Source organism: Nicotiana sylvestris, chromosome 3 (assembly GCF_000393655.2).
Source record: "Nicotiana sylvestris chromosome 3, ASM39365v2, whole genome shotgun sequence".
In the NCBI taxonomy this organism is placed as follows: domain Eukaryota; kingdom Viridiplantae; phylum Streptophyta; class Magnoliopsida; order Solanales; family Solanaceae; genus Nicotiana; species Nicotiana sylvestris.
Window position 1 is genome coordinate 11339969 of NC_091059.1, and position 62338 is coordinate 11402306.

The 62338-nt window shown below is 41.8% G+C and overlaps 1 protein-coding gene across 1 annotated transcript; it reads left to right on the forward strand.

The window, feature by feature from the left end:
* The first annotated feature begins 39730 nt into the window (after positions 1-39730).
* Positions 39731-40444, forward strand: LOC138887041 (uncharacterized mitochondrial protein AtMg00810-like). The gene is made up of 2 exons (XM_070168753.1): positions 39731-39987; positions 40075-40444. The coding sequence occupies exons 1-2, from the start codon at positions 39731-39733 to the stop codon at positions 40442-40444; spliced, it is 627 nt and encodes a 208-aa protein (XP_070024854.1).
* The last annotated feature ends 21894 nt before the right edge of the window (positions 40445-62338 follow it).

Sequence of the window (62338 nt, forward strand, 5' to 3'; positions counted from 1 at the left end):
GTTTTACAACTGGAGAAAACACTTCATTGTAATCAATTCCCTCCTTTTGAGCATATCCTTTGGCCACCAATCTTGCTTTGTAGCGAACATCTACTTGGTTAGGAAATCCTTCCTTCTTTGCAAATACCCATTTGCACCCAATTGCTTTCTTTCCCTTCGGGAGATTGGCCAATCTCCATGTATGATTCTGATGAAGGGACTGTATTTCATCATTCATGGCAATCCTCCACTTATCTTCTTCTGAACTTTGGACAGCGTCTTTATAAGTAGTAGGAACATCATCAGCTACAATTGAGGTTGCACAAGCAACCGTCTCTATGAGACGAACATGTTTCGTTATTGTTCTTTTTGGCCTGCTGGTTGCTATTGATTCAAGTTGTTGTTGAGATTCCTGAGTTGGAATCTCCTCTACTGGCTCTCCTTCCAGAGGGTAATCTTCATTTGTTTCCTCCTCTGCTTCTTGTGTAGGAAAAATAAATTTTCCCTCAAACTCCACCTGCTTAGAAGCACCTTCATTTTGTTTGGTATCTTCTGTTACCTTATTTACCATAGCAAATTCATCAAAGGTAACATCTCTGCTGAATATTACTTTCTTTGTCATAGGACACCATAAGCGATATCCTTTGACTCCAGAAGTAATTCCCATAAAAATAGCCTTCTTTGCCCTTGGATCCAATTTTGACTCTGTCACATGATAATATGCAGTTGAGCCAAACACGTGCAAAGAGTTATAATCTACAGCAGGTTTTCCGTACCATTTTTCAAATGGTGTTTTGCCATCAATAGCAGCAGATGGTAGACGATTAATGAGGTGGCATGCATATGTAATTGCCTCAGCCCAAAATTCTTTGCCCAAGCCAGCATTGGACAACATACACCGTACCTTCTCCAGCAAGGTCCGGTTCATACGTTCTGCCACTCCATTCTGTTGTGGTGTATGTCTAACAGTGAAGTGTCGGATGATGCCATCATTTTCACAGACCTTATTGAAATGATCATTTTTGTATTCACCTCCATTGTCTGTGCGAATACACTTGATTCTCCTGCCTGTCTGATTCTCCACCATCGTCTTCCATTTGAGAAAAATTCCCAACACTTCATCTTTGCTCTTCATTGTATACACCCATACTCTTCGGGAAAAATCATCAACAAAGGTTACAAAATAGTGCTTCCCACCCAATGAAGGTGTTTTGGAAGGACCCCAAACATCAGAGTGTACATAATCCAAAATGCCTTTAGTATTATGGATCGTTGTACCAAATTTAACCCTTGTCTGTTTCCCTTTAACACAATGCTCACAAAACTCCAAGTTGCAAGCCTTTACTCCTTTTAACAATCCTTGATCTGATAGAGTTTTCAAGGATTTTCCTCCAGCATGTCCCAAGCGCATGTGCCATAGCTTGGTTGCTTCTGCCTCTTTGTCGTCACTGGATGTTACTGTCGCTGTCCCAATAACTGTACTGCCACGATAGCGGTACATATTATTATTCTTCCGATTAGCCTTCATTACCACTAGTGCACCGGAGCATACTCTCATCACTCCATTTTCTGCAATGATTTTGAACCCTTTTGATTCTAGGGCTCCCACAGAGATGAGATTCTTCTTCAAATCCGGTACATATCGAACATCTATCAATGTTCTGATCATTCCATCATGGTTCCTTAATCGTATTGAACCAATGCCATATGAGGTAAGAGGGCTGTTATCCGCTGTGTGGATGACTCCATATTCTCCTTCTTGAAATTCCATGAACCAGTCCCTGTTGGGACACATATGATAGCTACAAGCCGAGTCCATCAACCATATGTCTGATGATGTTGATGACTCTGTTGTAACTAATGAGAAGTCTGAATCATCACAATCAGCTACATTTGAATCCATAATAGCCTTTCCATTGTTATGTTTGGCCTTATTCTTCAACTTCGGACAGTCTTTCTTCCAGTGCCCTTTTTCTCGACAAAAGGCACATTCATCTTTACTGGGTCTGGATCTTGACTTGGATCTTCCCTTCTTTGTCCTCGTTTGATTTTGAGGACGACCCCTCACAAACAGTGCTTCTCCTTCTCCGCCCTTCTGTTTTTCTCGCTTTCTTTGTTCATAGCTGTACAAAGCTGAACAAACTTCTCTGAGAGAAATTTCGTCATTTCCATGGAGTAGAGTAGTTTCAAGGTGCTCGTACTCATCAGGAAGTGACGCCAACAACATTAAGGCCAAGTCACCATCATCATAAGTTGTATCCATATTTTGCAAATCTGTGACCAACTTATTGAAACTGGTGATATGTTCATTCATCGTGGTACCAGGAACATAGGTGAAGTGAAACAGTCTCTTCTTCATGTACAATTTATTTTGACTGTTTTTCTTCAAAAATTTATCCTCCAGTGCTTTCCATAATTTACTTGCAGAAGTTTCCTTTGTGTATGGATATTTCTGCTCTCTAGCAAGGTAGGATCGAATGGTACCGCAAGCAACACGGTTGATAATTCTCCAATCTTCTTCTCCAATAACATCTGGTTTCTTTTCTTCAATGGCCAGATCTAGCCCTTGTTGAAAAAGGACATCTAGAACCTCGCCTTGCCACATCCCAAAATGTCCGGACCCGTCAAAAATTTCTACCGCAAATTTCGCATTTGACACAATTCTTGTCATAAGCGAAGATGCCAATGATGACGTATTGTTGACACTTGATGTAGATTCTTCTTGTTTATTGTCCCCCATATTTGACACAAATATTATTTAATAGCTGACGACACAAATCAAGATTATTTCCTTTCTGATGTAGAAGATCAGACTAAGCTGCAACTACAGAGCATACTCAGACAGAACCTTGACTCAGTTACCAAGATAAATCTTTTCTGATGTGGAAGATCAGACTATGCTGCAACCACAGAGCATACTTAGACAGTACCTTGGCTCTGATACCAATTGTTGCGGAAGCCAAATGTATATAGTGTGAATAAGTCACAACTACTATACCAAAAATTATGACAGCCACCAAATAATAAATAAGACAATAAAACAATAATAAAGGGAACACCAGAATTTACGAGGTTCGGCTAATTTTGCCTACTCCTCGGACACAACCAATATTTTATTTCACTCCAAAAATACAAGTGAAATAATACTAAAGAGAGAAGATACAAATGCCTTAAACAGATGAGAAGGCAAATGAGAGGTGTGTCTCAATCCTAAACATTAGGCCTTCTTTTATAGGGGAAAAATCCCCCCCAAACTTAACTCCCAACCAATGTGGGACTTTGACATTTTGCCAAACTTCAACAAAACGTTATTCCAATTCTTCTTCTTTTTAATTTAAGGGTAAAACTAGTCATTTTAGTTCCATCTAATAACTACATTAAACAAAATATACTAAAATAAAAGCATTGCTTAAGCTTTTAAATGAGATGGTCACCTGATTCAACATAGTATTAGAACACGCAAGATGTACCACCACAAGAAAAACGTTTTCATGTATTTGACCCACGAAATAAGACGATTACACAATTCTAACAAAATAAGGCCAGTCAAGCATCATAGAGTTCCATTTGGCAATTATAAACAAGAAAAGTATAAAAATACAGACATTTATAAGCAAAGAAAAAGAAGTAACATGTCACAGGCCAGAGCCTTGTTTGACAGATAGACGCAAACCCTACACACACACACAAAAGCACGCACACGCGCGCGCACACACATATATCCAGCATTATATGCGAATTGTGTATGAATTGTTTAAAGTAGCAACAACAATAATGTACGTCGGTACTACTCATTTCAACCAAAAGAGACGGCTAAAGCACATTGGAACACTAAGAAACAGAATATGTAGAGACTACAGGCAAACCTTCATCTTCACGAGCAATCGATCCCATGCTAACGCTGAGGAGAAAGAGCGTTACACAAATCCCTAATAAATTCCACACTTCGTCAAGTTCTTGGGGACTTCACTTATATATCCTTTTCACTTTGGAGTTCTAAAGGGATTTGGCATCCGTGGATTTTGGGCTTGATTTAGGGGGGAAAGATCTTTTTCTTAAAATTCTTCTTTCCTTCGCTTAATATTATACTTCGTGTCACTAAATATTCACTTTATATATTGCATCTCGTTATTAATTTATTAGCAAAACAATTTAAATATAAGGATTTTTATCAATAATTCTTATTGTATAAATTTACGATGTATAATTAAATAAGTATAGATTTATGGCGTATAATTAAATAAAATTAAGAGAAAAATTAGAAGAGCGCAAAAACTTGCTTCTTTATCGTTTTTGCTTTCTTCAAACTCCGGCGAAAGCTGAAATTAGAATTGTAGGATTGTATTTTGTTTGAGTTACAATTGTTTTTCTTGGAGTTTTAACATAATATGCCAAAATTTAACTTCTAAAAGTTCCAACTCCACCATAATATGTGATCGGGAATAGACGAACTATATTCACCAAACTGCTTTGTTTCTGTCGTCGTCTGGGTTAGAGGGCTCTCTTTGGACATGAAGATCCCTTTTGAAAGACCATTGAAAAAGGATGATTATGTTTGTTATGAGAGGTCCAGCGTCACAATTCCTGGACTTGTTTTTCTTGGATGGTCCACCGCCGATACAAGTGCTGGCACGGTGGATGAAGATAGAGATGAAGTCAAAATAAGGTCGTATTGTTTAGTGCAAGAAGTTGAGTTACCGTGGAAAGAAATGGCAGAAGACATGATAATGAAGGAGGTGGAATTTGGTATTCAAATTTGAAGGTTTTGCTGAAAAAAGGAAATTGCGAAGTAGTTCTAAGAAAACTCGATACAGAGGTGTGAAAAGGTGAAAGATGAAATTGGAGAAAAGGAGAAAATTTATAGGTGGTTCAGTACAAAGTCATCATTACTTAGGTAACTCATGAAACTGTTCGTTGAACCACGGGGAAACATGTGTTCAATTCATTAAATGCAAAGAGACGTACGTCCTTTAGAGTCAGAAACCGATTTCCCCTTCAAGAAAAGATAAGGTCTTATCTTATTCCCGGTTACATCAAGTTGAGTCACCAGAAAATAGAGAGACTATCTATATTAGGTAAAATTTACAGTTTACAAGTGTACACTTCACAAGTGGATACGTGGCAGTGGTGACAGGCTGGAAACGGTATTGTGTAAGTTTCTATGGCATCAAGATCGGGGAGGAAAATTTGAAAACAAGGTACCAGTTGAAGAAGTCAGCACTAAAGGACCAGTTGTTAGAGAAAATCATGACATTCGCAAATGTTATGCAACCATCAAGAGGGGGTTTTATTCGTCTTTAAAAGAGCATGATTCGAGGATCTTGTCTCTTCAAATTTAAATATAAACAACAACATTTATACTCATTGAAGGGACACGAAATATTTGTAACACAAAGGCTAACATTCTTCTCTCATTAAATTTGATGTTGTCTATATCTTTAAACCTATTTGAGATAATTTACTCCATTGCTATGGATTAGTTTACCTTATGGTTTGACACAATTAGTGACTTGATTGTTGTTCATGGATCTAACTGTCGTTTAATTTCTTGAATTAGTTGGAGGAGCTTTAATCTTAGACGTGCCTTTATTATTTTTCTTGTATTTAATAGAAAAAGGAATACTTTATTGAATATTGTTGGAATGTATACCTTAATTCATTTTGGTTATTCTTTAAAGTAATTAAAGAGCTTTGTGATTTACGTTTGAATTAAGTTTAAGAAATATTCGAAAGAAGTTTCTCTTAGATTGTTCCTACCTACAAGATTCTTGCATATTTTTACTACACTCCGCATTAGTTTATTTGTAAGGTTTAGGTTTATTAAGAATCTTAACCATAAGAATAAGCTAATCATCTATTCAAATCGCGAGAATCAATAGAACTTTAAAAGTGGAGTTGAATAGAGTTAGATCGTGAATATCAATCTTGCGCATATCATGTTGCAACCTTTCCTTCTCATATTGATAGCAAACTATCGTTGCTCAATTCTCATTTTCTTGTGATCAATTAGACTTAATCATAATTTTAGTTTGTTAGTTGTAGTATTAATAATCATATCAATTCAAAGATTTATTCCTCCTAAATAATGTTAAGCCTTAAATTACTGGAACATTATTTAATTCAATCCATATGAATATAATACATAAATTATACTACTATCTTTAACTTACGAGCTTTAGTATTTATTTATTGTGTTTTGCACTCGTCACTTTTTTGGTTAAAAGTTTGTTTAACAAGTGAAGTAGAAATGAAAGAAACAAGTGAATCAAACCAATGTGACTCAGCAGTAGTGACCTCGAGCTCAGTGACCTCGAGATGAATTAAGTACAATAAAGTAAGAACAATAAATGTAAAGGACAATTCTGATGAACAATAGGCAAAAAATAGAGAGTATATTTTTTTCTCAATGATTAGATGATGTTACAAATTATTGGGGTTCCCTTTATATAGGAGAGGGGCCCTAAATAAGGTATATTTCTATTTATAGTAAGGAATATTTTTAGTACAACTGTCTAACCGCTTAGTACGGAATCGTACAATCCTATTCCGGGATTTATGCCATGATCTTGGGGGCGTGGCAGGAATCTAGCTCCTTCTGTTACAAATCCACAATGGTACTATTTCGAGGTCGAGCATACTTGGCCTTGATATTCCTCGTACTCCTATCTTCGGGCATTGCACTCTATCTTCGAGCTCGAGTTTGGTCCACTGGTCTCGAACTCGACCTCGCCCGAACTTGGGTCTGGGACGGACCTTCGAACCTATGAATCGGAGGCGTATGATTTTGATCGTATATAGATAGTCCCTGCGTTTCTTAGAATAAGATGATAAGAAATAATTTAAACCTCGATCTTCCAGAGTCTATAATGATGATATCATTCCTGTGACGTAGACGCTTGAAGTGACTGAAACTTCCCGTCAGTTCGCTTCCCCAAAACATTAAATGCACGCCAGTACTGGTCGAAGGCTCTAGAGTCGGCACCACTTCCTCGATTACAAACATCTCCTTTGCCGCATGTTGCTCTATATAGATTGTTTTCACTCCTTCCTCTGTTAGGAACTTCATCATCTGGTGAAGAGTTGAAGGCACTGCCCTCATGTTACGTATCCATGGTCTCCCGATGAGTGTGTTATACCTCATGTCACCTTTGATGACATAGAACTCCCGACTACGTTTATCGGCAGGACAATTTTCCCTTTGTTGTTTTGCTTGCCATGTTGAAGCCATTCAAGACCCGGGATGCAGGTACAATCTGATCTTGTAGGCCGAGTTGTTCCACAATCCTCAATCTTATTATGTTTGCTAAGCTACCTGGATCCACTAAAACACGTTTAACTTGAATTTTATTTAAAAGGATAGAGATTACCAGGGCGTCGTTGTGAGACTGAGATATGCCTTCTGTTTCCTCGTCACAGAATGATAAGACATCCTCGGGCACATAGCTCCGAGTTTGTTTTTCTTTGGTGATTGATATTTTGGTGTGTTTGAATACTGGTCGTTAAGGGACATCGACTCCGCCAATGATCATGTGGAGTATATGTTGTGGTTCTTCTTGACATTTTTTCCTGCATCTCTCTCCCTGAAGTGATTCTTAGCCCGATCACTCGGGAATTCTCGAAGGTGGCCTTCATTGAACAAATGAGCCACTTCTTCCCTTAGCTGCCTGCAATCTTCTGTTCTATGACCATGTGTGCCATGGTACTTACACATTAAGTTTGGGTTTCTTTGAGAAGGATCAGTCTGTATAGGCCTGGTCCACTTGGTGTCTTTGATTCTTCCCATGGCAGAGACAATCCCCGATGCATCTATGCTAAAATTGTACTCTGATAATTGAGGGGCCTCGGGTGGGTGGGTATGTTATCGAACCCCTCTTACTCATGAGTCCCCGAGAATTTTGGCCTCGATCGTTCCGAGGAGTGTTATGACCTGGACCGTTGTTTCTCCGATCAACGTTCATATGGCTGATACCGTTCTTTGTTGAATCTCGATTCCCGGTCTGTGTCCCTCGGGGGCTTGGCTGCGAATCTGTTAGGGTGGACTGAATCCGAGGGGGCTCCCAACTAGTCATCCTCGACCCTAATTTTTGACTGGTAACGATTATGCACATATGACCATGTCACAGATGGATATTCGATCAAGTTCTGCTTTAACTATCGACATACAATCGAACTCCGCTCGTTCAAGCCCTGCATAAAGGCATGTACTGCCCAGTCATCGAATACCGGCAGTAATTCCATTCTTTCCATTTGAAACCTGGACACGAAGTCCCTTAACATTTCGTCATTCCTTTGTTTTATTTTGAAGACGTCCAATTTTCTCGTGGCCACCTTTATGGCCCCGGCGTGTGCTTTTACGAAGGCATCTGCTAACGTAGAAAACGAGTCAATAGAATTAGGAGCTAAATTTTGATACCAAATCATAACTTATTTCGATAGTATTTGTCACACCTCCTTTTTCCATACCCGAGAGGGTACAAGGGAGTTTTTTCCAATTAAAGGACAATCGAAACAGGATTGGTTTATTTATTTCAGAGTCGCCACTTGGGAGATTTAGGGTGTCCCAAGTCACCAATTTTAATCCCAAATCGAGGAAAAGAATGACTCCATATTACAGTCTCTGTACCAGAAATCCGGATAAGGAATTCTGTTAACCCGGGAGAAGGTGTTAGGCATTCCCGAGTTCCGTGGTTCTAGCACGGTCGCTCAACTGTTATATTCGACTTGATTATCTGATTTTATACAAATATGAACTTATGTGCAAATTTTAACTTTTTACCGCTTTCATAATTATTATTATTAAGAAATGTGAACATCGCTTAAAACATGTCTTCGGACCGCGTCACATGAAATGCACCCACGATCCGGAACATATTTTTATTCAATGTTTTAGGATTTGGATTTGGGTCGCATGAAATGCACACCCGAGTTTAGGAAAGTAGATTATTAAACACGCACCTAAAGAGACTATCGTGTTATTATTTTGGGAAGGCCGTGAAATTCGCTAAACGGCCCTCCTGAATTCTAAGTAATTTAAAACAAGTATTTACTGAGGGCCCCGCAATTTGTATTTTTATTCGGCGAGGCTCATCTCATTCTTATTTTTTAAAAGGAATTTGCAACGTCGTGGAAATGCATCTCAGACCACGTCACAATCAATGTACCCGTGATTAGAGACACATTTCGATTTCGCTGAGACTTGGATTTGGGTCACATAAATGTGCACCCGAGCTTAAGGAGATAATATTATTAAAGGCGCGCCTAAAGCAACTAGCGCATTATTATTTTGGGTAGGGCCGTGAAATTTGCTAAACGGCCTATCCCGGAATCTAAGTATTTAATACATACATTTTTGTGAGGGCTCCGCAGTCTGTACACTTTTTATTTTTTGGTGAAGCTTGTCTCGTTTTTTTTATTTATTATTTATTTATTTTTTCAAAAGAAAAAAAAGGGATAAGGCTAAAATAACTACATTCTTTGCTACTTTGCGAGGTCATAGGTTATAGATTGAACCTATTTGATGAAGCGAGTATTTTTCCGCGGAATTAAAATTGCTACTATAATTTCAACATTACTACCACATGTATAAACAACTATTAAGACAAACTAAATAATTAACACCTTTCAGAATATGTGCAAACCTCTATTACGACAAATATTTGGATAACAACAATTTAAACATGAAGAAACAAAATGTCAAATAGCTACTTAAAATAACGAAACAACGGAAAAGACATTCACGGCCAAATTTCAATACCATACGGAGTTAATTATCAAATATAGCAATTCGCAATCATCATGTATATATGTCTCGCGTAATTTCGCGTACTATCCGCATGAACTAGGATTGTATTTCAACAAACACCTATACATATTACTAAATAGCAACCATGAAGGACACGGGCAGAGATAACCTACTTGAGATTAACGTCCGATGCGTTGGACCTGCGACGAAACCTCGGACAACAACCTCGACGTACCGGACCTCGACGAACCAAAGACGACCTCAATGGAGACTGAAAGCTCGACCCAATATTGTCAACGCACGAGATGTTGGCTGCCTTTTGGGTTTTCTCGACGCAGCAGGTTTGTTGTGGTGTTTGGACAGAACGGATGAAACAGTGGTGGTGGGTCGACGAGTGGTTGTTTGCTGGCGGTTCAGGCGTGCGAGGGGGCTGCTGACGGCTGGTTGCTGGAAATGGAGTGGTCTGTTTGGTAATGGTGTTTGGGTGGTGGAGTTTGGACGTGAAGGAGTGGAGTTAGGGTTGCTGGGGGCGTGAGGATGGTGAACGACGATGGTGGGAGCTGGTTGCGACGGGGGGTGCGACTGGTTTGGGTTTGCTTGGTGGTTGTGTTGTGACGGAGAGGAAGTGGGTGTTCGGACGAGATGGTGATGCGAGGAGGACGACGAATGAAGCAGCGACGGGGACTGTCGGTGGTTGTAGGCGATGGGGAAGGCGTCCGAGCTGGTGGTTTTGGGGAGTTGCTGGGGTGCGAGGGTGGTTGATGGTAGCGGTTCCGACGAGGAAGCAGCAGTAGTTGCTGCGTGATAGTAGCGAAGGTGTGGGGGAAGGTGAGGGAGTTCTGCTGGGTAGTGACGACGATGGCAGTGACGGGTTGACGACGGTAGTTTTGAGACGGAGAGGGTGGTTGGGTAACGCAGCAGCAGTTGCCGCTGCTTGACCTGGAATGAGGGGTGGTCGGTCCGGTGGGGGTTTAGCGTCGGGAAGGTGACGGGATGGGGGTGGTTCTTGGGTGGTTTTGCTGGTTTGGGTGAGGGTCTGTTAGGGTTTTTTTTGTTTTCTTCAGTAGGGTTTTCGTTGGTTTTTGGTGAGGAAGAAGGAATGTGCACAGTGCCTTTTCTTCTCAAAAACTCCTGTCTCCAAAATTTCAAAAAATCCCCCCCCCCCTTTCAAAATGTTTCATCCGTGTTTTGTAATGGGTTTGCCCAAAAAATGAGCCCACGCGTGGTGGGGTTCGAGATTTGTGTCCCCCACGCGTGGTGGGGTTCCCCATGTGTCCTGGACTCGGTTTATTATGGGCTAGGTCCGAAATTAGGCCTAAAACCGGGTAGTTTGAACCCGAATATTATTCTTTTGCCCGGACCCGAGAAATAGGAAAACGTTGCTTAACTAGTCCTATGTAAGCAAAATAACTACCAAAAATAAGACTAGTATTTAAACAAAACTATATCTTTTTTTTTTTTGAATATTTTTCAAGATTTAAAATAGCTACAAAATATTAATAAAACTATTTTTTGTAATTTTCGTAAATATTAAGATAAAATATGAAGTAATATTTTTTGTATTTTTCAAAGTTAAAATGACTATAAAATATTAATAAAACTATTTTTTGTAATTTTCGTTTTTTAATAAAGACAAAATATAAAGTAATATTTTTTTGTATTTTTCCAAAATTAAAACGACTACAAAACATTAATAGAATTATATTTTTTGTAATTTTCGAATTTATATAAAGTACCAAAATAAAGTACAATTTTTTGTATTTTTCAAGTTTATGAGAAATACATAAACTAAAATTTATATATATATTTTTGTGATTTTTCTTTTTGCAACGAAATAAAGTAAAATAGTTAAAATGACTATATTAGACCCAATTACATATTTATGCTAAAAAATGTGAAAATTCTCGGGGAGGGTCAAAAATCACGTGCTTACAGCTGCCCCTCTTTGACTGGAAACACGAAGAGTTTTCCGACAAAGAACGACTAGACGTATTTTTGACCCAACCATTATTTGGAGGGGACTACACTACGGAAAGGAAAGGAATGTGACCGAGCCCTGGTATCTGAGCTGCCTGCATATCCTTGGTTATACAGGAATCAGGCCCCGTGTAGTTCGGAAATGAGAGAGATGGTAGAGTGTACCGAGGTGAGGAGTCGATCGAGGTGCCGTTCCGTTGAGGTTCCGGTCCGCGGTCCTGTCGTTACAACAAAAAATGAAGACTGAAAAAGACTAACTAAGCCTATCAGCTACTAGTTACAGGGATTCCTATCTGTAAGTCTTCTGAAACTTGGTCTTGAGTCTTGAATGGTGCTTCATACAGACTTCAGATTTGAACCTTGATACTGCTAGTTGTAGGTGCTAGTTCTTGAGCGGACCACATCTGTTCTCCACTTCCGTACCTTGGGTTCTTTTCCCCTCTTGTTTTCTTGTTGTCTTTTTTTGACCAGCCTTTTGTGAATGCTGGGGATTTTTATTGCTTCCTGCTGGGGATTCCTGTTGTATTCCTCTGCTTCATTGATTCTAAGTGTGCTCCTTTCTCATATGAGCGGGCTTTTGACTTCAATACTTCAATTGTATTCCCTTATTCTCCAGGTGGGTGCCTGATTTCTATTTCTTTTATCCTTGTTCTCCATGTGGACGCCTGATTTCTTCCTTCCTTTGTCCTTATTCTCCCGGTGGACGCCTGATTACTTCTTTTCTTTGTCCTTGTTCTCCAGGTGGACGCCTGATTTCTATTTTTCTTTGTCCTTGTTCTCCAGGTGGACGCCTGATTTCTTCTTTTCTTTGTCCTTGTTCTCCAGGTGGACGCCTGATTTCTTCCTTCCTTTGTCCTTATTCTCCAGGTGGACGCCTGATTACTTCTTTTCTTTGTCCTTGTTCTCCAGGTGGACGCCTGATTTCTATTTTTCTTTGTCCTTGTTCTCCAGGTGGACGCCTGATTTCTTCTTTTCTTTGTCCTTGTTCTCCAGGTGGATGCCTGATTTCTTCCTTCCTTTGTCCTTATTCTCCAGGTGGACGTCTGATTACTTCTTTTTTTTGTCCTTGTTCTCCAGGTGGACGCCTGATTTCTATTTTTCTTTGTCCTTGTTCTCCAGGTGGACGCCTGATTTCTTCTTTTCTTTGTCCTTATTCTCCCGGTGGATGCCTGATTACTTCTTTTCTTTGTCCTACAACAAACTCCGTTCTACAGGCGGGTCTCCTATTGGTAAGATTAAACTTAGGAAGTGCGTCTCCTATGGTGAAACTAAACTGAGGAAGTGCGTCTCCTATTGGTAATGACATGCCTGCATTTATACTTGTGGGCGACCTAGAATATGGAATGAACAGACAAAATGTATTCCCGCATTATACTTGTGGGCGACCTAGAATATGGAATGAACAGACAAAATGTATTCCCGCATTATACTGGTGGGCGACCTAGAACTTAAAAGTATTCCCGCATTTTACTGGTGGGCGACCTAGAACTTAAATGTATTCCCGCATTATACTGGTGGGCGACCTAGAACTTAAATGTATTCCCGCATTATACTGGTGGGCGACCTAGAACTTAAAAGTATTCCCGCATTTTACTGGTGGGCGACCTAGAACTTAAATGTATTCCCGCATTATACTGGTGGGCGACCTAGAACTTAAATGTATTCCCGCATTATACTGGTGGGCGACCTAGAACTTAAATGTATTCCCGCATTATACTGGTGGGCGACCTAGAACTTAAAAGTATTCCCGCATTATACTGGTGGGCGACCTAGAACTTAAAAGTATTCCCGCATTTTACTGGTGGGCGACCTAGAACTTAAATGTATTCCCGCATTATACTGGTGGGCGACCTAGAACTTAAAAGTATTCCCGCATTATACTGGTGGGCGACCTAGAACTTAAATGTATTCCCGCATTATACTGGTGGGCGACCTAGAACTTAAATGTATTCCCGCATTATACTGGTGGGCGACCTAGAATTTAAAAGTATTCCCGCATTTTACTGGTGGGCGACCTAGAACTTAAATGTATTCCCGCATTATACTGGTGGGCGACCTAGAACTTAAAAGTATTCCCGCATTTTACTGGTGGGCGACCTAGAACTTAAATGTATTCCCGCATTATACTGGTGGGCGACCTAGAACTTAAATGTATTCCCGCATTATACTGGTGGGCGACCTAGAACTTAAATGTATTCCCGCATTATACTGGTGGGCGACCTAGAACTTAAAAGTATTCCCGCATTTTACTGGTGGGCGACCTAGAACTTAAATGTATTTGAAATTGTTTCCCCGTTCTTCCGAGAAAATTTTGACAATCGGTAGAAAATTTTCTGCCCCGGTTTTTTGTGATTTCCCTGGCGTTGCATCTCGCTGCCATCATCAATCCTTTGTTTTCCTGCAGCAGACAAAAGGATTTAATTAGTTTTAATCGTGGTGGTAGAGGGTGCCTTTCCGGCGGATGATTTTTCCTCTCTTCCCCTTTTCTTGCTCTATGTCCCCATAATTGGTTAGTGGACAAAATTGCCTGCTGGGGGTCTCTAGCCTGCTGGGGCTGGTTTTCAATTTGTTCCCTTTTCTGCTTTCTCTTTAAGCACATGCTGTGGGAATCTGCTTTTACTCCCGAAACCATTCCCTTTGGAGCTTACTTCCTGCAAAACTGCGAGGCACGATTATTGCATTGCCTAGGGCCGGCTTTTAAGACTGTTTGTGTTATCCTGCATTGGATGAACTCCCCTTCGGTCTCTGGTAGTAAGCTTTGAAAAATCTTTTTCAAGACAAATTTTTAGGAAGAGAAAATAAAAGATAGAAAAGGAGAAAATCTTTCTGAACCAATATTTGGTGGGAGAAGAAACTCAGAAGAACTTATCTGGAGGACATGACTGGTCCTCGTGATCATGTCGTGCACCATAGATTCCCGACCCAGTCTATTTGTATCAATCGATTTGCCTGATGGTCTGACTTGCTGGGGATGATAAATGAGTGTCCATTTCGTTGCGAATGTGGTAGCTTTTGTTGATTTGTCGTGTCGCCTCATAGTGCCCTTCGAGGGGTTTTCACTAATGAGACTCTCTCTTTTCTCTCATCTCCCGGCGCCTTATGGTTCCTGTGAAGGTTTTCACCAATAAGACTCTCTCATTTCATATTCCTCATCTTACATCGCCTCTCGGTGCCTGTGAAGGTTTTCACCGATAAGACTCTCTCCTTTTATTTCTTTCGAGGAATCGGGGTGTTGTAGATACGACCCTCTCTTCTGGAGATTCCTTTGATCATCGATTCATTCCCAATCTTACGATCCTCTTCTTTGCTGGGGATCAGTGTATTATTCTCGGTCTTATTTTCCTGACTTGGCATCTCTTGGACATTGATCGGGAGGTCTTTTGGACGTTGATGTTGGCACTGGTGTGGGGTTAAAGAAAGGCTATAAAAATGAAAATAATTTGATGGGTGATGTGCTACAACTTTTGGAATCAAACCTTTGTTGGAACTTAAAACATAACCTCTGCCCCAGTTTTCTTGCTTGGGGAATTTATTTTTTACACTTATGTTGCGCTATGTGCGTTACGCACACTGTGCCTATTATGCACACTATGTACATTATGCATCCTATATTCGCTATGATGCATACTATGACCGAGCCGTGAGGCGCCTACGTATCCTCTTTGAGGAATCAGGTCAAACGTAGTTCCCACGGTTTTGCATTTCTTATGATTTTATCTTCTTTTTCTTTTTCCTTCTTTTCATCATTTTTTTTTCATTAGTGATTCCAAAAGAGGGGTATGAAAGAATAACTTAAGGCTCAAAGGGGGAAGCAAGGGTTAAAAAGTGTTTGGATAGAAGAAAGAATTGTCTCCGTCATCCCATTATCCAATAAATGCCAAATACAAACAAACGAACCAATAATTGCTATAATTAAAGAAATTACGCATAATATCTCTTGACTGCATCAGAATTGATAGCCATGTCGACACATCTCCCCTCGACATCTGTCAAACACAAAGCACCGTTGGACAATACTCTGGTCACGATATAAGGCCCTTGCCAATTTGGGGCGAATTTGCCTTTTGCCTCGACCTGATGTGGGAGGATCTTCTTCAATACCTGCTGCCCTACTTCAAACTTCCTGGGGCGCACCTTCTTATTATATGTTCTTGCCATTCTCTTCTGGTACAGCTGACCATGGCACACTGCTGCCAATCTTTTCTCATCTATCAGGCTCAACTGTTCCAATCGAGCTTTGACCCATTCATCATCATTAATCCCGGCTTCAGCGACAATTCGGAGGGACGGAATTTCGACTTCCGCTGGTATTACGGCCTCAGTTCCGTACACCAACAAATAAGGAGTTGTGCCTATGGAAGTTCGGACGGTAGTGCGGTAACCCAACAAAGCAAAGGGTAATCTCTCGTGCCATTGTCTGGACCCTTCCACCATTTTTCGCAGTATCTTCTTGATATTCTTATTGGCTGCTTCGACTGCTCCATTCGCCTTGGGACGATATGGGGTGGAATTGCGGTGTGTAATCTTGAATTGTTGGCATACCTCTCTCATCAAGCTGCTATTAAGATTCGCACCGTTATCCGTGATGATCACTTTTGGGATCCCAAATCTGCAGATGATATGGGAATGAACAAAGTCCACCACTGCCTTTTTGGTTACCGATTTGAAGGTTTTAGCCTCAACCCATTTGGTGAAGTAATCAATGGTCACTAGAATGAACCTATGACCGTTGGATGCTGACGGCTCGATGGGCCCAATGACATCCATGCCCCATGCCACAAACGGCCAGGGTGCTGACATCGTATGTAACTCTGTTGGCGGAGAATGAATCAAATCTCCATGTATCTGGCACTGATGGCATTTCCTCACAAAAGTGATACAGTCGTGTTCCATGGTGAGCCAATAACACCCTGTTCGAAGGATCTTTCTTGCCAATACATATCCGCTCATGTGTGGCCCACAAACTCCAGCATGTACCTCTGCCATAACCGTCGTTGCTTGACTGGCATCTATGCATCTCAACAATCCCAAATCCGGGGTTCTTTTGTACAATACTCCTCCGCTGAGGAAGAAACCATTCGACAAACGCCGAAGGGCTCTTTTTTGGTCTCCAGAGGCATGTTCTGGATATATCCCCATTCTGAGGTATTCCTTGATATCATGAAACCAGGGTTCGCCATCTGCTTCTTCTTCTATGGCATTGCAGTAGGCGTGCTGATCACGGACCTGGATGTGTAGAGGATCAACATACATTTTGTCAGGGTGGTGCAGCATTGATGCTAAGGTGGCCAAGGCATCCGCAACCTCATTGTGAACTCTCGGGATGTGTTTGAACTTCACCGATCGAAATTGCTTGCTCAGATCATGCAAGCATTGTCGGTATGGTATGAGTTTTAGATCTCGTGTTTCCCATTCACCCTGAATTTGATGTACCAAGAGGTCCGAGTCTCCCAAGACCAAGACGTCTTGGACATCCATGTCAGCAGCCAAGCGCAGACCCAGAATGCAAGCCTCATACTCGGCCATATTGTTGGTGCAATAGAAGCGTAGTTGAGCCGTAACAGGATAATGCCGTCCTGTTTCAGAAATGAGTACTGCTCCTATTCCAACCCCTTTCGCGTTTGCAGCTCCATCGAAGAAAAGCTTCCAACCCGGTTCCTCAGGCAATTCCAACTCATTTGTATGCATTACCTCTTCGTCAGGAAAATACGTTCTTAAGGGCTCGTATTTTTCATCAACGGGATTCTCTGCCAAATGGTCTGCCAGCGCCTGGGCTTTCATGGCCGTCCTCGTTACATAGACGATATCAAACTCTGTGAGCAGAATTTGCCATTTTGCCAACCTTCCCGTGGGCATAGGTTTCTGAAAGATATACTTCAATGGGTCCAAACGGGATATGAGATAAGTAGTATACGAAGACAGGTAGTGTTTCAACTTCTGAGCTACCCAAGTTAGGGCGCAACATGTTTTCTCGAGTTGAGTGTACTTGACCTCATGTACTGTGAATTTCTTGCTAAGATAGTAGATGGCTTGCTCCTTCCTTCCTGTGTCATCATGTTGCCCCAACACACAACCAAATGAATTTTCCAAGACCGTCAGGTAAAGAATTAGGGGCTTCCCAGGCTTAGGCGGGACCAATACGGGTGGATTAGACAGATACCCTTTGATTTGGTCGAAAGCCTCCTGACACTCTGCCGTCCAACCTACCGCAGCATCCTTTCTCAGCAGCCGAAATATGGGCTCACAAGTTGCTGTGAGTTGAGCGATGAACCTGCTGATGTAATTGAGTCTACCCAGCAAACTCATTACCTCTGTTTTGTTCCTTGGCGGTGGCAAATCTCGGATGGATTCAATTTTGGATGGGTCTAACTCAATCCCCCGTCGACTGACGATGAATCCTAGCAACTTTCCTGATGGAACCCCGAATGCGCATTTGGCCGGGTTAAGCTTGATATCATACCTTCGGAGTCTTTGGAAAAATCTCCTTAGGTCTGCCACATGGTCCTCCTGACGCCAAGATTTGATGATCACATCATCGACGTACACCTCGATTTCTTTGTGTATCATGTCATGAAACACGGCAGTCATTGCTCGCATGTACGTTGCCCCGGCGTTCTTTAACCCGAACGGCATTACCCGATAGCAGTAGGTTCCCCATGGCGTAATAAACGCTGTCTTCTCAGCATCCTCCTCGTCCATTAGGATCTGATGATAACCCGCATAGCAATCCACAAAGAATCCGATCTCGCGCCCAGCGCAATTATCGATCAGGATATGAATGTTGGGTAACGGAAAATTGTCCTTGGGACTTGCTTTGTTGAGGTTGCGGTAGTCGACGCACACCCTGATTTTTCCATCCTTCTTTGGGACTGGTACCACATTGGCCAACCACTCGGGATATCGAGTGACCCGAATGACCTTCGCTTGCAACTGCTTAATCACTTCTTCTTTGATCTTTACACTCATTTCTGTTTTAAATTTCCTTAGTTTTTGCTTGACCGGAGGGTATGCCGGGTCAGTGGGCAATTTGTGAACCACTAAATTGGTGCTTAATCCAGGCATATCGTCATATGACCATGCAAAAACATCTTTGAATTCCATGAGGGTTTTGATCAATTCTTCTCTGACATTCGGCTCAATGTGGATGCTAATTTTGGTCTCTTGGACGTTATCAGCGTCTCCTAGATTCACAGCCTCAGTGTCATTTAGGTTAGGCTTGGGTTTCTCTTCAAATTGGCACAGTTCTCGGTTTATCTCTTCGAAGGCTCCCCCTTCGTCACATTCAGATTCATCGTCACAAACGACCTCTTGCATCATTGAGTCGGATTCAGATTGATTTATTAGACTAGGTCGAAGATCCGCTGTGCATGCCATGTCATTAGAACCAGTAAAAAGAGAACTGTTCAGAAAGAAAAAGAACAAAACAAAATTAAAATGGGACAAAAGAAAAGAACTTTATTAAACTTGCAGGATAAAAGGGTTCACACTTTTACAAAAACGAAAGTAAAATTTGGATTACACCCTTGAATAATCCGGACAAAACAAAACACACAAAACATAAATCAAAGCCTACTACCAAGACTCCCCTCGGACAGGAAGAGGAGTAACTGTCCAATTGTTGGTCTTGGCCTCAGGCCCCACAAACTGTATCTCTGCTCTGCTGGAACCTTCTCCAGCTTCCACCATACTGACATCCGCGAATAGCTTCTCAAAACTCTGATTCAGGTCTTCATTTATACCGATCAAAGGTCCTAGAATCTTTGGGACCGGTGACCCCTTGGCACTTGCTTTGACAAAAGACCTTGAGAGGCGTGGCACTGGTTTAGGCAGAAACCAGACCCTCTTCTTCATTTTTCGCGCTTGCTTCCTATCTGCTGCGGTTGGTTTGAACCCCAATCCGAAAGTTTCCAGATTTTTAGGAAGGGAGACAGGTTGGACAATCCCTTGAAGCTCGACTCCCAGGCCTTTTCCCGGCACAAATCCATTACCCAGCATTTCTGAGACCATCATGACCGTTGCGGCAGCTACCCTAGGGTGCGGGATGATTTCTCCTTCAGAAATTTTGTTGGCCGACCCTGTATCGAAAATCTGGTAGACCCAAGGACCTTTGTCATCAGCGGTCTCTATGAAAGGTACAATGGTTCCGCCCATGGTGCACGTTGTATCCTCGCCGTGTAACACGACCTCTTGTCTTTCCCACTCGAACTTCACCATCTGATGTAGGGTGGAAGGCACCGCTTTGGCTGCATGAATCCAGGGTCGTCCCAACAGCAGGTTATAAGATACTGTGGCGTCCAACACCTGGAGTTCCATGGTAAACAGGACCGGACCAATGGTCAGTTCAAGTACAACATCCCCTACAGTAGCTGTTCCGTTTCCGTCAAACCCTCGGACACAGATACTGTTCTTGTGGATCCTTCCGTGGTCGATCTTTAACTGGTTCAAGGTAGATAGTGGGCAAATATTGGCGCTTGAGCCGTTATCCACCAATACTCGAGTTACCACCGAGTCTTCACATTTGACAGCTAGGTATAGAGCTTTATTATGCTCCGTACCTTCCACCGGCAGGTCATCATCTGAGAATGTTACCCTGTTCACCTCGAAAATCTTGCTGGCAATGGTTTCCAGGTGGTTTACAGAAATCTCACTGGGTACATGAGCTTCGTTCAATATCTTCAACAGGGCCCGACGATGCTCCTCAGAATGGATCAGTAATGACAACAGTGAGATCTGGGCCGGTGTTTTTCTCAGCTGTTCGACCACAGAATAGTCTTGTACTTTCATCTTCCTCAGGAACTCTTCAGCCTCTTCTTCGGACACAGGTTTCTTGGTTGCAACTGGGTTGGTTCTTCTTAGCTCCACCGGAGCAAAACATCGACCTGATCGAGTCAGCCCTTGCGCTTCACAACTGACTTCTTCCACCTGTTTTCCTTTGTACATCACCACTGCCTTTTCATATTTCCAAGGCACAGCCCTGCTGTCAATCATCGGCAGCTGGACCACAGGCTTTATGGTCACCAGTTCTCTACATACCCCTTTTAACACGACTGCCGGTGTGGGCGGGATTCCTGATATTACCAACTTGCTTGGCTCGGGTTTGCTTGTTATGACAGACGGGCTCTTTCCCAATATCACTACCGGCTTGATGCCTTCTCCCTGCGACTGTACACTTGTCCTTCCACTGGTCGAGACTTCTTTCGGGCGGCTTGGATCATCATCACTATTTGTGAGGGTTTTCTCAACTCTCCTCCCTCACACACCAACTCAATCATGTGAGTTTCGTGGTGCGCTGGCAGTGGGTTTTGGTTGATGTTAGGAGCTTCTGGTGTCTGGACCTCGATCTTATTGGTGTCGATAAGATCCTGTATGGCATGCCTTAACTTCCAACACTTCTCGGTGTCATGCCCGAGCATCCCTGAGCAGTATTCACAACTTATTGATCGATCCAAATTCTGAGGTGGGGGATTTGGTTCTCGAGTCTGGACAGGACTAACCAAACCCAATTGCCTCAACTTGTGGAACAAAGCGGTGTAGGTTTCTCCCAACTCCGTGAAAGTTCTCTGCTTCCGCAACCTGTCATTCCTAGCATCTGGATTTCCCCGGAAGCCTGCCCCTGAAGGGTTTCTATACGCCCTCGGTGGAGGATAGGTGTTTTGTGGTGGTGCATATATGTTCTGGGGAGCCGGCGCGCGCCATTGTGGGCGAACCGGAGGCTGAGTGTATGCTTGGGCCTGGTGTACGGAACAATGTGGTTCTCGAGGTGGATAGAAATTTTGTGGTGGGTTGTATGGGTAGTTTGACCTGTGAGGTCTGGGTTGGTTGTAGTGCGGCCTGCCAGCCCTGGACCAACTGCCTGCCTCGATCGTGGCAACCTCTTCTTTCTTTCTTCTCAGCGCACCTCCCGTGCCGCTTTGAATAGCCTGGGTTGTGGCTTTGAGTGCCGAATAGTTCAAGATTTTGTCAGACCTCAGACCCTCTTCTATCATGACCCCTATCTTGACCACCTCGTTGAAAGATTTTCCAACTGTTGTCACCAAGTGACCAAAGTAGGTTGGATCCAGTGTCTGCAAGAAATAGTCCACCATCTCTCCCTCTCTCATGGGAGGATCGACTCTAGCTGCTTGTTCTCTCCAGCGGAACCCGAACTCGCGAAAACTTTCCCCGGGTTTCTTCCCAGTTCTCAATAATGTGAGACGGTCAGGGACTATCTCGAGATTGTACTGGAAATGACCTGCAAAAGCCTGCGCCAGATCATCCCACGTGTACCACCTGCTGGAATCCTGCCTGGTATACCATTCTAGTGCAGATCCGCTCAGACTTTGGCCGAAATAAGCTATCAGCAGCTCATCCTTGCCGCCTGCCCCCCTCATTTTGCTACAGAATCCCCGCAAATGTGCCATGGGATCACCGTGCCCTTCATATAAATCAAACTTAGGCATCTTGAACCCAGCCGGGAGTTGGACGTCTGGGAAAGGGCACAGATCTTTGTATGCTACGCTGACTTGATTGCCCAGCCCGTGCAAGTTCCTGAAGGACTGCTCCAGGCTTTTGAACTTTCTCAATACTTCATCCTGTTCAGGGGCCTTAGCCGGCTTCTCAATCTCTGTCGGCACTTCCAAATGTGGATTGTAAGCCTGTGGTTCGGGGGCATGAAACGTAGGCTCGAGGGGGTAGTATTGTGTATCGTGAGCCTGAAACAATGGCTCACTGGTCATTCTTTGCAAAGGGGCTGATGTTGGTCCCACAAAAATGGGAATATTGGGTGTTGGGAGAGGTTGATGGGGTGGTGGAGCTTGGGAATCATGAGGGCTTCTTTCTTGATGATAAAAGGGATTTGGGCGGCTTGTGGAAGGGCCAGAGTGAGGGTATTCCGGCATGTGTCCCAGTGTTTCAGGGCTCTTTTGTGTTTTGGCTATGGCTAGCTGCATTCCATTCATCTCTAGTCCCATCCTTTCAATCTTTTCCATCGCTTCTTTTAGCAACTGGCTCATCGGCCTCTCTTCCTCATTACTATTCTCTGAAGTAGTCATGCTGGTTGTTATCGGTCCTTTGGATCTGGTTTGATAGGAGTGTGTTGCCAGAGTTCTTTAACAACTAATTTGTTTGATTCAGACAACAACAAACTTTGTTAGCGTTAGAATTTAACAGATTTGATCATAACACATAGAGGATGCAATGCACCTAGGCAGTTAACCGTTTCTACATGCTTTGCTTCAAACAACATGCGTCATCCCGGTTTGCTCATTCGTCCCCTTTTAAAGTACTTTGGGAAACCCTGTGTTTTATTTTATTTTGTATCTTCTTTTCTTTCTTTATTAAAAGCGGTCGAATCTTATGGGGATTGCCTACGTATCACGTCCCCGCGTGAATCAGACCAGGCGTAGTTCTGCCTCAAAGTAAAGACACATAGAAATTCTTCTGGAGTCACTTAATTTCATTATCAAAATTTGCTATTACACATTGTTTCAAACAAAAATAGCAACAACACAGACTCCACGGTTTTAAACTTGGTTTGAAGAAAAGAAAACAACATATGGGAAAACAACAAAAGCCAAATAAATAGGACTTGACCAAAAACTAATTTTCCAACTTAAGGGCCCGCGAGGCATCATTCGGCCTCTCCGCGGCTCTGGGTGTGAGGTCTCTTTACAGGCTCTTCAACTCGTTCATAATCCGGTAGACGCAGCCCATGATGGAAACAAGGAGGGTCTTCTGAGGTGTTCGCTCACATGCCAGGCATTTCATGTAGATGTAATGCCTGATTTCATCAATCCTTGCTCGAATGTTATCCCTTTCGCTGAACAGCTGCCTGATTTGTCGGTTCTTTAACCCCAGTGCCTGAGCATTGTCGGCAAGTCGATCCTGGAACAACTCCATTTGTCTTTCAATGCAGGCCATTGCATCGTAGCACTGTCTTCTGTCGGCCTGGGCGTCTCGTGCTTGTTTGACGATCCGATCATGTAGAGTGGAGTTCGTCTCCCTTAATATTCCGACGCTCATTTCATAATCCCTTATGACCTGTTGCAAACGCTACTTCCGGGCCATTGTGCACTTTGCCCATCTGACCTTCATCCTTGCTATGCAAGCTTTTGATTGTTCTAATTCTTCTTGGCTCTGGATGACCTGACTTCTCAAACTTGCTATCAATCTTTCGTCAGAGCGACGCTTCTGTCGGTCAACGTTACTCTTACTGGCTTGGCGAAGGCGGGCCTTCAAGGTTTGGTTTTCTTGGGCTAGCTTGTTTCTTTCAGCCTGCTCCGAGGCGACTTGCACATTGTTCTCAAATACAAGCCTTTCGACTTGTTGCTTTAGCTTCCCGATTTCAACCCGGTAACCTTCCTCCCTTTTTAACCATCCCCATTGCTCTTGTGAATCATCTGTGAAGTGTTGGACGTGGGCCCTTTTAGCAGGTCTTTGCCGAATCTGAAACCTTCTTTCGAACCAAGCATCGTACTTTGGGTCTACCTCACCTTTAGCTAGTTCTCGCACCATGGTCTTGGGCTCCAAGAATCTACATTCATGCCACAGTTTTCTAATCTTCCCCTCGGGGAATATGACTCCCGGGCTTAATTCCAAGGCATGCTTGCTCAGATCTTCATCAGTAGGGACTACTTGAAACCTGCCCAGTTGTCGTAATACCCGATGAGGGGCATATGGCTGGATGCTGCGAAGCCCCATTAAGAGAACATGACATTCTTCAGCCGACATGTAGATCACCTCAGTATCAGTCAACCAACCGAATGCCCATTCAATTTGGTCAGCTGTTGTTGACCTTAACCGTGTAAACCATGCTTCGACACCTTCAGGAAATCTGGCGCCTGTCATGCGCTTCTTGAATCCGCTGATACAATTCCTCTCGGTCAACCCGTGGTTCATGTATCCTACTCGGTGATGGAGATGTTCCTGCATCCATAGCTGAAGTAACAGGTTGCAACCTTGGAAGAACTTGCCTCCTTCTCGGCATATAGTCAGAGCCCGGTAGATTTCGGACAAAATCAAAGGAACCACAGTACTATTGGTTCTTTTGATTGCAACGTCGGCCATACCTACCAGACCTATCTCTATCTTTTTATCCTTCCTTGGACAGACCATGACTCCCAAGAACGCTGTGATGAAAGCCAAAGTACGTCTTGCTTCCCATTTGTTTCTGTTCCCGCCGTGAGTTAGCCCAAGGTTCGGTTCCTCGAAACCCTGCGGGGCTCCGTACCGCTGATACAAGAAATGGAGATCACAACATCCTCTCGATAAATCGTCATGTTGTATCTTCCGACTGATGCTTAGTAGATCCAGAAACGCATGCGGAGACACTGGCCTTGGCGAAAGCAAATATTGCCCTCTTAACCTCTCATTCAATCCCGCATATCCGGCGACTTCCTCAAGTGTTGGTGAAAGTTCAAAGTCAACAAAACGGAATACATTGCGGGTTGGGTCCCAAAATGGTATTAGAGCTTCAAGAATATCTGTCCTTGGCCTAACACCCAACAAATTTACAAAACCTCCCAATATTCTTCCTACTACCCCTTTGCTATTGGCTTCCAAATCATTCCACCACATGTGGAGTTGTAAGGGGACCTCGCTGAGGGCCGAGAATGGTTCATTTTGCTCTGTGCTCATCCTGCACATTTATTAAGGTGACCTTTTAGGCGAAAACAAAAACCTTTATTTTAACTCTAAACAAAAAATCTTGGAAAACAAAACAAACAATATATGTATTTATATACATGTGTATATGTACATATATGCTTTATGGTATATCATTATTGGTAAAATGAAAAAGGGAGTTGGACCCGATGAGGGTTGCCTACGTATCACACATCCGGCGAGAATCAAACCGACGTAGTTCGGTTTATAAACTAACTAGTTTATTATTTTATTTTATTTATTTATTTATTTTCTTTTTTTTTGAAAATAGAGTAAAATAAAATAAAAACTCATTCCTCATTCCCAGCTTGCCATTTTTCTCTTTTCTCTTTTCCTTTATTTTCCTTTCTTTTTTCATTCTCTTTTTCATTTTTTTTTTTTGCTTTTCTTTTTGTTGTGGTCGAATCTTATGGAGATTGCCTACGTATCATGACCCCGCATGAATCAGACCTTGCGTAGTTCGGACCAATAAGAGATAAACAATAATAAACATTTTTTCAATTTTCATATTAAAACAGACCGGGTTTCAAAGGTTTGAAGATGACCTACAAACTCGAAAATCAAACACCCGCATATTCTAATCAAAAGATTTACAAACGGCCAGTTTCTTTCCCCGTTTGACAAATGCAACCAAACGGCTATTTTTGCAAATGTGGCCCCTTCCAAATTTCACATGAATTTTGAGGCCGGGGAGGATTATTTTATGACACCTTACAAACTTGTCCGTTCTTTTACGAAAATAACCTTTCGACAACTGAAAGATACTCTAAGGCTATTTCGGCAAGAACGGTTTAAGACGCGGCCGAGGCTGGCTCGGCTTATTATGACAAAATTCAAACGGTATTTTTTTCTTTTCAAATTATAATAAAACCTGGTGTTGCAAACACGACCCTTCAGCGCCTCGGGGACGAAGATTTTTAAGGCTGTGTGGGTCCATATCTCAAAATGACCCAAAGACGGCTGTTTATGCCAAATCAGCCTTCCGGCGTCCCTTTCGGGAACATTTGGCTATTTATGACAAAACAGCATCACCTGACTTATTTATAACTCTTTTTTATCGTTTTTCAAATTAGAAAAGTCAATATTGCAAACACGGCCTTTCAACGTCTCGGGGACGAAGATTTTTAGGCTGTGGGGGTCAACTGGACCAAGTCTTAAAAAATGACCCAAAGGTGGCTGTTTATGCAAAGTCAGCCTTCCGGCGTCCCTTTCGGGAACATTCGGCTATGTCTTGATGAAGCAGCGTCACCCAACTTCTTTATGACAAAATTAAAGTTTGACATATATTTTTTGTTTATTATAATTAATTTGTTTTTGGCTTTTTAGCAAAAGGTGGGGTTGGACCCGATGAGGGTTGCCTACGTATCTCACATCCGGTGAGAATCAAACCCGCGTAGTTCGGGTTATAAACTAACTTGGAGAAGACCCTTTTCCATTTTCTATTTTTTATTATATTTTTCCACAACAATCAAATAGATTATTATTTTTCATTCATAACAAACAAACAAATTAACAAAAAAAAAAATACAAAAAACATAAAACATTCCTTTTTTTTCCTTTGTTTTTCTTATTCTAAAGAAAAAGAATTTTTTTTTTTGGAATTTTTACCTTGCTTAAAAAATATTTTTTGAATTTTGGATTTTAAAGAAGAATCAAAATGTTTTCGGATTTTTTTTTAATTTTGAATTTTCTTTTGAATTTTTTTTTGATTATATATATATTTATTTTGGAACAGATAATAAAATCATGTTAACGCCCGACTCTTTTTATTTTTATTTGGCATTTTCATAGACAACCAAAATAAGATTAAAAAATATATTTTTTTAAAAAAAACAGACTTTTTTTGATTTTTATTTAATGGCACAACAAACTATTTTCTTTTTGAAAAAAAAAAACAAGACAGAACAATGATGATTTTTTTCTTCTATTTTTCCTTTGCTTTTAATATAACAAACTAATAAGACATTTTTTTTATTTTCTCAAAATTTTAGCAGAGTTTCGATACAACTTGGACATTACTTTTTTTCTAAAAAATAAGTAGTTATATCTCTACAATGTTATTTTCTCCTCTTTTTCACGATTTTCTAATTTATGGAAAATGATGACAACATACAAAATCAATTGAATTTTCATGCTTTTTTTTTTCTTTATATATATATATATATTTTATATTTATTGTATTTTTTCAAAAATGTGGCATGGGGGACATAGGGAATTCCAAGACTTCTTGGATTCCGCAAATGTTCCCCATGTGCTTTTCCCAAAAATGAAGCATGGGGGACATAGGGAATTCCAAGACTTCTTGGATTCCACAAAGGTTCCCCATGTGCTTTTTCCCAAAATGTAAAGCGTGGGGGACATATGGAATACCAAGGCCTCTTGAATTCCACAAATGTTCCCCATGCTTTTGATTAAAATAAGATCATGCTGGAAAAACGTGCGGCCTTCTTATTAAACGTGATCAACATAACAATTCACCCTTGAATAAGTACAACATGTAGCACATAGGATGCCAAAAGATGGTCTATTATTTTCAGGTTGCTTGTCCTAGACGGACCCAACCCCTGTGTTGAGTCCCCTAAGTCAAATGCACATGATGCAAATAAACGTTCCTACTAGGGATCCGGCATGTGGCTTTGTTATACTAAGTTCAGAACCTGGGTGTTTGTTCTAGACCTGGCTTACCCGAGCGGACAGCTCGAGCAGGGGGGGCAGCGTACCGGGAATACAGAAGCTTCACCGGCTTAGCAACTTGTCCGAACCTCGTTCTAAATTGGGATTTGACACTATACAGAAAAGAAGCCGTACGAAGTACGCCCTTCTTCATGATTTAGAAGACTCAGAGAGGATATGGGTTTCGGCACAATTTATATACAGTTCACGTAATATCAAAGCAGAAAAAGGCAACCAATTAGCACATTAAGCACAAAACATGTAATAAAATCAGATAATAAATAAAGCCAAATAACAACAATTATTCTAAGCTCGAATTCTTAACCCTGAACCAGTGGTTCTGGGTTACAAGGGTCCCCAGCAGAGTCGCCAGAGCTGTCACACCTCCTTTTTCCATACCCGAGAGGGTACAAGAGAGTTTTTTCCAATTAAAGGACAATTGAAACGGGATTGGTTTATTTATTTCAGAGTCGCCACTTGGGAGATTTAGGGTGTCCCAAGTCACCAATTTTAATCCCGAATCGAGGAAAAGAATGACTCCATATTACAGTCTGCGTACCAGAAATCCGGATAAGGAATTCTGTTAACCCGGGAGAAGGTGTTAGGCATTCCCGAGTTCCGTGGTTCTAGCACGGTCGCTCAACTGTTATATTCGGCTTGATTATCTGATTTTATACAAATATGAACTTATGTGCAAATTTTAACTTTTTACCGCTTTCATAATTATTATTATTAAGAAATGTGAACATCGCTTAAAACATGTCTTCGGACCGCGTCACATGAAATGCACCCACGATCCGGAACATATTTTTATTCAATGTTTTAGGATTTGGATTTGGGTCGCATGAAATGCACACCCGAGTTTAGGAAAGTAGATTATTAAACACGCACCTAAAGAGACTATCGTGTTATTATTTTGGGAAGGCCGTGAAATTCGCTAAACGGCCCTCCTGAATTCTAAGTAATTTAAAACAAGTATTTACTGAGGGCCCCGCAATTTGTATTTTTATTCGGCGAGGCTCATCTCATTCTTATTTTTTAAAAGGAATTTGCAACGTCGTGGAAATGCATCTCAGACCACGTCACAATCAATGTACCCGTGATTAGAGACACATTTCGATTTCGCTGAGACTTGGATTTGGGTCACATAAATGTGCACCCGAGCTTAAGGAGATAATATTATTAAAGGCGCGCCTAAAGCAACTAGCGCATTATTATTTTGGGTAGGGCCGTGAAATTTGCTAAACGGCCTATCCCGAAATCTAAGTATTTAATACATACATTTTGTGAGGGCTCTGCAATCTGTACATTTTTTATTTTTTGGTGAAGCTTGTCTCGTTTTTTTTATTTATTATTTATTTATTTTTTCAAAAGAAAAAAAAAAGGGATAAGGCTAAAATAACTACATTCTTTGCTACTTTGCGAGGTCATAGGTTATAGATTGAACCTATTTGATGAAGCGAGTATTTTTCCGCGGAATTAAAATTGCTACTATAATTTCAACATTACTACCACATGTATAAACAACTATTAAGACAAACTAAATAATTAACACCTTTCAGAATATGTGCAAACCTCTATTACGACAAATATTTGGATAACAACAATTTAAACATGAAGAAACAAAATGTCAAATAGCTACTTAAAATAACGAAACAACGGAAAAGACATTCACGGCCAAATTTCAATACCATACGGAGTTAATTATCAAATATAGCAATTCGCAATCATCATGTATATATGTCTCGCGTAATTTCGCGTACTATCCGCATGAACTAGGATTGTATTTCAACAAACACCTATACATATTACTAAATAGCAACCATGAAGGACACGGGCAGAGATAACCTACTTGAGATTAACGTCCGATGCGTTGGACCTGCGACGAAACCTCGGACAACAACCTCGACGTACCGGACCTCGACGAACCAAAGACGACCTCAATGGAGACTGAAAGCTCGACCCAATACTGTCAACGCACGAGATGTTGGCTGCCTTTTGGGTTTTCTCGACGCAGCAGGTTTATTGTGGTGTTTGGACAGAACGGATGAAACAGTGGTGGTGGGTCGACGAGTGGTTGTTTGCTGGCGGTTCAGGCGTGCGAGGGGCTGCTGACGGGTGGTTGCTGGAAATGGAGTGGTCTGTTTGGTAATGGTGTTTGGGTGGTGGAGTTTGGACGTGAAGGAATGGGGTTAGGGTTGCTGGGGGCGTGAGGATGGTGAACGACGATGGTGAGAGCTGGTTGCGACGGGGGGTGCGACTGGTTTGGGTTTGCTTGGTGGTTGTGTTGTGACGGAGAGGAAGTGGGTGTTCGGACGAGATGGTGATGCGAGGAGGACGACGAATGAAGCAGCGACGGGGACTGCCGGTGGTTGTAGGCGATGGGGAAGGCGTCCGAGCTGGTGGTTTTGGGGAGTTGCTGGGGTGCGAGGGTGGTTGATGGTAGCGGTTCCGACGAGGAAGCAGCAGTAGCTGCTGCGTAATAGTAGCGAAGGCGTGGGGGAAGGTGAGGGAGTTCTGCTGGGTAGTGACGACGATGGCAGTGACGGGTTGACGACGGTAGTTTTGAGACGGAGAGGGTGGTTGGGTAACGCAGCAGCAGTTGCCGCTGCTTGACCTGGAATGAGGGGTGGTCGGTCCGGTGGGGGTTTAGCGTCGGGAAGGTGACGGGATGGGGGTGGTGCTTGGGTGGTTTTGCTGGTTTGGGTGAGGGTCCGTTAGGGTTTTTTTTGTTTTCTTCAGTAGGGTTTTCGTTGGTTTTGGGTGAGGAAGAAGGAAAGTGCACAGTGCCTTTTCTTCTCAAAAACTCCGGTCTCCAAAATTTCAAAAAATCCCCCCCCCCCCTTTCAAAATGTTTCATCCGTGTTTTGTAATGGGTTTGCCCAAAAAAATGAGCCCACGCGTGGTGGGGTTCGAGATTTGTGTCCCCCACGCGTGGTGGGGTTCCCCATGTGTCCTGGACTCGGTTTATTATGGGCTAGGTCCGAAATTAGGCCTAAAACCGGGTAGTTTGAACCCGAATATTATTCTTTTGCCCGGACCCGAGAAATAGGAAAACGTTGCTTAACTAGTCCTATGTAAGCAAAATAACTACCAAAAATAAGACTAGTATTTAAACAAAACTATATCTTTTTAAATATTTTTCAAGATTTAAAATAGCTACAAAATATTAATAAAACTATTTTTTGTAATTTTCGTAAATATTAAGATAAAATATGAAGTAATATTTTTTGTATTTTTCAAAGTTAAAATGACTATAAAATATTAATAAAACTATTTTTTGTAATTTTCGTTTTTTAATAAAGACAAAATATAAAGTAATATTTTTTTGTATTTTTCCAAAATTAAAACGACTACAAAACATTAATAGAATTATATTTTTTGTAATTTTCGAATTTATATAAAGTACCAAAATAAAGTACAATTTTTTGTATTTTTCAAGTTTATGAGAAATACATAAACTAAAATTTATATATATATTTTTGTGATTTTTCTTTTTTGCAACGAAATAAAGTAAAATAGTTAAAATGACTATATTAGACCCAATTACATATTTATGCTAAAAAATGTGAAAATTCTCGGGGAGGGTCAAAAATCACGTGCTTACAGTATTTACCTAAACTTCTTCAACAAAACTGACTCGATTTCGTTGTCATTCAAGCCATTTCATTTGATCCCACAAGTGTATGAAGTAATATGCTCGTTAGGGTCGGTTGTCCCATTATATTTGGGTATATCGGGCATATATCAGAGCCGCGCTTAAGAGGAATGGTTTTTGTATGAATTTTTTGGCATCTAAACCTTTTAAACTGGACGTGCCCCCGGTATTTGATCCACACGGGAGTTGTAAGTTTTCACTTTTTTATCATTGTCTTCAATCTTCTTTTCTCCGGACTTAATCCTCTTGGTGAGCTATTCGAGCATCCTCATAATAGTGGGGTCAGTCCCCGAGTCATTTCCGTTCGACCTCTACGGTGCTGGCTCAGCATGTCGAGTGTTTTCATGTCCAGCTACGCTCGGAGTCGTATTCTTACTTTGAAGTTGAGCGATGGCGATCTGCTGAGCTTGCAGCATCTCAAATATCACTTGGAGGTTGATTCCCCCATCTCCCATTCCTCATGCTCCTTGGCCACCAGATCGGGCTTCCCTGCATACATTCCCTCTGAGGTCCGTGCCTGAATCCGCATTTAGAGCATTATGTGAACTAACATCAACTGGCTCCATATTTGGCATTTCCTCAGGGTTTATTGGTAGTATACTGACCCTTATACTGTTGTTTTCTCCAAGACCTTCGTTGTCATGAACAAATGCGTTTTGTGTGCTAGACATGTTTCAGCCTGAGAATCAAAAAAATCTTTACAAGAAAAAATGTAAAAACAATGTGTGTAATGAGAATCAGTAAAGAAATAATCACTCTTATCTTTAGCCTCACGGTGGGCGCCAAACTGTTTACCTCGAAAATACGAGTAACAATTAAACTTGATTTGTGGTTATAAAGATGCGTGATTCAGTTCAATACCAATTAATAATCAAGAAATATGAAGTAGAAATGGAAGAAACAAGTGAATCAAACCAATGTGACTCAGCAGTAGTGACCTCGAGCTCGCTGACCTCGAGATGAATTAAGAACAATAAATGTAAAGGACAATTCTAATGAACAATAGGCAAAAAGTAGAGAGTATATTCTCTTCTCAATGATTGGATGATGTTACAAATGATTGGGGTTCCTTTTATATACGAGAAAAGCCCTAAATAAGATATATTTCTATTTACAGTAAGGAATATTCTTGGTACAGCTGTCTAACCGCCTAGTACGGAATCATGCAATCCTATTCCGGGATTTGTGCCATGATCTTGGGGACGTGGCAGGAATCTAGCTCATTCTGTTACAAATCTACAACGGTACTATTTCGGGGTCAAGCATACTTGGTTTTGATATTCCTCGTACTCTTATCTCCGGGCATTGCACTCTGTTTTTGAGCTCGAGTCTGGTCCACTGGTCTCGAACTCGAACTCGCCCGAACTTGGATCTGAGACGGACCCTCAAGCCTATAAATCGGAGGCGTATGATTTTGACCTTATACAAAGTTACTTTTAATTTGAGCCAACTTTTTAATTGTAGTAATCAACATACGATTATTATTAGTACATATATATGTGTAAGTCCATATATTCTTAGATAGGGGTGATCCAATAGTTACACGATCAAATATAACTTTCACCTTCCGAGTTTTTTTCTCTCTTTTTTCCCTTAAGAGGAGGGCGGTGGAGGTTATAATATTGAGCTCCTGTCACAATTCTAAAAACATGAATATATATTAAAAGTATGTATTCGTTTCTCACATTAAGATCTCACATGGACCATTCGTAGTTATGTTTATGTCCGCATTCTTTCCACTCGTTACTGGTTTCAAAGTTTTCCTTTAATGCTTCTTTTAACAAAGATATAGTAAGGTTTGAGCTCATAGGCAAGCTATGATTATATTATGATTATGCCCGTCATCATCATGCTGTCACTTCTAACAAGATGTTAGTTAAAAGTTACCTCTTCTTGGAAGTAGTAATGCTAAGCTAAGAAGGGTACGCTGATCTAAATCCATGCTTGTGTCATTTGGATGAGCTAAAAAGATGAAGGAGAGCACATACAAGGAATAAGGTTTGACGTCTTACTCAGCATCTAATATTTAGAACAAAAAATACTCTTTTATCATGGTTAAATAATAAATTAAGATAAGAATGTATATTAACTAATTATAATTTAATAATATTTATGTTTTTGAAGACATATATTACGTATTTTATTGTGTGAATATGTGGCCCAAATTAATTTTACCATCTTACCACTTTAACCTCTTTTTTTCATGGAGCAAATGGTGGGCAAAAGCAGGAAAAAATGCCATAAAAAACATGGAAAGGGCAACGTACCGAAAAGGGAAACAGGAAAAGGGCAAGTAATGCTTATATTTCATTATCTTTATAGGAGCACTGCTTACTACAGTACAAAACTTTTTTCATTAAACGAAGAGAAGGGTGATCCCCATTTCTACTGTGAACGTGAAAGGGTTAAAGGGCCCCGAATTGAATCCACCAGCTATGCTAAACACACAAGTATACAACAAAAGCTGTATCACATTACAACAACAGCGATCCAGTAAAATTTCACAAGTGAAATTTGGAGAGAGTAGTAAGTATCCGACCTTATACCAACCCCTACCCCCACAAAAGCTGTATCACATTCTTTATGGAAATTTGTCTAGTTCATGTTTTTTGAACAAGATTTTATTTATTCGCCAAACGTTTGACAAATACAACATCGAGAACAATAACCAAATGCACAAATTTGTGCGAAAAAAAATAAAGTTAATTTTTTGGAATATATAGAATTCTCTAGAATGTCCTAGTTTTGTATCCTTGATATTTATCTAGTGGATATATCTAGATGTTCTAGAATGTTATGGGAAGATAAGACATATCTAGATATTCTAGAGTGTTGTTAGAAGATAAGGTTGCTAGAATCTTCTTTGTACATTCTCTAGAATCATCCATAGGCTAGTATAAATAGGGGGTATCTTGTTCATTTGTAAGCAAGCCAAAAATCAAGAAAGTCTTCTTCAATAACAAAGTTCTCCTTTCAAAAATCTCTTTCTCTTTTCAAGCTTCTTCTTCTTTAGTTGAATCATCCAATCTTAGTTAACGATATTGGGCTAGCAGAAGGTCTTCGAATAATATTCTTCTTCTGCTATTCTTTACATGGTATCAGAGCCATAAGTCGGCTTCTGGATTTCAAGGTCGGGTTAGTGGTTGATTCAACTGGTTTCTCTAAATGGATTTGGGTGGTCGTGCTAATGGACTGGGGATTGAGTTATTAAACCAGTCCAACTACAAGGTATGAAAGACTTGTATGGAGTCATACCTTGTTGGTGAGGATTTGTGGGAAGTTGTCAATGGGAGTAACACAAGTCCTCCTGCTGACGCATCGGAAAATAGCAATGCACGTAAGAAGTGGAAGCAGATTAATGCTAAGGTGGAGTTTATCCTAAAGAGGTCCATCACTCATAATTTATTTGATCATATTATAAGGTGCAAATCAGCTCATGAAATATGGAGGACCTTCGATCGGTTGTTCAACAAGAAGGATGAAGCTCGGCTACAGATTTTGGAGAATAAGTTTTCTAACACCACTCAAGATAATCTCTCGATCGCCGAGTATTTTTTGAAGGTTAAAAATCTGTGTTCTGAAATTTCTCTATTGAATCCGGACGAGGCTATCTCTGAAGCACGAATAAGAAGAATTATTATTCGTGGCTTAAAGCCAGAATATATTCCCTTTGTTACATCGATTCAAGGATGGGTTCAACAACCATCTTTGGAAGAATTTGAGAATTTGCTATCGTCACAAGAGCTATTAGCCAAACAGATGGCTGGTGTATCTATCAAAGAAGGGGAAGGAAATACTCTTGTCGCCGATAAGAGGAACTTTAAAGGGAAATCAAGAGATAGCATGCACTTTCAATCCTCAAGTGGTTCGCGCTCGCCAGGAAAGAAGGGGAGTCTTTCAGCAACGGTAAAAAGCCTTTAAAATGTTACCGTTGTGGCAAAGTCGGGCACATAAAATGATATTGTCGAGCCAAAGAGAGCAATATAGCTCAAATCGAGGAAGAAGAAGAAGAAGAAGAAGAAGAAGAAGAAGAAGAAGAAGAAGAAGAAGAAGAAGAAGAAGAAGAAGAAGAAGAAGAAGACTGGGGAAAGTGCTTCACAGCGGAGACTCGAGCAATAAATGTCATGACTTCCATAAATTTTGAAAGAGACTGGATCGTGGATTCAGGATGTGGGCACCATCTCACTGGAGATCAATCTAAATTCTCCACCTTTCGCGAATACAACGGACATGATGTCATTGTTACAGCAGATAATACAGTCCATAATGTGGAGAAGGAAGATACTGTTGTGATCAATGAGAAGCAAAAAGACACTGTCACCCTCAACAGTGTCTTTCACATTCCAGGTATGAAGAAAAATCTATTTTCAGTTGCAAATGTTGTAGATGCTGGAAACTATTTGCTATTTGGCCCACGTGATGTGAAGTTCCTCCGAAATATCAAGGTACTCAAGGCAGATATCGTTCACTCAAGTAAAAGAGTTAACAATTTATATGTCTTATCTGCCTCTAATTCATATATTGAGAAGATGAGTAGCAATGATAATACACATCTTTGGCATGCTAGACTTGGACATCTAAGCATGGATAAATTAAAAGTCATGGTAAAGTTGAATCTAGTAAAATGTTTGCCTAACTTAAGAAATTTTGATGGAGGAGAGGTTTGTGAAGGATGTCAATATGGAAAGGCACATCGTCTTCCATTTGACAGATCCTTGTCAAGGTGCAATGCCCCACTAGAACTTATTCACAGTGACTTGATGGGGCTAACGAGAACTCCTTCATTTTCAGGCTACTCTTATATGCTAACTAGTTCTTGGACATGTGCGTTGCACGTGTATCCCATGCTAATTAATATAAATATTTTAAAGAAATATAGATATTTTTAGAATAAGCATGCAATGAGTTACACAAATTATGAAGAAGATAAATGTAAGCTCAAAACTAATGAATGTTGAGCCTACTATGCTTAAATAACACACACTTTATTTTATACATGAGATGAGCAACGTCAGCTATGGTTGCAAGTGCTTCACGTCTTAAAGTTTGTACCTTATGTTTAATAAATTGTAGCCTCCTTTTTTTTACAGTCGCGTACATGTCAAGGAGTTGTTGTCGAATGAAAATAGGATTTTGTAGAAGCTGTAAAGAAATTCGGTCAACACATGTCTTCCTTATGTTAGCTAGAAAATCAATGTCAACTTTATGGTGTACACCTACGTAGAAATAGTAGTTAATTGTGATAGAGACAAATAATAATTATTGAAATCAATAAATTTGATTAATATTTATAAATCATAATTGCTAATACTTGTACCATTTGTCTAATTCAAAATTATGAGCCCTTTCATATGTGAATTTGACAGAAGAATATTAGTTAAATTGCATAAATATATTAATATCAATAATTTTAACAATAATATCAATAATTTTAACATGCCAATCGTATTTTGATGTTTTTATTAGTCGCACTTCACGAATAACAGTTCTATAGATTAGAGAATGATTCATACAAATTAATTTTTCGATGAGAATTTAAATATTAGGTATCTCATAAGTTTTCAAGTAAAAATTTTTGTATTAAAGAAAATATAGAAGATGATAAAATTTATGATATATATATATATAAAACAACAGTACAATCATAGGAACCACAGATGTTTCGTGCGTGCTCAAGTTTGCCATCATAGATACTTTGTTATGCACATGTATAGAGTGTAATGAAGAATGTAAAAAAGAACTATAATGTAAAAATATTATAACCATTGAAGTGGAAGAAACAAACAATCAAAGTTGAGTAATTAAGAAAATTAAACTTACAAAATTGCTATGCTACAAAATCACCAAAATCAAAATTAAACAAGCAAATAATAACGGCGCTACGACACAAACGAAAAAAAAGATTGTATAATTTATTGTCTTACAAAAAGATGTAGGTATGAAGAATACTTGAACAATACATACACAACTATCATTCCTATAAGAATTATACTATATTGACAAATGAAACAAAATTGAGGTAAGTGAACAGAAATAGTCAACTAAAAAGGAATAATCAATTACCTAAATACAAGAAAATCAACTCAAATATGATTATGCAAATAATTCTAACATTACTCAAATGTCAAAGCGATCATATGCAGAAAATCTTCCAGGTTGTGCACCAGCTTCCTTTATCCTCTTCTTGATAATGATTATAGAGAAAATATTAGAAGCCTTTCCCATGATTATTGTGTTGGAGAATAATACGTAAGCCAATTGATATGGCCGTGAAGGTTGGCATTTTTCATTTTATGTTAAATACACTTTGTCCATCCTTTGGTTTTTGTCATAAATGACAGTTTTTAAGAATCATTATTAGGGGATACTAATTACAGCAGTTTTGAATTGCAATGAGGAATATGAAAGATTGGAGAACTCTAAATTGCAACAATAATTATTCTTTAATGGGAAAAGCAAACGCATCTGAAAAGAAAAAAAAAAGTTGACATTTATTGGAAAGTCATTTTTTTGGCTCAAGGATAAAATGGTTACCTAATTTTTGAAGGATATGATCGTAATTCAACTTTGAAGGTAGGAGTTTCCTACTTTTAGTATAATATGATGATTTTCATTGATGATTTTCTAGATTCACTTGGATTTATTTTGTGAAGCACAAGTCAGAAGTTTTCAGTAAGTTTGTGGAGTTCAAAGAAACTATTGAAGGTAAACTCGATTCTAGAATAAGGCGGCTACGAACTGATAATGGCGGTGAGTTTACATCAGATGAGTTTCTTTCCTTTTGTCGTCAGCATGGCATTAAAAGAGAGCTGACATGCGCTGATACGCCACAACAAAATGGAGTGGCTGAAAGAAAAATCTGACACTTAACTGAGACATGTAAGAGTTGGCTTCATACCAAGAATTTACCTAGAGCCTTGTGGGCTGAAGGTATGAAATGTGCAGTGTACGTGATTAACAGGATACCGCTTTCTCCAAATAATATGAAGTCTCCCTATGAATTAATGTTTGGAGAAAAGCCTAGCGTGAAACACCTCAGGGTTTTTGGCTCTATTTGTTATGTTCACATTTCGGATTCTCAAAGGAGCAAGTTAGATGCCAAGGCAAAGAAATGCATCTTTGTCGGATATGATGAAAGGAAAAAGGGGTGGAAGTGCATGGATCCTAAAACTCATCTCTTTGTTGTCTTAAGAGATGTCATATTCAACGAAGTGTCTTTGTATTATGGAGCTGCATTGGATGAAGCGAGTTCAAAAACCTTAAATAATGAAGATTCAAGTTTGTCCATTGCAGGTGCTTCTCTAGATAATACAACTGCCGAGGAGTTAAGAGAAAGGGGGAGTCCTGGACCTCAACAACATGAAACTCAACAAGAAAATGATTCAAGTGGTTCGGGAAGGCCAAAAAGAACTATTATCAAGCCAGCTCGCTTTAGAGATGAAAATTTTGTTAGTGCGTATTCCTGTTTCTTTGCAAGACCAATTGATGATGAAGAACCTTCCTCATTCGAAGAAGTTAAAGGAGTCAAAGAATGGAAGCTTGTTGTGGATGATGAAATGGAGGCTCTGATGAAAAATCAAACTTGGAGCCTTGTACCAAAGCCGAAAGATGTACAATCCATTTCTTGTAAATGGGTTTACAAAATCAAAAGAAGAGCCGATGGCAGCATAGATAGATATAAAGCAAGGCTAGTTGCTCGGGGATTTTCTCAAAAGTATGGAGAAGATTATGAAGAAACCTTCAGTCTGGTGGCTAAGATGATCTCTGTCCGAGTTGTGCTAGCCTTGGCAGCCTCGCATAATTGGAAGTTACGGAAACTTAACGTGAAGAATGCTTTCTTATATGGAGAGCTTGACAAAGATATTTATATGGAGCAACCACCCGGGTATGTCTCTAACTTACATCCTAATCATGTCTGCAAAATTAAGAAGGCCCTTTATGGCCTCAAGCAAGCTCTACGAGCATGGTATGAAAAAATTGCTCAGTATCTGCATTTCTGTAGCTATGATGCATCATAATCAGATCCTAGCTTATTTGTTAAAAAACAAGGAGATTTGCATATGGTTGTTCTTTTGTACGTGAATGATATGATAATAACAGGAAACAATGAAGATGAAGTTGCTAGGCTTCAAGATGAGCTTTCCATAAGATTTGACATCAAGAAGTTGGGAGAACTACACCATTTTCTTGGCTTAGAGGTGACAAACATGAACAAATGGATCTTTGTCACTCAAGAAGGATATGCCAAGAAACTTGTTGACAGGTTTGAATTGAAGCAAAGCAAAACATGTTCTACTCCTCTTGAGATAAGCACAAGGTTAAGGCGGGACGAAGGCTCACTTCTTGCAGATCCCAAGCCTTTTTGATTTCTTGTTGGAAGTCTCTTGTATTTGACTATTACAAGGCCGGACATTGCATTCTCGGTGGGATATGTCAGCAGATTTATGCAAAGGCCAAGAAAGCCTCACTTAGAAACTGCAAAGAGGATTCTAAAGTATATCAACTTAACATTAGACATGGGCTTGTTCTTCCAGAAGAAGAATAATTTGGTGTTAGCTGGTTATACGGATACTGATTTTGGTGGTGTTTGGATGACCGAAGATCAACATCGGGCTATATTTTCCTCTGTGGTGGAACAAGTGTTTCTTGGTGTAGCAAAAAGCAAGACTCAGTTTCCTTGTCAACCACAGAGGCAGAGTATAAAGCAGCTGCTCCCACTACTCAAGAATATGTATGGCTACAAAGACTTGTTGAAGACTTACATCTACCTATAGCAAAGTCAACTGTGATCTATGGAGATAATCAAAGTGCCATCAAGCTTGTAAACAATCCAGTATTCTATGCAAGAACTAAACACATTGAGGTGGAACATCACTTTTTTCGGGAAAAGGTTCTTGATGGAACTATCTGTCACACCTCCTTTTTCCGCACCCGCGGGGGCGCAGGGGAGTTTTTCCAATTAAAGGACAATCGAAAGGGGATTTATTTGTTTATTTCAGAGTCGCCACTTGGGAGATTTAGGGTGTCCCAAGTCACCAATTTTAATCCCGAATCGAGGAAAAGAATGACTCTATATTACAGTCTGCGTACCAGAAATCCGGATAAGGAATTCTGTTAACCCGGGAGAAGGTGTTAGGCATTCCCGAGTTCCGTGGTTCTAGCACGGTCGCTCAACTGTTATATTCGGCTTATTTATCTGATTTTTAATACAATTATGAACCATGTGCAAATTTTATCTTTTACCGCTTTATTATTATAATTATTATTTTTTAGGAATGTGAACATCGCTTAAAACATATCTTTGGATTGTGTCACATGAAATGCACCCACAATACGAAACATATTTTATTTGATGTTTTAGGATTTAGATTTGGGTCGCATGAAATGTGCACCCGAATTAAGGAGAATAAATTATTAAGACGTGCCTAAAGCAACTAGCGTGTTGTTGTTTTGGGTAAGGCCGAAAAATTCGCTAAATGGCCTGTCCCGAATTCTAACTGTTTTAATGTATATACAGTTAGAGGGCCCCGCAGCTGTGTATATTTTTATTTGGCGAGGCTCGTCTCGTTCTACTTTTAAAAGGAATTCGCGACGTCATGGATATGCCTCTCGGATCACGTCACAATCAATGTACCCGTGATTAGAAATACATTTCGAATCCGTCGAGATTTGGATTTGGGTCACATAAATGTGCACCCGAGTTTAAGAAGGTAAGGTTTATTAAAGCGTATCCTAAAGAGACTAACGTGTTGTTATTTTAGGAGGGTTGTGAGATTTGCTAAGCAACCCGTCCTGGAAACTAAATGCTTCAATAATATACATTTAACAAGGGCCCCGCATTTGCACGTTTTGTTTATTTTCATCGAGGCTCATCTCGTTCTTATTTTAAAAGGATATCCTATAGCAACTACGTTTCTTATCGCGTTTGTCCTTATCAATTGAAAACAATAGATAGTCCTAATTAATTACATGATTGCAAGTTGTTTGTAATGACATTCAGAAAAGCTAAAAAAAAATTTCAGAAATGAGGCTGTATGTACAGTCAGCCGAACAAACAATTATAGGCCCAAATCCAGCCCATGCGTGATAGGCCAGACTTGGGCCTCTGCCTGTTCTACGCGGGCCTACTTGGTTTGCTTCGATTTGGGCTCGACCTTCATGAGGTTGAGGCCGTGAACTGATTCTTTATTTTGTGAAATGAATTTATCAATTTATGTGACACTATGGCAAAAGGAGAAAGAACTTTAACTAAAACGGATAGCTTTCCTATTTGGCCCACATTAGAGAATATACTACACCATCAGACTGAGTCTGAAATACAACTTATTACACTGGGCATATTTTCCCCTAGCAGTATACATACAAGGCTAGCATTCGTTAACCTACATTGATATACTTAGTATGCAGGCTGCTTCTATCGTCCAAACAAAAATGTAACTATTTCATGACATTTAGAGTAACAGTTCATGTACATATATAAGAAAGAAATCTGCAGGTCCTCTCTTTTGCATTCATGCTCAAACTTTCAGTTACATTTGTGGTATTAATTGTGTACCTGGTATGGAAGACAAAGAAGGAAGGAATGGTCAGCTAGGCAGTATGCAGTAAACACAGCAACAAACAGATACACAGCAACAACACAGCAACAACCAACTGAACCAAGTGTTTTCCACAGCCACAGACAACCAACAGTGATCTCCCAGAATACAAAGACTAGCAAATAGTCGAGTGCCAAGCCAGTAATCCCAGGAAAAAGTAAAGAAATAGCAGCAGTAACTGAGGGTTCAAATGCAGTAAAACCACCAGTTCAACAACCACAAACAACTCAGTCAATGCAAGCAACAGAACTTGGCCAAGACAGCTTGACCAAAATGCACTCTTATACCACTTTCAGGCAGTGTTTGGTTACAATGTCTTACTCAAGCCTCTCTTATGTTTTCAGCCTTTTCTTTTAACTCACAAATCTTTCTTAAGACTTAAAGATTCCAGCCTTAAGACTCAAAATTCTCCCTTTTTCTGAAGACTAAAGTCCAGCCCTTTTTCAGTTCTCAAATGGCCTATTTATAAGCCAAAGTGACCAAGTGCAGCTAAGCTGCCCCCATCTGCAACTTGCAGTCTGCCCATACCCTTTAAAGCCCATGCCTAAGCATCTTTGGTGCCAGCCCCTTTGTTCCCCACGCTTGGCTTTTGTTTAATCAAGAGTTATGGGCATTATTCATTTTAAACCCCATACTCTTGTGTCTTGTTCCCCATTGGTATTAGTTTAATCCTAAATCAGTACCCTACTTGTCAGCTCATTTAAACTAATCTTTCTGCCCTTTTAACACCCCAGAATACCCCTGCTTAACCTTGATTATTACTGCCCAGCCTATTGCAGCCTCAGGGCATTTTTGAACTGACGAAAGTTCAGATTTAAGACTGCCTGGACTGAACCTTTTCAGTCATTTTTACAAGGCAAACACATCATTTTAAACAATGCTGGGGCATTCAGGTAGTGGCAACGTTCAATTAGTCATGTGACCTTATTAGCTCGTTCGATTCATTAGTTATAGAAACTAATCAACGACATTTATCGAGTCGACTATACTAATTATAACAGGTAATAATCAGTCGCTCATATAAATAATACGTTCGGGGACCTAAAGGGCATCAGACAATTTTGTGTTCAATTACTGGGAACCTATATAAGCTATTCATGCGACGACTATACTGATCGGACATGCTTATCATAGGATACATTTAAATCATACACAGAACACAATCGACCAAATAAAAGGTCTTTACAGAGAAGAAAGAAATCCGAATGAAAAATAACAAAAATAACAAACAAACACAACGAAACATGCTGACCACTTAATCAAAACTAACACAAAAGAAAGGAAAACTTACCGAAAATGTTTAAATCAAACAGACCCAAATCTGATTCAACTTCGAACTTTTGAGGCCGAACAAACTTTAATCAGGGTGTTCTCACATGAGAACACCTTGATTAAGGTCTATTAGACCTCAAACCCATGTCCAAACCGGCCGGATTCCCCAGGTGCATGTGTTCTAAAGTCTGGATTTCCAGATCTGATTTTTAGGGAGTTGTGGGTAGATTCGGACCAAACCAAGCTTGGTTTGGTCACGAGGACGGTCAAGGGGGTGTCTGGTATGAAGATGGGGTGGTTTGGCATAGATCGAGTTTTGTCTCGAATCTTCAAATCCAGATTCGAGACGATAGGAGGTGATTCGAGGTTCGTGGTTAGTGGATTCGTGTTCAGGGTGGTTGGATGCTTTAGGGGTGTGAAGGGGGTGGTCACCGGCGTTCGTGCCGCCGGGTTTTGGTGGAGGGGAAGCTAGGGCGGCTTGCTAGGGTTTGGGGTTTCAGCTTGGGGAAGGAGACGAGTGAGGGGTGGGGTTCGGATAGGGGGCGTGGGGTGAAGGGTTGAGTTTATATATGGGGAGTCTGATTGGATCTGAGCCGTTAGATCAGATGATCTCAACGGCTTGGATCTGAGGATGAGACATGAGACGGGGTCGTTTGGTAGTTAAACGGGGTCGTTTGGTTTAAGTGAGGGGTTGGGTCAGGCTGGTTATTTGGGTCGGGTTTGAACATGGGTCGCTGAAAGAGGTCTTGAGCCGTTGGATCGAGAGTTTGAACGGCCCAGATCAGACGCATGATGCGGCGTCGTTTCGGGAGGCGGTCAGGGCAGCCGGACTTGGACTGGACTCGAGTGTCTGTTTGGGCCTGCTTTGTTTTATTTCTTTGGGCCCAAACCGATTTTCCCTCACTCTTTTGCTTTTTTTTTTTTTCTTTTAAACAAAAAATGAAATAAAATAGTGAAATTAAAATCAACCATACTATAACATTTTCACATAGTTATCACAAAAAATATTTAAGTAAGTTAAATCACAACCTAGACCGAACGATGCACATATATATATTTCGAATTTTCTTTTAATGACACACATATTTTTTGTATTTTGTTTGATAATGATTAAATGCAAAATGGACAGACCCACAAATGACTAGCAATACATGTCATGCAGAATTTGTATCGCGGGGTCATTTGTCATTGTTACTATTTTTATTTTCTTTTGGAGCGATTGCTCGTAAAGCAAAAATCACGTGCTTACAGCTGCCCCTCTTTGCACGAAGACACGAAGGGTTTTCGCGCAAAGATAAGCGAGCGATTTTTGCCCGTCCGAATACTCCGTGTGAAGCATTTTTTGAAAAAGATTTGACCGAACCTTTGCTTCAGAGGTTTCCTACATATCCTGGGCTGAAACAGGAATCAGGTCAATGTAGTTCGGGAAATTTTGGTAGCTGGGACTACCGTGTGACTGTAGTGTTTGCTGTTGTTGTGCGCTGTTGTATGCTGCTGTAGGATGCTACTGCTCAACCGATCTCCCTATTACATTGCTCTAAAAGGAAAACAAGAAGCTAAGCTAAACTGAGGATCCTGAAATCTTATCCATCTTCAACTTGTTCTTGTTGCCTTGCTTTCTTGTCGGCTAATGCTTTCCTCCGATGCCTTTGTCTTGTGACTTTGGGAGGTGACGATGGTCCTTCGCTGACGTTTGAACGCCAGTTTTCATCACTTTGCTTGATCTGCTGGGGACATGGCTTTCTTCTTTAAATCTTCCAATGGTTTCTTTAGTGGTATGTTTCTTCATCAGCATCGTTATACTGGGCATGCTACAACGTTCCCAAACTGCTTCTTTTGAGACGCGTTCCTTTTTCCTTTTGAATTGTGCGCTTGCCTCTGCAGTTGTCTGCTTCTTGGTGCTGGGATTTCATTGTTTCCCGTTTGGGGATCTCTGTTGTACCCTTCCGTCTTCAGGTGGGGTGACTGATTCCACAATCTAGAGCTGAATGTATTCCCGCATTATACTGGTGGGCGACCTAGAACTTAAAAGTATTCCTGCATTATACTGGTGGGCGACCTAGAACTTAAAAGTATTCCCGCATTATACTGGTGGGCGACCTAGAACTTAAAAGTATTCCCGCATTATACTGGTGGGCGACCTAGAACTTAAAAGTATTCCCGCATTATACTGGTGGGCGACCTAGAACTTAAAAGTATTCCCGCATTATACTGGTGGGCGACCTAGAACTTAAAAGTATTCTCGCATTATACTGGTGGGCGACCTAGAACTTAAAAGTATTCCCGCATTATACTGGTAGGCGACCTAGAACTTAAAATGTATTCCCGCATTATACTGGTGGGTGACCTAGAACTTAAAAGTATTCCCGCATTATACTGGTGGGCGACCTAGAACTTAAATATATTCCCGCATTATACTGGTGGGCGACCTAGAACTTAAATGTATTCCCGCATTATACTGGTGGGCGACCTAGAACTTGAATGTATTCCCGCATTATACTGGTGGGCGACCTAGAACTTGAATGTATTCCCGCATTATACTGGTGGGCGACCTAGAACTTAAAAGTATTAAAATTGCTTCCCCGTTCTTCCGAGAAAATTTTCGACAATCGGCAGAAAATTTTCTGCCCCGGTTTTGGTGACTTCCTTGGCGTTGCATCTCGCTGTCCTCATCAATCCTTTGTTTTCCTGCAGCAGACAGAAGGATTTAATTAGTTTTTATCGTGGTGGTAGAGGGTGCCTTTCTGGCGGATGATCTTCCTTTCTTCCCCTTTTCTTGCTCTTTGTCCCCATAATTGGTTGGCGGGCAAAGTTGCCTGTTGGGGGTCTCTAGCCTGCTGGGGATTGGTTTTCAGTTTATCCCCTTCTCTGCTTTCTCTTTAAACACATGATGTGGGAGTCTGCTTCTAACTCCCGAAACCACTCCCTTTTGGAGCATACTTCTTCCAACATTTCCGAGCACAATCCCTGCATTGCCTGGGGCCGGCCTTTAAGACTGTTTGTATTATCCTGCATTGGATGAATTCCCCTTCGGTTTCTGGTAGTAAGCTTTGAAAAATCCTTTAAAGACACATTTTAGGAAAAGAAATAAAGATATGGAAAGGAGAAAATCTTTCTGAACCAATATTTTGTGGGAGGAGACAATCAAAAGAACTTATCTGGAGGACACAACTGGTCCCCGTGATCATGGCGTGCACCATAGATTCCGACCCAGACTATTTGTATCAATTGATTTGCCCGATGGTTTGACTTGATGGGGATGATAAAAGAGTGTTCATTTCGTTTCGAATGTGGTAGCTTTGCTGATCTGTCTCGTCGCCTCATAGTGCCCTTCGAGGGGTTTTCACTAATGAGACTCTCTCTTTTCTCTCATCTCCCGGCGCCTTATGGTGCCTGTGAAGGTTTTCACCAATAAGACTCTCTCATTTCATATCCCTCATCTTACATCGCCTCTCGGTGCCTGCGAAGGTTTTCACCGATGAGACTCTCTCATTTTATTTCTTTCGAGGAATCGGGGCGTTGTAGATACGACCCTCTCTTCTGGAGATTCCTTCGACTATCAATTCATTTCCAGTCTTACGATCCTCTTCTTTGCTGGGGATTGGTGTATTATTCTCGGTCTTATTTGCCTGACTTGACATCTCTTGAACATTGATCGGGAGGTCTTTTGGATGTTGATGTTGGTTTTGGTGTGGGGTTAAAGAAAGGCTATAAAACTGAAAACAATTTGATGGGTGATGTGCCACAACTTTTGGAATCGAACCTTTGTTGGAACTTAAAACATAACCTCTGCCCCAGTTTTCTTGCTTGGGGAATTTATTTTTTACACTTATGTTGCGCTATGTGTGTTACGCACCCTGTGCCTATTATGCACACTATGTACACTATGCATCATATATTCGCTATGATGCACACTATGACCGAGCCGTGAGGCGCCTACGTATCCTCTTTGAGGAATCAGGTCAAACGTAGTTCCCACGGTTTTGTATTTCTTTATGATTTCATCTTCTTCTTCTTCTTCTTCTTTTTTTCTTTTTTTTTTTCTTTTTTTCCTCTTCTTTTTTTTCATTTTCTTTCTCTCTTTTTTCATATCTTTCCCATTAGTGATTCCAAAAGAGGGACATGAAAGAATTACTTAGGCTCGAAGGGGGAAGCAAAGGTTAAAAGTGTTTGGGTAGAAGAAAGAATTGCCTCCGTCATCTCATTATTCAACAAATGCCAAATACAAACAAATAAACCAAAAATTGCCATAATTAAAAAAATTACGCATAATATCTCTTGACTGCATCTGAATTGATAGCCATGTCGACACATCTACCTTCGACATCTGTCAAACACAAAGCACCGTTGGACAATACTCTGGTCACGATATAAGGCCCTTGCCAATTTGGGGCGAATTTGCCTTTTGCCTCGACCTGATGTGGGAGGATCTTCTTTAACACCTGCTGCCCTACCTCAAACTTCCTGGGGCGCACCTTCTTGTTATATGCTCTTGCCATTCTCTTCTGATACAGTTGACCATGGCACACCGCTGCCAATCTTTTCTCATCTATCAGGCTCAACTGTTCCAATCGAGCTTTTACCCATTCATCATCATCAATCCCGGCTTCAGCGACAATTCGGAGGGACGGAATTTCGACCTCCGCTGGTATCACGGCCTCAGTTCCGTATACCAACAAATAAGGAGTTGTGCCTATGGAGGTCCGGACGGTAGTGCGGTACCCCAATAAAGCAAAGGGTAATTTCTCGTGCCATTGTCTGGACCCTTCCACCATTTTTCGCAGTATCTTCTTGATATTCTTATTGGCTGCTTCGACTGCTCCATTCGCCTTGGGACGATATGGGGTGGAATTGCGGTGTGTAATCTTGAATTGTTGGCATACCTCTTTCATCAGGCTGCTATTAAGATTCGCACCGTTATCCGTGATGATCACTTTTGGGATCCCAAATCTGCAGATGATATGGGAGTGAACAAAGTCCACCACTGCCTTCTTGGTTACCGATTTGAAGGTTTTAGCCTCAACCCATTTGGTGAAGTAATCAATGGTCACTAGAATGAACCTGTGACCGTTGGACGCTGCTGGCTCGATGGGCCCAATGACATCCATGCCCCATGCCACAAACGGCCAAGGTGCTGACATCGTATGTAACTCTGTTGGCGGAGAATGAATCAAATCTCCATGTATCTGGCACTGATGGCATTTCCTCACAAAAGTGATACAGTCGTGTTCCATGGTTAGCCAATAACACCCTGTTCGAAGGATCTTTCTTGCCAATATATATCCGCTCATGTGTGGCCCACAAACTCCGGCATGTACTTCCGCCATAACCGTCGTTGCCTGCCCGGCATCTATGCATCTCAACAATCCCAAATCCGGGGTTCTTTTGTACAATACTCCTCCACTGAGGAAGAAACCATTCGACAAACGCCGAAGGGCTCTTTTTTGGTCTCCAGAGGCATGTTCTGGATATATCCCCATCCTGAGGTATTCCTTGATATCATGAAACCAGGGTTCGCCATCCGCTTCTTCTTCTATGGCATTGCAGTAGGCGTGCTGATCACGGACTTGGATGTGCAGAGGATCAACATACATTTTGTCAGGGTGGTGCAGCATTGATGCTAAGGTGGCTAAGGCATCCGCAACCTCATTGTGAACTCTCGGGATGTGTTTGAACTTTACCGATCGAAATTGCTTGCTCAGATCATGCAAGCATTGTCGGTATGGTATGAGCTTTAGATCTCGTGTTTCCCATTCACCCTGAATTTGATGTACCAAGAGGTCCGAGTCTCCCAAGACCAAGACGTCTTGGACATCCATGTCAGCAGCCAAGCGCAGACCCAGAATGCAAGCCTCATATTCGGCCATATTGTTGGTGCAATAGAAGCGCAGTTGAGCCGTAACAGGATAATGCCGTCCTGTTTCAGAAATGAGTACTGCTCCTATTCCAACCCCTTTTGCGTTTGCAGCTCCATCGAAGAAAAGCTTCCAACCCGGTTCCTCAGGTAATTCCAACTCATTCGTATGCATCACCTCTTCGTCAGGAAAATACGTTCTTAAGGGCTCGTATTTTTCATCAACGGGATTCTCTGCCAAATGGTCTGCCAGTGCCTGGGCTTTCATGGCCGTCCTTGTTACGTAGATGATATCAAACTCTGTGAGCAGAATTTGCCATTTTGCCAACCTTCCCGTGGGCATAGGTTTCTGAAAGATATACTTCAATGGGTCCAAGCGGGATATGAGATAAGTAGTATATGAAGACAGGTAGTGCTTCAACTTCTGAGCTACCCAAGTTAGGGCGCAGCACGTTTTCTCGAGTTGAGTGTACTTGACCTCATGCACTGTGAATTTCTTGCTAAGATAGTAGATGGCCTGCTCCTTCCTCCCTGTGTCATCATGTTGCCCCAGTACACAACCAAATGAATTTTCCAAGACCGTCAGGTAAAGGATTAGGGGTTTCCCGGGCTTAGGCGGGACCAATACGGGTGGATTAGACAGATACCCTTTGATTTGGTCGAAGGCCTCCTGACACTCTGCTGTCCAACCTACTGCAGCATCCTTTCTCAGCAACCGAAATATGGGCTCACAAGTTGCTGTGAGTTGAGCGATGAACCTGCTGATGTAATTGAGTCTACCCAGCAAACTCATTACCTCTGTTTTGTTCCTTGGCGGTGGCAAATCTCGGATGGATTCAATTTTGGATGGGTCTAACTCAATCCCCCGTCGACTGACGATGAATCCTAGCAACTTTCCTGATGGAACCCCGAATGCGCATTTGGCCGGGTTAAGCTTGATATCATACCTCCGGAGTCTTTGGAAAAATCTCCTTAGGTCTGCCACATGGTCCTCCTGACGCCAAGATTTGATGATCACATCATCGACGTACACCTCTATTTCTTTGTGTATCATGTCATGAAACACAGCAGTCATTGCTCGCATGTACGTTGCCCCAGCGTTCTTTAAACCGAACGGCATTACCCGATAGCAGTAGGTTCCCCATGGCGTAATAAATGCTGTCTTCTCAGCATCCTCCTCATCCATTAGGATCTGATGATAACCCGCATAGCAATCCACAAAGGATCCGATCTCGCGCCCAGCGCAATTATCGATCAGGATATGAATGTTGGGTAACGGGAAATTGTCCTTGGGACTTGCTTTGTTGAGGTTGCGGTAGTCGACGCACACCCTGATTTTTCCATCCTTCTTTGGGACTGGTACCACATTGGCCAGCCACTCGGGATATCGAGTGACCCGAATGACCTTCGATTGCAACTGCTTGATCACTTCTTCTTTGATTTTCACACTCATTTCTGTTTTAAATTTCCTTAGTTTTTGCTTGACCGGAGGGTATGCCGGGTCAGTGGGTAGTTTGTGAACCACTAAATTGGTGCTCAATCCAGGCATATCATCATATGACCATGCAAAAACATCTTTGAATTCCCTGAGAGTTTCGATCAATTCTGCTTTGACATTCGGCTCAATGTGGATGCTAATTTTGGTCTCTTGGATGTTATCAGCGTCTCCTAGGTTTACAGCCTCAGTGTCATTTAGGTTAGGCTTGGGTTTCTCTTCAAATTGGCACAGTTCTCGGTTTATTTCTTCGAAGGCTTCCCCTTCGTCACATTCGGATTCATTATCACAAACGACCTCTTGCATCATTGAGTCAGATTCAGATTGATTTATTAGACTAGGTCGAAGATCCGCTGTGCATGCCATGTCATTAGGACCAGTAAAAAGAGAACTGTTCAGAAAGAAAAAGAACAAAACAAGAAATTAAAATGGGACAAAAGAAAAGAACTTTATTAAATTTGCAGGATAAAAAGGGTTCACACTTTTACAAAACGAAAGTAAAATTGGGATTACACCCTTGAATAATCCGATCAAACAAACAAACAAACAAAACATTAATCAAAGCCTACTACCAAGACTCCCCTCGGACAGGAAGAGGAGTAACCGTCCAATTGTTGGTCTTGGCCTCAGGCCCCACAAATTGTATCTCTGCTCTGCTGGAACCTTCTCCAGCTTCCACCATACTGACATCCGTGAATAGCCTCTCAAAACTCTGATTCAGGTCTTCATTTATACCGATCAAAGGTCCTCGAATCTTTGGGATCGCTGACCCCTTGGCACTTGCTTTAACAAAAGACCTTGAGAGGCGTGGCACTGGTTTAGGCAGAAACCAGACCCTCTTCTTCATTCTTCGCGCCTCCTTCCTGTCTGCTGCGGTTGGTTTGAACCCCAACCCGAAGGTTTCCAGATTCTTAGGAAGGGAAACAGGTTGGACTATCCCTTGAAGTTCAACTCCCAGGCCTTTTCCCGGCACAAATCCGTTACCCAGCATTTCTGATACCATCATGACTGTTGCGGCAGCCACCCTAGGGTGCGGGATGATTTCTCCTTCAGAAATTTTGTTGGCCGACCCTGTATCGAGAATCTGGTAGACCCAGGGACCCTTGTCATCAGTGGTCTCTATGAAAGGCACAATGGTTCCGCCCATGGTGCATGTTGTATCCTCGCCGTGCAACACGACCTCTTGTCTTTCCCACTCGAACTTCACTGTCTGATGTAGGGTGGAAGGCACCGCTTTAGCTGCATGAATCCAAGGTCGTCCTAACAGCAAGTTGTAAGATACCGTGGCGTCCAACACCTGGAATTCCATGGTAAACAGGACCGGGCCAATGGTTAGTTCAAGTACAACATCCCCCACAGTGGCTGTTCCGTTTCCGTCAAACCCCCGGACACAGATGCTATTCTCCCGGATTCTTCCACGGTCAATCTTTAACTGGTCCAGGGTGGATAATGGACAAATATTGGCGCTTGAGCCGTTATCCACCAATACTCGGGTTACCACCGAGTCTTCACATTTGACAGCTAGGTATAGAGCTTTGTTATGCTCCGTACCTTCCACCGGCAGGTCATCATCGGAGAATGTCACTCTGTTCACCTCGAAAATCTTGCTAGCAATGGTTTCCAGGTGGTTTACAGAAATCTCACTGGGTACATGGGCCTCGTTCAATATCTTTAACAGGGCCCGGCGATGTTCCTCGGAATGGAGGAGTAATGACAATAGTGAGATCTGGGCAGGTGTTTTTCTCAGCTGCTCAACCACAGAATAGTCTTGCACTTTCATCTTCCTCAGGAAGTCTTCAGCCTCTTCTTCTGACACTGGCTTCTTGGTTGCCACTGGGTTGGTTTTTCTTAACTCCACCGGAGCAAAACATCGACCTGATCGAGTCAGCCCTTGCGCTTCACAACTGACTTCTTCCACCTGTTTTCCTTGGTACGTCACCACTGCTTTTTCATATTTCCAGGGCACAGCCCTGCTGTCAAGCATAGGCAGTTGGACCACCGGCTTTATGGTCACCCGTTCTCTACATACCCCTTTCAACATGACTGCCGGTGTGGGCAGGATCCCTGGTATTACCAATTTGCTTGGCTCGGGTTTGCTTGTTATGACGGACGGGTTCTTCCCCCATATTACTACCGGCTTGACGCCTTCTCCCTGCGACTGTACCTTTGTTCCTCCACCGGTTAAGACTTCTTTTGGGGCAGCTTGGATCATCATCACTGTTTGTGAGGGTTTTCTTAATTCTCCTCCCTCACACACCAACTCAATCATGTGAGTTTCGTGGTGCGCTGGCAGTGGGTTTTGGTTGATGTTAGGAGCCTCCGGTGTCTGGACCTCGATCTTATTGGTGTCAATAAGATCCTGTATGGCATGCCTTAACTTCCAGCACTTCTCGGTATCGTGCCCGAGCATCCCTGAACAGTATTCACAACTGATTGAACGATCCAAATTCTGAGGCGGGGGATTTGGTTCCCGAGTATGGACAGGACTAACCAAACCCAATTGCCGCAGCTTGTGGAACACAGCGGTGTAGGTTTCTCCCAGTTCGGTGAAGGTTCTTTGCTTCCGCAACCTGTCATTCCTAGCATCTGGATTTCCCCGGAAACCTGCCCCTGAAGGGTTTCTATATGCCCTTGGTGGAGGGTAGGTGTTTTGTGGTGGTGCATATATGTTCTGGGGAGCCGGTGCGCGCCATTGTGGGCGAACCGGAGGCTGAGTGTATACCTGGGCTTGGTGTACGGAACAATGTGGTTCTCGAGGTGGATAGAAATTTTGTGGTGGGTTGTATGGGTAGTTTGACCTGTGAGGCCTGGGTTGGTTGTAGTGCGGCCTGCCAGCCCTGGACCAACTGCCTGCCTCGATCGTGGCAACCTCTTCTTTCTTTCTTCTTAGCGCACCTCCCGTGCCGCTTTGAATAGCCTGGGTTGTGGCCTTAAGTGCCGAATAGTTTAAGATCTTGTCCGACCTCAAACCTTCTTCTATCATGACCCCTATTTTGACCACCTCGTTGAAAGATTTTCCAACCGTTGTCACCAAGTGACCAAAGTAGGTTGGATCCAATGTCTGCAAAAAGTAGTCTACCATTTCTCCCTCTCTCATGGGAGGATCGACTCTAGCTGCTTGTTCTCTCCAGCGGAATCCGAACTCGCGAAAACTTTCTCCGGGTTTCTTCCCAGTTCTCAATAACGTGAGACGGTCAGGGACTATCTCCAGATTGTACTGGAAATGACCTGCAAAAGCCTGCGCCAGGTCATCCCACGTGTACCACCTGCTGAAATCCTGCCTGGTATACCATTCCAGTGCAGATCCGCTCAGACTTTGGCCGAAATAAGCTATCAAAAGCTCATCCTTGCCTCCTGCCCCTCTCATTTTGCTACAGAATCCCCGCAAATGTGCCATGGGATCACCGTGCCCTTCATATAAATCAAACTTGGGCATCTTGAACCCAGCCGGGAGTTGGACATCTGGGAAAGGGCACAGATCTTTGTATGCCACGCTGACTTGATTGCCCAGCCCGTGCAAGTTCCTGAAGGATTGCTCCAGGCTTTTGAACTTTCTTAACACTTCATCCTGTTCAGGGGCCTTAACCGGCTTCTCAACCTCTGCCGGTATTTCCAAATGGGGATTGTAAGCCTGTGGTTCCGGTGCGTGGAATGTAGGCTCAGGGGGATAGTATTGTGTATCGTGAGCCTGAAACAATGGCTCACTGGTCGTTCGCTGCAAAGGGGCTGATGCAGGTCCCACAAAAATGGGAATATTGGGTGTTGGGAGAGGTTGATGGGGTGGTGGAGCTTGGGAATCATGAGGGCTTCTTTCTTGATGATAGAGGGGATTTGGGCGGCTTGTGGAAGGGCCAGAGTGAGGGTACTCCGGCACGTGTCCCAGTGTCTCAGGGCTCTTTTGCGTTTTGGCCAGGGCTAGCTGCATTGCATGCATCTCTAGTCCCATCCTTTCAATCTTTTCCATTGCCTCTTTTAGCAACTGGCTCATCGGCCTTTCTTCCTCATTACTATTCTCTGAAGTAGTCATGCTTGTTGCTACCGGTCCTTTGGATCTGGTTTGGTATGAATGTGTTGCCAGAATTCTTTAACAACTAACTGTCTGATATCAGACAACAACAAACTTTGTTAGTGTTAGAGCTTAACAGATTTGATCATAACACATAGAGGATGCAATGCACCTAGGCAGTTAACCGTTTCTATATGCTTTGCTTCAAACAGCATGCGTCATCCCGGCTTGCTCAGTTATCCCCTTTTTATTTGTTTTTGTACTTTCTTTTCTTTCTTTATTAAAAGCGGTCGAATCTTATGGGGATTGCCTACGTATCACGTCCCCGCGTGAATCAGACCATGCGTAGTTCTGCCTTAAAGTAAAGACACATAGAAATTCTTCCAGAGTCACTTAATTTCATTATCAAAATTTGCTATTACACATTACTTCAAACAAAATAGCAACAGTACAGACTCCAGGGTTTTAAACTTGGTTTGAGGAAAAGAAAACAACATTGGGGAAACAACAAACAAAACAACCAGGACTCGATCAACAACTAATTTTCCAACTTAGGGACCCACGAGGCATCTTTCGGCCCTTTCGCGGCCCTAGGTGTAAGGTCTCTTTGCAAGCCCTTCAACTTGTTCATAATCCGATGGACGCAGCCCATGATGGAAGCAATGAGGTTTTCCCGAGGTGTCTGCTCGCATGCCAAACATTTTAGGTAGATGTAATGCCCGACTTCGTCAATTCTTGCCCGAATGTTGTCCCTTTCTGCGAACAATTGCCTTATCTGTCGGCTTTTTAACCCTAGCGTTTGTGCATTGGCGGCGAGCTGATCCTGGAATATATCCATTTGCCTTTCCATCCTTGTCATTGCATTGTAATAGCGTCTCCGGTCGGCCTGGGCATCTTGTGTTTGCTTGAAGATCCGCTCTTGCAAAGCGGAATTTGTTTCCTTTGCTGCTTTGACGCTCAGTTCACAATTCCTCATGACTTGCTGTAGGCGCTTTCTCCGGGCCATTGTACCTTCTGCCCATTTGGCCTTCATCCTTGCTATGCAAGCCTCTGATAGGTCTAATTCTACCTGGCTCTGGATGACCTGATTTCTCAAACTGGCTATCAATCTTTCGTCGGAGCAATGCCTTTGTCGGTCGATGTTATTCTTATTGGCTTGGCGAAGCCGGGCCCTCAGGGTTTGGTTTTCTTGGGCTAACTTGTCTTTTTCAGCCTGCTCTTGGGCGACTTGTACGTTGTTTTCGAATACCATCCTTTCCATTTGTCGCTTCAGCTTCCTAATTTCAACCAGGTAACCTTCCTCTTTTGCGAGCCAGTCCCATTGTTCTTGCGATGACTCAACAAAATTTCGGAGGTGAGGCCGTTTGGTTGGCCGTTTTACGATGTTCTTCTTGTTCTGCCAAGTGATATAGGCCGGCGAGACTTCACCCCTAGACAAATCATTTACTCGGGTATTCGCCGTTAAGTACTGGCATTCACTCCATATGCAACGAACTGTCTTTTCAGGAAATTGGCCGTCACTGCTGACCTCGACTGCATAAGTGCTGAGATCTTCGTCCGGGTGTAGTACTTGACATCTTCCCAACTGCCTCATTACCCTGTAAGGGGCATAAGGTTGAATACCCCTGAGTCCCATCAAGAGGAAGTGAGGACCAGTGGCGGGCATGTATATGATTTCTTCCACAGAAAGCCAACCCAAAGTCCAGTTTATTTGGTCTGCGGTGATGACCCGGAGATAGGATATCCATTCTTCAAACCCTCCCGGTGATCGGAAACCTGAAACCCTTAGGCTATAACCCTCGATGCAGCCCCCATTTGTAGACATGTAGCGCATATACTGAGGGTGGTGACACAAGTGTTCGATCATCCACATCTGTAACAACAAATTGCACCCTTCGAAGAAGTCTGCTCCAGCCTTACAAGCCGTGAGGGCTCGGTATATTTCTGACATTATCATGGGAGCAAGGATGCTTTTATCGTTGGTAATCAGGATTTTGACGATTCCAGCCACCTTTAGGTCGATATTTCTATCTTTTTCGGGGAAACACCACAAGGCCCAAAAATGCCACCATAAAAGCGAACCGCCTATGCTCATTCCATTTTACCAGATTTCCCCTGCTGCAAACACCACTTTCTGGATCATTGAATCCTCCTATGCTCCCGTACCTCTGGTATATGAATTGTAGGGTAGAAAAACCTCTATCCAGTTCAGCGTATGGGACTCCTTTGCTTATCTTCAACAGATCCATGAATTTGTGTGAATTCACAGCCCTTGGAGCGATCAGGTATTTGTGTCTCAAACCTTCAGTGACGTCCATGTAACCCGCCATTTCCTCTAAGGTTGGGGTGAGTTCAAAATCTGAGAAACGGAACACGTTGTGGGCCGGATCCCAGAATGTAACCAAAGCCTTTATGATGTCGCACCGAGGCCTGACTTTCAACAAATCAACCAAACCCCCCAGGTGCAGTTTGACCTTGTCTTGCTCTGGCTTTTCCAAATCCTCCCACCATAATCGCACTTCCAGGGGGATTTTGCTTCTAACTGTTATCGGCAAACTTGGACTCATGCTCATTCTGCATGTTTATTGGGGTGATTAAGCGAAGATCCAGACTCATTAGACTCAAATACACAAATCGACACACTATTTTCTAGAAAAAACGAAATTTTGGTTGTTTCTGAAAAGTATGATGTTACCTTAAAACTTTCGTTATTTGGTTTGTACCTCTATTTTGAAAGAACAAGTTGAGCCCGATGGGGGTTGCCTACGTATCCCGCACCATGCGAGAATCAAACTGACGTAGTTCGGGCATAAATCGAATTTTGGGGACACCCTATTTTTCTCTTAAAAATGAATCAAAGACTCCTTTTTTTTCTTTTTTAAAACAAATTAATAAGACACACATTTTTCTTTTTTTCAAAATTCTGGCCGAGCTTTGACCATTTTTGTGACTTTTCAAGAATAAATAAGTAACCCCTTAACCGTTATTCCTCTTCCATTTCCAAACATTCCCGATATTCAGAAACCGGTCAGCATGCAAGCCTTGAAACAAGTAAATGCACAAAGCAAACAGGATGTAGCAGGATGGCCTTTATTCTCAAGTTGCCTGTCCTAGACGGACCCAGCCCCTGTGCTGAGTCCCCTAAGTCAAATGCACATGATGCAAATAAGCGTTCCTACTAGGGATCCGGCATGAAGCTATGTTATGCTAAGCTGTAAAGCCTAGGTGTTTGTTCTAGACCTGGCTTACCCGAGCGGACAACTCGAGCCGAGGATGGGAGCTGTGTACCGGTAACCAAAAGGCCATCCGATTTTGCAACTCCTCCGAATCCTCGTTCTATTTTGGCATATGACACTAACAGAAAGAAGCCACGACCAGCGTGCGCTCCTCAAGAGAGAAGAGAAGGGTTTCGGCACAGTTTATATGTACAGTTCAAACAATATCAAAGCAGTAAAAGCAGCATTTAGCACATTAGGCTCGAAACAGGTAATCAAATCAGATAATAAATAAAGCCAAATAATAACAATTACACTAAGCTCGAATTCTTAACCCTGAACCAGTGGTTCTGGGTCACAGTCCCCAGCAGAGTCGCCAGAGCTGTCACACCTCCTTTTTCCGCACCCGCGGGGGCGCAGGGGAGTTTTTCCAATTAAAGGACAATCGAAAGGGGATTTATTTGTTTATTTCAGAGTCGCCACTTGGGAGATTTAGGGTGTCCCAAGTCACCAATTTTAATCCCGAATCGAGGAAAAGAATGACTCTATATTACAGTCTGCGTACCAGAAATCCGGATAAGGAATTCTGTTAACCCGGGAGAAGGTGTTAGGCATTCCCGAGTTCCGTGGTTCTAGCACGGTCGCTCAACTGTTATATTCGGCTTATTTATCTGATTTTTAATACAATTATGAACCATGTGCAAATTTTATCTTTTACCGCTTTATTATTATAATTATTATTTTTTAGGAATGTGAACATCGCTTAAAACATATCTTTGGATTGTGTCACATGAAATGCACCCACAATACGAAACATATTTTATTTGATGTTTTAGGATTTAGATTTGGGTCGCATGAAATGCGCATCCGAGTTTAAGAAGGTAAAATTAATTAAATCGTGCCTAAAGCAACTAGCGTGTTGTTGTTTTGGGTAAGGCCGAAAAATTCGCTAAATGGCCTGTCCCGAATTCTAACTGTTTTAATGTATATACAGTTAGAGGGCCCCGCAGCTGTGTATATTTTTATTTGGCGAGGCTCGTCTCGTCCTACTTTTAAAAGGAATTCGCGATGTCATGGATATGCCTCTCGGATCACGTCATAATCAATGTACCCGTGATTAGAAATACATTTCGAATCCGTCGAGATTTGGATTTGGGTCACATAAATGTGCACCCGAGTTTAAGAAGGTAAGGTTTATTAAAGCGTATCCTAAAGAGACTAACGTGTTGTTATTTTAGGAGGGTTGTGAGATTTGCTAAGCAACCCGTCCTGGAAACTAAATGCTTCAATAATATACATTTAACAAGGGCCCCGCATTTGCACGTTTTGTTTATTTTCATCGAGGCTCATCTCGTTCTTATTTTAAAAGGATATCCTATAGCAACTACGTTTCTTATCGCGTTTGTCCTTATCAATTGAAAACAATAGATAGTCCTAATTAATTACATGATTGCAAGTTGTTTGTAATGACATTCAGAAAAGCTAAAAAAAAATTTCAGAAATGAGGTTGTATGTACAGTCAGCCGAACAAACAATTATAGGCCCAAATCCAGCCCATGCGTGATAGGCCAGACCTGGGCCTCTGCCTGTTCTACGCGGGCCTACTTGGTTTGCTTCGATTTGGGCTCGACCTTCATGAGGTTGAGGCCCTGAACTGATTCTTTGTTTTGTGAAATGAATTTATCAATTTATGTGACACTATGGCAAAAGGAGAAAGAACTTTAACTAAAACGGATAGCTTTCCTATTTGGCCCACATTAGAGAATATACTACACCATCAGACTGAGTCTGAAATACAACTTATTACACTGGGCATATTTTCCCCTAGCAGTATACATACAAGGCTAGCATTCGTTAACCTACATTGATATACTTAGTATGCAGGCTGCTTCTATCGTCCAAACAAAAATGTAACTATTTCATGACATTTAGAGTAACAGTTCATGTACATATATAAGAAAGAAATCTGCAGGTCCTCTCTTTTGCATTCATGCTCAAACTTTCAGTTACATTTGTGGTATTAATTGTGTACCTGGTATGGAAGACAAAGAAGGAAGGAATGGTCAGCTAGGCAGTATGCAGTAAACACAGCAACAAACAGATACACAGCAACAACACAGCAACAACCAACTGAACCAAGTGTTTTCCACAGCCACAGACAACCAACAGTGATCTCCCAGAATACAAAGACTAGCAAATAGTCGAGTGCCAAGCCAGTAATCCCAGGAAAAAGTAAAGAAATAGCAGCAGTAACTGAGGGTTCAAATGCAGTAAAACCACCAGTCCAACAACCACAAACAACTCAGTCAATGCAAGCAACAGAACTTGGCCAAGACAGCTTGACCAAAATGCACTCTTATACCACTTTCAGGCAGTGTTTGGTTACAATGTCTTACTCAAGCCTCTCTTATGTTTTCAGCCTTTTCTTTTAACTCACAAATCTTTCTTAAGACGTAAAGATTCCAGCCTTAAGACTCAAAATTCTCCCTTTTTCTGAAGACTAAAGTCCAGCCCTTTTTCAGTTCTCAAATGGCCTATTTATAAGCCAAAGTGACCAAGTGCAGCTAAGCTGCCCCCATCTGCAACTTGCAGTCTGCCCATACCCTTTAAAGCCCATGCCTAAGCATCTTTGGTGCCAGCCCCTTTGTTCCCCACGCTTGGCTTTTGTTTAATCAAGAGTTATGGGCATTATTCATTTTAAACCCCATACTCTTGTGTCTTGTTCCCCATTGGTATTAGTTTAATCCTAAATCAGTACCCTACTTGTCAGCTCATTTAAACTAATCTTTCTACCCTTTTAACACCCCAGAATACCCCTGCTTAACCTTGATTATTACTGCCCAGCCTATTGCAGCCTCAGGGCATTTTTGAACTGACGAAAGTTCAGATTTAAGACTGCCTGGACTGAACCTTTTCAGTCATTTTTACAAGGCAAACACACCATTTTAAACAATGCTGGGGCATTCAGGTAGTGGCAACGTTCAATTAGTCATGTGACCTTATTAGCTCGTTCGATTCATTAGTTATAGAAACTAATCAACGACATTTATCGAGTCGACTATACTAATTATAACAGGTAATAATCAGTCGCTCATATAAATAATACGTTCGGGGACCTAAAGGGCATCAGACAATTTTGTGTTCAATTACTGGGAACCTATATAAGCTATTCATGCGACGACTATACTGATCGGACATGCTTATCATAGGATACATTTAAATCATACACAGAACACAATCGACCAAATAAAAGGTCTTTACAGAGAAGAAAGAAATCCGAATGAAAAATAACAAAAATAACAAACAAACACAACGAAACATGCTGACCACTTAATCAAAACTAACACAAAAGAAAGGAAAACTTACCGAAAATGTTTAAATCAAACAGACCCAAATCTGATTCAACTTCGAACTTTTGAGGCCGAACAAACTTTAATCAGGGTGTTCTCACATGAGAACACCTTGATTAAGGTCTATTAGACCTCAAACCCATGTCCAAACCGGCCGGATTCCCCAAGTGTATGTGTTCTAAAGTCTGGATTTTCAGATCTGGATTTTTGGGAGTTGTGGGTAGATTCGGACCAAACCAAGCTTGGTTTGGTCACGAGGACGGTCAGGGGGGTGTCTGGTATGAAGATGGGGTGGTTTGGCATAGATCGAGTTTTGTCTCGAATCTTCAAATCCAGATTCGAGACGATAGGAGGTGATTCGAGGTTCGTGGTTAGTGGATTCGTGTTCAGGGTGGTTGGATGCTTTAGGGGTGTGAAGGGGGTGGTCACCGGCGTTCGTGCCGCCGGGTTTTGGTGGAGGGGAAGCTAGGGCGGCTTGCTAGGGTTTGGGGTTTCAGCTTGGGGAAGGAGACGAGTGAGGGGTGGGGTTCGGATAGGGGGCGTGGGGTGAAGGGTTGAGTTTATATATGGGGAGTCTGATTGGATCTGAGCCGTTAGATCAGATGATCTCAACGGCTTGGATCTGAGGATGAGACATGAGACGGGGTCGTTTGGTAGTTAAACGGGGTCGTTTGGTTTAAGTGAGGGGTTGGGTCAGGCTGGTTATTTGGGTCGGGTTTGAACATGGGTCGCTGAAAGAGGTCCTGAACCGTTGGATCGGCTGGGACGGACGGCTCAGATTGATTTGCCTGAAACGACGTCGTTTCAGGAGGTGCCTGGGCAGCCGGACTTGGACTGGACTCGAGTGTCTGTTTGGGCCTGCTTTGTTTTATTTCTTT

Coding starts and splice junctions, on each gene's coding strand:
- LOC138887041 (XM_070168753.1), top strand. CDS start 39,731: ATGGTTGTTCTTTTGTACGTGAATGATATGATAATAACAGGAAACAAT. Junction 39,988..40,074: donor CCTCTTGAGATAAGCACAAG/GTTAAGGCGGGA, acceptor GACTATTACAAG/GCCGGACATTGCATTCTCGG.